The sequence below is a fragment of the Nicotiana sylvestris genome, chromosome 9 (assembly GCF_000393655.2).
Source record: "Nicotiana sylvestris chromosome 9, ASM39365v2, whole genome shotgun sequence".
Taxonomy (NCBI): domain Eukaryota; kingdom Viridiplantae; phylum Streptophyta; class Magnoliopsida; order Solanales; family Solanaceae; genus Nicotiana; species Nicotiana sylvestris.
In genome coordinates, this window is record NC_091065.1 from 109,236,623 (window position 1) to 109,308,711 (window position 72,089).

At 39.0% G+C, this 72,089-nt stretch overlaps 1 protein-coding gene and 1 long non-coding RNA gene across 3 annotated transcripts; one reads left to right on the top strand and one right to left on the bottom strand.

Annotated features, from left to right (window-relative positions):
• Nucleotides 1-14,432: 14,432 nt before the first annotated feature.
• LOC104219357 (uncharacterized) lies at nt 14,433-15,089 on the top strand. Its single transcript, XR_709241.2, has 2 exons — nt 14,433-14,715; nt 14,820-15,089. It is a non-coding gene; the product is annotated as an uncharacterized lncRNA (long non-coding RNA).
• A 3,690-nt stretch (nt 15,090-18,779) lies between these two features.
• LOC104219358 (uncharacterized) lies at nt 18,780-39,072 on the bottom strand. Of its 2 annotated transcripts, XM_009770032.2 has the most exons (20): nt 38,813-39,072; nt 38,420-38,724; nt 38,027-38,144; nt 37,823-37,905; nt 36,706-36,923; nt 36,506-36,608; nt 35,303-35,385; nt 31,006-31,215; nt 29,564-29,920; nt 29,102-29,273; nt 28,152-28,343; nt 26,992-27,201; nt 26,808-26,900; nt 26,391-26,605; nt 25,692-26,192; nt 25,526-25,606; nt 25,314-25,399; nt 22,244-22,984; nt 19,422-19,575; nt 18,780-19,288 (listed from the first exon to the last, which is right to left on the bottom strand). In XM_009770032.2, the coding sequence occupies exons 1-20, from the start codon at nt 38,925-38,927 to the stop codon at nt 19,204-19,206; spliced, it is 4,122 nt and encodes a 1,373-aa protein (XP_009768334.1). In that variant the 5' UTR covers nt 38,928-39,072; the 3' UTR covers nt 18,780-19,203. The 2 variants fall into 2 exon arrangements, with proteins under 2 accessions (XP_009768334.1, XP_009768336.1); XM_009770034.2 differs by lacking the exons at nt 38,420-38,724; nt 38,813-39,072 and having other exon boundaries at nt 38,040-38,140.
• Between the last annotated feature and the right edge of the window lie 33,017 nt (nt 39,073-72,089).

The window sequence follows — 72,089 nt, forward strand, 5'->3', positions numbered from 1 at the left end:
TCTCCACACTCATAACAACTCTCAGGTGCTGGAGAAGGGGACTGAAGGGAACCCCTCACACCGGAGTAACCAGCTGATGCACTCGGCATAGAAGAACCCTGAGCTGACGGGTCACGAGATGAACTCTGGGCTGGAAGGGCACTAAGTGATGACTGGCCCCGCTGAGATCCATGATGACCATGACCCAAAAATGCCCCGCGATACTCTGGGCGGGCTGACTGAGCATGCCTAAAAAATGGCCTCTACCATGCTGAAACTAGCCCCTCGAAGAAGCACCACTATAACTGCCAGATCCTCGAGGCTTCTTGGCCTCCCTCTCCTCTCGATCCGATGGCGAACCGTCTCAATCTCGCGAGCGATATTGACCACCTCCTGAACGTAGCACCCAACACCCTCTCTTGGGTCATAAGAATATGGAGGTGATAGTTAAGGCCATCAACAAACCTCCTGATCCTCTCACGATCTGTCCGAACCATCCAAATGGCATGACGAGCCAACTCAGAAAACCTTGACTCATATTGTGACACACTCATATCCCCCTGTCGCAACCACTCAAACTGTCTACGCAACTCCTCTCTGCGGGACTGCGGCACATACTTCTCCAAGAAGAGAGTGGAGAACTGCTGCCAAGTAAGGGGCGCTGCTCCAACCGGCCTACGCCTCTCATACGCCTCCCACCATGTGAAGGCAGCCCCAGTAAACTGAAAGGTGGTAAATGTCACACCACTAGTCTCAAGAATCCCTGTTGTACGGAGCATCCGCTGACACTTATCAAGAAAACCCTGAGCATCCTCGCCCTCGGCAACACTGAATGACGGAGGCTGGAGTCTACCAAACCTCTCAAGACGACGCTGCTCATCATCCGGCATAACTGGCACAATAAACTCCTGAGCTGGTGCAACCGGCTGAGCTGGAGGTGCCCCCGGGGTCTGTAGTCCCTGCACTACTTGCTCAGGTGTGCGAGCAGCGGGTGTCTGACTGCCTCCCCGGCCTGTGAAGTAGTTGTTGCTGTAGTGGTTGAAACTGCCTGAGCCAGGCCAGTGCAAACTGATAAGATCTGTGCCAAGGCCTCCTGAAGACCCGGAACCACGATAGGCACAACTGGTGCCTGAACTGGTGCTGCTGGAGCATCCATAGTGGGAGCCTGATCCGGAGCCGGGGCAGCCGGTGCATCAATAGGTGCTGCCCTCACTACTCTGCCTCTGCCACGTCCACGACCGCGTCCACGACCCCTGGTGGCCTCACTGGGTGGAACTGGTGGTCGTCCACCTCGTCTGGTAGCTCGCGTCCTCACCATCTGTGAGAGAATGGAATATCAGAAGTTCAATAATCGGACCAACAAGTTCGCACGACAAGAGTTTCAAGAATATGAAATTTTTTCGAAAGGTTCTGCAGCCTCTCGAGGATAAATACAAACGTCTCCGTACCGATCCGTGAGACTCTACTAAACTTGCTCATGACTTGTGAGACCTAAGTAACCTAGGCTCTAATACCAAATTGTCACGACCCAGTCCCCGAACCCAGTCGTGATGGCGCCTCTCGTGAAGACAAGGCCAGCCAGACCAAAACAGAACACCTCTTTTAAACAGATAATCATCATAAACACTAGTAACGTATAATATAATATTCATAAATTACAAAATTTAACGATAATAACAGCAAGAACCATCCCAACACAACCCAAATCGGGGTGTCACAAGTCATGAGCTACTACAGAATCTGCTATAGGTCTACAAAGTACGGAATCTGATACCACAGTCTGAAGAAAACATAAATGATAGAGGATAAGAGAGACAAGGGGCTGCGGACGTCAACAGCTACCTCGTAACTCCAAATCACTGCCTAGCCTGGAAGGAATCAGCGCTCAGGTGCGGACTCTGCTATACCTGAATCTGCACACACGGTGTAGGGAGTAATGTGAGTACTCCGACTCAATGAGTAATAATTACAAATAATGGCTGAAAGTATGAAAACATGTAAAGGCACAAAGCAATTCCATATCAAGTAGTAAAATCACTTAAAACAGTAAATCAGTGAAGAAATCAAATGATATTCCTTTTTAAAACAAGTAAAACATGTAATTTAACAGGTAATTAACAAGTAGAAATCCGCCCCTCCGGCACAGTATCAATCGCTCAGCATAGTATCAGCCCCTCGGGCTCACTCTCAGTATAGTATCAGCCCCTCGGGCTACCTCACAATCACTCAGCATAATGGTCAGCCATTGTTACCTGACCAAATTGCATGATACAGTGTCATTGTTACCATTGTTTCAAATAACATGGGTACTCGCGCTCACTGTGGGTGTGCAGACTCTGGAGGGGCCCCTTACGGCTCAAGCGCTATATCAAGCCACCTCGTGGCATCATCACTCAGCATATCCTCACATTACTCAAGCCACCGCATGGCATAAATAGTATCTCAGGCCCTCGGCCTCATATCACTCAACATATCCTCATATATGGCCCTCGGCCTCACTCAGTCCAGAAGTCATCATAAGCCCCTTGGGCATTAGTAAAATAGTAGTTCTCAGCCCAAAACATGATGTAGAAATATCATTTAAGTTTCAAATCTGAGTAAAAGTGGCTAAGTTTGTAAAACAATAGATATCAATAGGACTGAGTTCAAATAATAAGTCAAGTAGTGAGGAAACAGTGATAAAAATTCCCGAAGGGTTCAAATAGTTGGCACGAAGCCCAAATATAGCAATCAGCTCAAATCATGATGATAACAAATGAATTTCAGTCAAATATTCAGTAAAGTCATCAATCGGGATGGACCAAGTCACAATCCCCAGTAGTGAAAGACCCCACGCTCATCATCCAGCGTGTATCTTGCCTCAATATAGCACTACGATGTGCAATCCGGGGTTTCAAACCCTCGGGACATCATTTACAAAAATTACTCACCTCGAACTGGCTAATTCTCTAGCTCGCGATGCCTTTTCCACTTGAATTGGCCTCCACGCGCGTCGAATCTACCCAAAATCATAACGAATATGTCACAATATGCTAAGGGAACAAAGCCCAAGCAAAAACATTCGAAAAATATCAAAAATCTCGAAATTAGCAAAACCCGAGCCCCGGGCCCACATCTCAAAATTGGGTAAAATTTACATTTTCAGAATCCTCATACCCTCACGAGTCCAACCATACCAAAATTATCCAATTCTGATACCATTTGGTCCTTCAAATCATCATTTTACATTTTTGAAAGGTTTCACAATTTTCTTCCCAAATTCCATCTAAAATCACGAATTAAATGATGAATTCAGTGATAGATTCATGAATCCTAGACAAATCTTAGTTAAAATCACTTACCCCGATGAATTTCTTGAAAAACTTTTGAAAAATCGCCAAAATCCGAGCTCTCTATGTCAAAATATTAAATAAAACCCAAAACCTCGTATTTATAGGTACCCCTCAGGTATCAGCTACTGCGGGCCGCACCAAAACTCATGCGGTCCGCGCAAGCCAGTGCGGTCCACTCAAAGGCAACGTGTGGCCGCACAGGCCTCCCTCTGCAATGACAGAATTTAGTATTTTGGCTATAACTTTTGCTACGGATGTCCAAATTGCAATATCTTTACCTTTCTGGGAGCTAGACACGAAGGGCTACAACTTTCATTTTTTGAATCACCTCAAATTTCCTTGTAGATTAAAAGATATGAGCTTCCGAAGTAGGACCAGCGGATCGTTCCCCACCTCGGCCGCACACCATTTGGTGCGGTCCGCATGACACCTACCGCGGCCGCACACCATTTTGTGCGGTCCGCATGGGTAAGTTCTGGGGCCTGCAACCCCTGTAGACCTGCTACAGCTATGATTTTTGCACTAAAACATCCCGGAACTCCCGGAACTTCAAACCAATTGTACCAACACATCTCATGACATCGTTCAAACTTGCTCAAAACTTCGGAACGCTCACAACAACATCAAATCACCAATTTAACATAGGATTCAGGCCTAAGAACTCCAAGAACTCTTAAATTATGCTTTCGATCACAAGGTCTATCAAATCTCGTCTGAATGACCTGAAATTTTGCGCACACAACCCAAATGACACAATGAAGCTACTGCAACTCTCGGAATTCCATTCCGACCCCTATATCAAAATCTCGCTATCAACTGGAATTTGCCAAAATATCAATTTCGCCAATTCAAGCCTAAATCTTCTCTACAACTCCAAAACTCATTCCGATCGCGCTCCTAAGTTACAAATCACCTCCCGAAGCTAACCGAACCATCGGAACTCACTTCCAAGCCTTCTAATACATAAGTCAATATCCGGTTGACTTTTCCAACTTAAGCCTTCTTAAAGAGACTAAGTGTCTCATTTATTACCAAATCCTCTTCGAACTCGAAATAATAAACTCAATCACATAAAACACGGATAACGAAGCGTAAAGAAGCTGAAATGGGGGAAATGGAGCGGTAACTCATGAGACAACTGGACGGGTCATCACATCTCGGACCTGCTCAAGCTCACCTTGTAGCTCCAAGATTTTCTTTTCCAACCGTAGGACCAACTTATTTTTTCCTAGCGTACTCCTTTCATCTGAAGTTTCAACATTCTCTGCTATATCGTTAACCTTTCGATTACCACTTAAATCATCCATCTTCCCTTTGCCTTTGCTTTTGATTTTGAGGTCGCTGAGTGGAGGAGGAGGTGGAGGACCTCTAGATCTGGTGTGATATGCCGATGATGCTAGAACGTACAAACCTACCTTTGGGAATGGTAATAATCAAAAGAAGGAAAAACAAAGGTAACCAAGTCAACAAGACAAAATAAAAGAGTGTTTGCAATATTTAAGCAAGTAACACGTAAGGTCATGCAATAGTTTGTGTCCTAATTTGGGGACTTCGTTGTGCCCAAGGTAGGCCTAAGCGACACATAAACTTGGAGGAAATTCATGCAAACATTGCCTCATTCCATTAATGCGAAAATAAGCCAAATCAATCTTTCACTAAATCAGAATAATAATTATAAAATCACTAATGGCATTAAGCCTTATTACATCGAAATCTAATGAAATCTAATCTAGAAAGCAGTAAAGAACATTATCTCCTAGTCTATTTGGCCCTCGAAGGACCTTCTCCATGTTTGGCTCTCTTGACTCCATCAATCACACTTCCCAGGTCGCGCATGTTGAGTAGCAAGTAAACTGTTGCTAGCTTCCCTCTTTCATCATAACATATACCTTGACAATCCCAAAGCATGTTTCTCATCTTCCTCTCTAGCTCCATCAGTCCTTTCTCTAGGTGATCTAACCTCTCTGTCAACTTGTTCACAATCTCCTTCTATTCTTTGATCACTTCTATATCCACCTTATGTTGCTCCAGATTCTTAGCTTCAGATTCGAACACTCTTTTGCATAGCCTTTTGTGCTTTACCTGAGCCTCGGCCACCTCATCTATGATTCTATCTTTCAGATTGACCCCCGGTCCCCGGTTATGTCGTCTTATAATCATGAGAGGTAGTAATACATATAACCGGCGCGATAATTTTCTGGTTCAATAGTCTCTCCGTCCACGATAATATTTTGGTTCCACATGTGTTGGGCCTCAAATTTGAATGGGATATCATCTCCTTTGAAGTTCGTTTTATACTGAACCATGTTGGAAACCCGAGGTATGACTTGCTTCCTCGCATCTTACCTCATTGCCCTTATTGGAGCATAAGGGTAGATTCCTCGCAACCTAATCAATAGCAAGTGAGTAGTTTATTTGGACTTGATGATGAACTTACTACTAGGAAAACACTCGAACATCCAATGCACTTGCTCGTCTGTCAGATTACTGAAGAAACGCACCCAGCCTACAACATTCCTAGGTTTTACAAACCTATCTGGGGCGAATTCCATCTTCTTTGGATGATGTATGTAGTCGTTCAATGGTCTGCGCAAGAGCTCCTGGAGGTAATTTCCCCTCTAAAAGTGTTTTAGCAGCCAAACCTGTAGTAGGAGATTGCAACCCTCGAAGTGCCCAAACCCATGCTTGAACCGATCCAAGGGTCGGTACATCTCAGATAGTATCATAGGGATGATGGTGTATTTTTGCCCCTCGATACCCACCATCACAGTCCTGCTGACCAAGGCTAAGTGAGTGTGAATTCTCCCTCCTTGCATCATAAAGATCAACAAACCCAAGAAGCAAACTATGAAGACATAAACTCGGCGGTGTGCCCATTCCAAAGAGGTAATATCTAGTTCCTCGTGATACAAGCGATATGATTTGTTGTGCCTATATCGCACATAGAGAAACTCGAAGGGGGTGTAGGATTCTTCAGGCAAACCAACTCGTTGTTCTTCTTAAACCCTAACATTTTCATAAAACCATGTGGGGTACAATTTTCTGGCACCAATAGACCCGGGCTATCACATGGAAACTTGGTTAAGCCTTTTATCTCTTCTAGAAGAGGAATCATTTCTATACTGCCAAATCGAAAGACAACTATCTTTTCATCCCAAAACATGGTGGCTGCCTTAATTAATTCCCTATTGGATCAAATATTCAGCAAAGACGGCAAGTTACCCAGTACTCTCCTCACGTGATTTCTATCACATGGTGAAAGGTCATTCCGCCAGTCAATTAGTAGGGGTGGGATATTCTAGGCCATACCAAACCTGGGATTTCATGCTTCGTTTTCTGCAAACAAATAAGAGTTAGTCCTTTCTACCTCCATATTCGACTATTCATGCAGTAATGGTCAACATGTTGGCACGTTTTCTCCGAGTAATGCACATAATATGATGGTGCCTTTGGGATTGTAAAAATCCCTTTGGACATTGGACAAGGTTTATCTGAATGGATTAATGCGTCAGTGATGTTTCAATCCACACTAGGTTTAGCATGAGTGGGGTTTCTAGAAAGGTGTAGACTGATACTCTCAAGTGGACGACTTGAGAAGGAAAGGCACGGGACTATCGACTGCACCATTGATCGACTAGTCTACTGCTAATAAGCCTTTCCGATTTAAAGGGGTATTTTAGGAAAACGCAAATACTCATTAAGCACCATTATGTTGATAATAAGCACGAGTGGAGTATAATGTAAAAAGTGTGCTTTATACAAAAAATAATAACATGTTGCCAAATATTTTGCATGATGAAAGTACATAAAAATAATAAATAGTGTGATAAAGATGAATAGGAGAAGGAAAAGAAAAAGGAAAGACAAAGGAGATAAGTTAGCATAACTCATGAAAAAAAAGTTTGAGAACATAATTAAATGAAGCAATAGAGGAGACAAGCACATGATACTGTAATTTTAAGCAAATAAGAGAAATATGGAGGGGATGTACATGATATAGCAATTTAAATCAAATAAAGGAAATGGGAAGGGAATGTATAGGAAGTCAAATAATTCGTTAATCCACATAAGTGAAACTTCATTATGGTAAGAGCCTACGTATATCCCCAGCAGAGTCGCCATGCTATCGTGCCTCGATTTCTCGCGAAAGCAGGTTTCGATGTGTGACAACTCTTTTAAATGGGTATTAAAAGAGAAGAGTCATCACCTAATGATTTTAAGGTGTGTTAGGGCACCTATTTGCAAATAACTCTGTTTAAATTAGTCTGTGTCACCAAAGATGGGGTAAGGGCTCAAATTACCTCGAAGAGAAGGTGTTAGGCACTCTTTGAGGTCCGCAACTGTGGGTCCAGGCCAAAATTTATGCTATATGGGGTTATTGGATTATAATTTTCCTATGTGATCACGTAAGTTAAAGGAAGATAAGGAATCTAAATATCTAACTACGATATAAAACAAGTATAAATAAGATTGCACATATGAACGCAATAGACTATACATTAATAAATGATTGGTACAAGTCCTTGGAGATTACAAGATACAACCCAATTTGTTCTAAGTCCAAATAAACAAAGGTGCAAGTAGTAAATGTATGAGGGGGTCCTAAGTTTTTTAGCCTAAGGTATTATCCCGTGAACCATAAATAATATTTGCAACTCCCTTGAGGTAGGGATTGATCATATTATTCAGCGGGCATAGACTATCATCTCCTGCTACCCAATTACTATGTTAAAATTATTTACCTAAAGCGTCTAGTTCAATTCCAAATTGCATCCTATGTGTACATTACCCGTCTCATGCATGTGGTCCATGAGGCTTTGGACCTACTATTTGGGTGGTTCTAGACTTTACTTAGGGTGATCAAAATGACAAAACTAGGTGCATATGCAAACATGTAAGACTGCACATAATAGCAATTAAAGGCTCAAGTTAGCCTCCATACATAAGCACAAAAGCACACGAAATAGTCATAGATTTTATATTAACAAGATTTCAGATTATGCAGTAAAGGGTCATAGGCAGTTTTGGGATTGAGACGCATTAAAGTTGTTCAAAACCTATATGCATTGCTTCTACGTGACTGCATGAATTAATAAAATCTCATAAACAGTACATCTAGTCAGATTATCGAAGTTGCAGATAATAATCGTTATTAAAAGCCTATAGGGATGATCTCTAGGTGATTCGTGCTTGGGTAGTGAAACCATTGAAAACTCAGAATTATTCGTTTTTGATCCTATAGGATGTTTTCTAAGCGAGCAGCGATATCCTATAGGTATGTGTTCTAAACAGTTGAACACGAATTCTTTTTGCTTATTCCTATAGGCATGTTTCTAGGCGGGCAGTGATAAGAACAGCAACAACGGCAATTTAATTAATCAATTAAAGCCCTATAGACATGGTATCTAGATGAGTGTCGATGGAAGCAAATCTTAATTACTTAATGCGGCCCTATAGGCATGATGTCTAACAATCACATACCAATAGAGCAAGTTGAGCAAATAACCAATGACATCTAAATCCTATGGACATGCCATCTAATAGCGTATGGGAGTAGAGCATGTGAACAAGTGAAGCAATTAGATTCTTATGAGCATGCTTTCTAACAGTGTATGGAAATAAGACATAATGAGCAAGTAAAGCACTTAGGTTCCTACAGGCATGCTTTCTATCAGTGTATAGAAATAGGGCATGTCAAACAAGATAGCAAACAAAGCATTTAGATCCTATAGACATGTTTTCTACTCATTCATGTGAGAATTAAAGTACCCCAGCCTCCCTTTTACTAATTTTCCCCATCATTCATTATTACAAGTTATTACAGGCCACAATAAATTAATACAAACAGAATAAAACAGTCACAAGCCCAATAGAACAGCTACAATCCCAACAAAAAGCAACCCAGTGATGTTCTGGGCCTTTAATAGCCTTGCTCTACGGACAACCAGCAGGCCCAAATCCCGAGCTCATAAGGACAACTAAAATTCACATGACTCCACTATTTAGGTGCAACAACACATACGGCCCAACAAACCAGGCCCAAACATGAAGACAATTGTCTTGCTTACCCAGTAACTAACAACCCAAGTAACATCCCAACGCAAACTAATTACTCAATTAACTTCAGATATAGACACATACATAGGGGGATACTTAGGGGGTTATAGCTAATGAAGAAACCGGACTTGTTGAACATGATATCCCAGAGGTAAAAGAAGCACATGAATAGAACAATTTTAGCAAAAGTTCTCAAAGAGATTTCGACAAGTAGGGGTTTAAGACAAACATGGTGCAGGACTGATTCGATGGAAATTCATACATGGAAGCTTTAACAGGAAGATCTAAGGTAAGACATGTTTGAAACTAGTCCTATGGCCAAACAAAGATCCCTATCATGAAAGTCCTAAACAAACCAATCATATAAACACAGTTCTATGGGTGTGACACATTAAGTAGCAAGTATTCACTTAATTCTAAAGAGATTAGAGATTTTACAGGTTGATCATATATGATAAGTTCAACTATGCATCCAGGATTGCTCAAAGGCATTAGGCTCAAGCAGATTTAACACTAGCAGGCAGGGTTCTATCATGACAACAGAATTACAATAAGCATGGAACATAATACACTGTTGGGGCTCACAAATGGTATAGAAACATAAGTCATATTTGTCTAAAAGTTTAGACAATATCGGCATGCAAACTTTCACACGATCATGGATTAATTCTAAGAAAGTTAGCAGTTTGTACATGACTACACCAAATATGAAATATAAGGAAGGCATGGCCACAACTAATTGGTAATCAAACAGGACTTCTTAAAAGCATGCAGACTAGTAGACATAGTCCAAATTAACTTACAAACCCCCACTTAGTTCAAATATGAGGGACTTAACAGATTCAAATTCCAGGCAGACATCAATCATCTCAAGAAGGCTTAAGAAATCTAAGGTGATTCAGGGACTCATGGAAGATGAAACTATACAAAATTCAAGGTTAATATGAAAGTCGGGTAATACTTAAGAAGGCCAGAACTTTATTCCAATCGACTGCGCCTAAAGGAATAGGCTACTCATTTAGAAGCTTTGGACTTAGGTAATATAAGAGCACACAGAATTGCAGAAGAAACGTCATCAAGATTAACAATCAGTAGAACATGTGATAATCATACAACATTAGGAATTCACAAGTAGCAGGGAAACTGAGTCAAACAATATAGGCACACAAAATTCACATAGACATAATCGTATAAGAGGAAAGTAATTTAAATTGTAAAGGGAGAGAACACTAACCAGTTGCAAAGATAAACGGGCAAAAGAGTGAGAAACGTAGAATGCCGGCAATGTCAGCAATTAATAAAGAACAGTGAGAACCCTAAATCCTAGTGCATCAGAGTACATAGGAGCTTCAATGAGTGTCGAGCAATGCTCGCACTAGGGAGGTCGATAGATGAGATTCTGGTGGCCTTGGCTTTCAGCCGGCCACCATCAAAAGCGTAAATAGTATAGAAAGTATGAGAGTGAGAGAACGACAGTGATTAAAGTCTGTTAGGGAAACAAAAAAGGGGTTTTCTATAGTAGCAAAATTGAACGAACAAACAAGGAAACACAATCAATCAAATACAAATAAGGAAAAGCATGCAAAATCGATTTAGAATCAATTTAGGAGAACAATTGGGCAAACCTTAGTTCAAGATGGAGAACAAAAATAGTCAAAAATCTCACTGGACCCAATATAGCCTGGTAGTGAATGTATCAAGTCAAGAACATGAAGATAATACGGAATCGTAGTCAAACGAACACCTACTAATTTAACTTCCATAAATAACTAAGTACCAAACACTGTAACGTTGAGATGGTAAGAATCTTCGTATGTGCGAAAAAGGAAAGGAAGCATGGAAGATTTTCTATGTGATATCGGATTAGGATTGGGATTTGAGTGAGGCAGCTAGGGTTACTCTTAGAGAGAAGGAGAGGAGAGGATTTAGGGGTGGCGGTCTAGGGGAAATGATAGGGTTTTGGGTAAGTTTGGGTGAGCGAGGGTCATTGATCTTAAGAGATCAATGGCTAGGATGAAGAGATGAGTGGGGCGGGTTGTTTAGTGGGTCGCGACTGGATCGTGACATGTTTAAGTCAATGGGGTCATTTGGTTTGGGCTAAAGAGACTGAGCCAAATGTGTTGGGGATTTGGGCCGTTGAAATGGTCAGAAAATTGATCTATTTTGGGCCAGCTCCTGAAACACCCAAAATTAATTTAAAACTAAATTATTATAACGTCTAATAAATAGTAAAAATATTATTTATGTTGTGAAAATGCTTGAAAATAATAACTCAAAATTATAAAAAATATAAAATGCTATTTTAACATAAATAAAAAAATAAATGCAATTATTTATAGAATATAGGCTATTATTGTAACTAGTGTAGATAAAATAGAAAAAATGAAAATATAATTATGTAAAAATGAGTACAATATTATAAAATGAATATGGGTATAAAATGATAAATATGGATGATTAAATCACTCTAAAAATAATTTTAAGGGATAACTGATAAATATTCGAACAAATTAAATGTAAGAAAATTAATTTTAAAGCTAAGAAAATTATAGAAAATACTTATATGACCTTTGTAAATTGTGTAGTAATGCAAAATGATCTTTTAAAAGTATATAAAAAAGATTATAAAATATGAGGGAAAATTGGTATCGACACCCACTCATTTGGTACCGCCGATAACAGCATCCTCTCTTTCTAGAACCGGATCACGAATTCTCGTAGCAATTTGGACTCGCCCTGCACAATCCTAAATATGAATGCCTTTCTAGCTTGAACCTTCCTTGCTCCAACATGGGCCTTAATGAACGAGTCTGCAAGCATCTCAAAAGAATCAATTGAATACTCAGGTAAGAGAGAATACCATGTCAGGGCCCCTTTGTGAGGGTTTTACCAAACTTCTTCAACAAGACCGACTCAATCTCGTGTTAAGCCAAATCGTTCCTTTTCACAGCCATGGTGTAGGTTTTGATGTGCTTCTGCGGATTCAAAGTCCCATCGTATTTTGGTATGTCCGGCATCTTGAACCTCTTTGGAATTAATTCTGGTGTTGCGCTCGACTTAAACGATAATTGCGTGTATTGTTTTGAATCTGGACCTCTTGGTACTGGTGGTGCGCCCGGAATATGATCCATCCAAGCGTGAAACTCTTTTGCATTTTGATCCATTCGCTCGTTCATAAACCTCATAAGCTTAGTTTTGAAGGGATTATTCCCGTTGTTATTCCCATATCTGCTATCGGTTCCATCGGCTTTGTTGAAATCGACTTCACCCCTTGGGGTGTTGTTATCGACCCTCTGAGCCGTTTGGTTGGTAGGAACAGTGGGAGGAATCGGGCCCCTTCCATTCACATTATTGGAGGCACCTAACAATGCTTGTTTTAACTCTGTCGTTATCCAATCCTGTCTTGAGAGGTGTTTCATGATTGTTTTTTGCTGTTCTCTCAAGATTGTAACCGTCTCTACGACATGTTTCTCCTCTGCATCATCGGGAGTCATTTCCTGCACATGCCGAGGATACTGGCCATTTCGGCCCGGGTCGTCTCATTCCCTTCGTTGCGAGTCTCACTAATTGAGTCATCATGTTGGGACAATTCTTTGTTTTCCTCAATATTGTGCATGATGTTGACATCATTAGCTGCCATATCTAGTTTTTTACTAAGGAAAGAATCAAAACAAGTTAGTAATAAACGCATAAATCAAAATAATTATGCAGCTATCTATGCGCCACGGTGGGTACCAAACTGTTTACCCGCAAAACGGTACAGTTAAATTTGTTACGTAATTTATAGACAAGCGAATTGATTTAATCAAAAAATAATAAAGAGATAAGATTAAAATTGAGATTTAACGATTGAAATTGAAAAAGATAGCAAGCCTGGCTCTGAAAATCAGCATTTCTGAGAGCACAAATGGGAATAACGACAAAGTGAGAGAAAGATGTCAATTTCAGAGCAAAATAGTAAAATATAGCCTTTTTGTATAGAATGTTTTATGTGTTTACAATGGTTGTTGAGCCTGCTATTTATAGCTTTACCTAGGGAAACAAGATCGTAGGATCAAGCTCATCTTAAATGATAATAAAAGAGTCATTGATGAACGTGTAACGGCAGGCCATGAATACAAATATTCTCTGTAGCGGTCGCTCATTTAATGTTAGTGAATATTTCCTCATTGAATGATATCCGATGGCAAACCCTTGGCCTTCTCCCGTCGATTACGCTCCCTTTGGGATTTACCCGATATCGACTGCATTCGTTATATCGGGTATTAGTTGTTTCCTGACTTGTCCTTTGCCTATCTTCGATTCCTCGTGTCACGTTACCATTCAACCATCCATTATAAACCAATTTTATCTCATACATAACTTGTTGTATTTCTATTTAGGAATACAAGAGATTTATACACTTACACAAGACTATATCAAAGGAAACAAAATAAAGAAAAATATCAGCTCCTATAATTGAGTCACCTATCTTTGGAAAAAGTAATATATTTACGTCTCATTAATTATTCAGTAACAAGGAGCAACAGTAACAGTGATAACATTAGTAGTGTAGTATTTTATTTTTTGTTGTGTAGTGCAAATGGAATGGCAGTCCCCACGAGGCCAAGACCGAGGATTTTGACAATTGATGTGGCCATGCCATTATACTTGCCCCTGCCACGCTGCAAAAAACGAAGTGTAGCCCACCCCTTTCTACCACTAAATGACTTTGTTATATAAATTTTATATGGTCATACAGTCTTGGATTCTCTATCACCCTCAGCAGCCAGCAGGCAAAAAACCACCCATCCTTAGCACTGATTCCGCTGGGTATATCAGATTTTCTGCTGCCTCTGACTTACCTAAGTAATGGGAATTGTGGAACCTACTTAAAATAAAGACATAAAGGCGTTCACTCGCATCGAGAAACCAATACTCGGATAAAGAAGAAAAGTTACGGTAGATGAACTGTAAGAATAATTATAAAATAAATTTTCTAAATATTGGAGAATTCATATAGGCGAACTCCACTAATTTGGAACTGAGTAGTAGTTATTGATGCACATTACATATATCTTACCAAGTTTTTTTCTTCTCCCTCTCTCTTTACATGTGTACATAAATACAATGAAAACCTTGTTCACCATCAGGTATATATCTACCAAACTCGCTGCGACTTACTCATTCCACCTACTACAAGTGGTACATAATTGCAATAATCCAGCATTTATCTATTCATACAACAACCAAGTTTTATCTCACATTCTTTGGGCAATGAAAACTGGGATGAGACTGAGAGAATCCATAACAATTGCTTTCCTCCCCGTCGCCTTCTTGTTCCTGCTTTCTTTTGTAGCTTGTGCAGGTTAGTCTCCACTCTTCATTCAAGAACTTATGCATATATACTTGATTTTTGATTAACCTCAACTGGGGTTTGCTTCTTTTTTGTGTGTGTGTGTTTTGGAATAGGGCCATTGAGGTGGATTCTTCTCTCAAGCTATCTCATCTACTACCTATCTTTGTCTCTCTGGATTTTAGCTGCATTGTATACTACTTGACATCCATTCCATCGTGAGGGAACCGAGAATGTTTTGAAATGAGCGGGTTCACTGTCTCTATTTTCTTACTTTTTGATGTCCTTTAACCACTTTGACTGATAAAATCAACAATCTCTTTTGTGTTCTGAACCATAAAGAGAGTAATGTGGAATTTTGATCTTCCGCTTGTTATTTAAAAGAAGCTACGTCTTCAACCTTCTCGCATCTCAGTGTCGAACTAGCGCTTTTGGTTGTTCTTTTTTTTTTTTTTTTTTTTTGCAGTACTGACCAAATTCAACCTTTTCCTTTTCCGGGAAGTGGCCAAGTTTTGCAAGACATTTGCCATGGCAGTTAACTATTACGATGCCACCATTAACTTCGATTGAAAACATACATCATAATTTCTGAGATGTCTAAAGATGCTATTGCCTTAAGATAAAATAAACAACCAAGTTCGTGAAAATACGATAGAAGTTATAATTCTTCAATATTAAATGCAGTTAGATGCTTGAATTCACAGCGCACATGTTTTAGCTTTTACATTTTCGCTCTAGTTAACTGCATATGCCACTATAGCTCAATCAAAAGAATGAAAACTTAAAGTGAGTGTCACTTATCAACAACATTACACACTATTGGATTCAGCTGAAAAACTACGCAATAGATCCCACACTAGTTACGATTAGCCCGGGTGCCCGGGCCCAACAACCATAGTCAAAGGCAAATTTTTTATGTGGCGCTCAATTTTGCGTCCCCCGTTAAATTTATATCCACTTTTTAGAAAAAGTTTAACTGGTACCCAAGTTTTAGATAACTTCATATACATACATTTTTCTCTTCTTCTTTAATGTTGTTTTCTTCTTCTTTATACTTAGCTTCTTCTTTTTTTTAGTTGCAAAACGGGTTTGTTAAATTTATTGTTGCTTCGACAATTTGATGATTGAGATTTGTTATTTTTAAAAGTTGTGTTTCAAATTTGAGCTCAATTAAGGTAGATTTAGTCATTGAATCATGTATTGGATTGTTGAAAATCGAAAAACAAGTTTATGTTTCACTTTAAGATTCGAAATATGAAGTTGCATTCAATAGATTGAACTACTTTAGAATCGAATTTCTGAAGTTGCATTTGAAAGATAGAAGAACTTCAGATTTGATTTCTGAAGTTGCATTAAAGAGATTGAACTACTTCAGATCCGAGCGGATAATTGACCGAAACTTCAAATAATATTTATTCATATTTTCATATGTTGCATATATGGAATTCCCATTAATTAATGGCCATTCTCTATACACAACATTAAGAATGAAAGCTCTCAATAATATAATCAAACCTTATCACAAACTCATAAATGTTGCTAATATTTAGTTTGTATTTTTGTCTCATTTTATTTAACTTAAACATAGATTAGAAGGTAAAATAATTTTGACCTAATACATACTTTGCCCCCTTAACTTGTATGCAAATTCCTTTGACACATCGCAGTTTTACATGTAATATTCTCACCAATCCATTTTCAATCAAATTAATTTTATTGGAGAAGAACTTATAATGAATGACTGTTATATGATGATGTTATTTTAGAGAGGTCTGGTTGTATATTATTGTTGCATTTATTGATTGAAGGGGTTATACTCTATATTCACCGGACAAATCGACCTCCCAAACAATGGGTTCGACTTACATACAGTCACATACCCTTCAATTAAACTACTCTATTCGTTTCAGTTTATATGATATTATTTTTAAAGATTTTTAATTAAAATAATTTATATTATTTTATCTTATATTACTTTCGCAACTTTAAGAGTATCATATCTTAATATATACTGAATTTTAAACGATTATGTTATGTATTCTATTAAAAAAGCTTTTCAACCATAATTTATAATAGTCTCTTCCATATTCTATAATACTCCATAAATATACAAGTTAAGTTGAAAATTTAAACTTCATGTCTAATCAAATCGTTATAAAAATGAAACTAAAGGAGTATTACAGGATTGGAAATTTTTCAAAATTATATATTTACATTAAGTAAGCACCTATTTGCAAAAAGGAAAAAATGAAAGAGAGTGTGGGGATACTTTATGTTCGTTAATAACTTAATATTGAATGAGTATTTGCGATCAATATCTTTAGGATAACTAACTATAGCAGCTGGTAGCATAACTGCTCAGATCCTTTGGCCTTAACACCTTGATTGTATTTTTAACAAATTTATGGCATAAGTTTTTTGTATCAATTCACTGAATATGTGAAACATGTTTCAATGTACACTATTATTATTACTATTATCAACATGTAGTTTATTAATACATATTTTTGCTTTAGTTTATCATTTAACTAAAGTAAATTAGCGTACTTGTGATGTATAATTATATAAGCGCATGAAGGCCACTTTTGACCTAAAAAAAATTCATAATACTTGTATGATTATCCAATCAATTTAACTTACATATATTGCCAAAAATAGTTTCTGGAATTTGGCCTTCTATAGTTCATAAAGATTTACATCTAAAATTATGATGTAATATTAAAAAATATCAAGTTAGGATGTGAGGTTTAGAAATTAGTGTTTAAGGCTTGCAAAAATTTTGTTTTACATTTGTAGTTTGTATAGCCTGTATTTATGTAGGACCCGTAAATATTATTTTTGATGTTGACGGTCAGGTATTTCCTTTGTATTCCCTTATCTTCAATTGCGATATGCTGTTTTACAGTAAAATTGTGGAATCGCAGTTTTACATGTAATATTCTCACCAATTCATTTTCAATCAAATTAAGTTTATTGGAGAAGAACTTATAATGAATGACTGTTATATGATGATGTTGTTTTAGAGAGGTCTGATTGTATATTATTGTTGCATTTATTGATTGAAGGGGCTATACTCTATATTCACCGGACAAATCCATCTCCCAAACAATGGGTTCGACTTACATATAGTCACATACCCTTCGATTATACCAACTTGAATACATACATATGAAAATATGAATACAATCCCTTTTCAATCAAATTAATTTTATTGGTAAAGGTAGTTTCTCTGCAATTCAAAGAAGTTAGTTTTGTTTTATAAATTTTAAAAAATCTTCGAATACAATTAAAATAACTTATCTTTCGCAATATTAACTAAGATCTATGTTGGACTCCAGCTATTTGGTACATCGTTTGTTTTAAGTTGGCTAAACATCTTTTTTCCTGCTAAAAATTAAAGAGGTATAATAGAAATCAATTTCAGCTCATGTATTAAATGAGAATTATTTGGAAGAATACAATGATATTGTGTTTTGACATAGTCAGATTATTGTGGTCTCTTGAATTTGTTATTGACGGATAATAAATATGGGATCTCGTGAATTTGTTATTCATGAATAATAATAACTAATCAATCAAGTAAAAAAAAATTAATTAATACTAACAAAATTGCAACACCCGTTGCTACCAAAGTCAAAAACTTGTCAAAAACTTGGTAGAAGCTATTAAAGCCAATAGCCACGATAAAATTGAAGGAAAAAACATAACTATAATAATGCATTGGTAAAAGGCTGCATATGTAGTTGAAGAGCTGTGTGTGAAAATTTTAGATTGGGCTATGATACTCTCGAGAGAAAGGAAAATTTGAGTGGACCCATGTTTTCTGAGAATTGCGGCTAAAATGAGAAGCTCTTTCTTTACAAGAATTAACATGGAATGTCAGGCATGCATGATTCTTATATAAGAGAATATCAACCCAAAGATGCGGGGAAAACAAATAAAACAACAATACAACACCTATGATAAGACCACACACATTCAACACGAAAAACAAAGAATTTTGGAATGATAATACCAAAGTAATTGGAGGTGCATAGACAAGAAAACCATTTCATGCCAACCAGAAGAAACGAACAGATAAAAATAAAAATAGTAGAAGAAATGAACAGATAAAATAAAATAATATACAACGAACAACAGCAGCAGCACCAGTACTACCAATGCTATGGCGAAAGATGCATCAAATGTTTCACCTTCTAGCATGCCTCGGTATATTCTACAGATTCTCGGGTATTTCACTAACCACTAGTGTTCTCTTGGCTTCCAAAAGCTACCTAAAACTGTAACCACAAGATTATTTTCTTGGGACGTATTGCACTAATTGTTGGTACCTCATATAATTCGCCTTCTGAATGCCCAAGAAAGTACCAAATATCATGATTAAATAATATAAGAATTTCCTCGTATGTCATATCAGACGCCTCGCACTTCATGCTCAAAATAGAGGAACCTCATACATTTTACATTCCTCAAAATGTTTTAATACAATAGGGAAAAACCTTAATTTCCACCCTTCATGTCATCAGGTGCAACAAAATCAAACATTTGCATTCCCCTCCCAGCGACTGCAATCTGATAATGGTTCCTGAATATGACATACAGGCGGTCATATTAAAGAAAATATTAAAGCGAGGTACAGGTTGGTTTCCAGAAAGTGAAAAAAATGGAAGATTAAACAAGAAAATCAAAAATGCGGTATGACAGAAAGGATTACCCACCTTCCACAGGCCCTAGCATCCAATGCCTCAGGCTCCGGTACACTAACAACCATATGTTTGTGCTCAGTTAGTTTGCCTTGCTGTTCGAGATGCCAACACCTGATGCGCTGATCAAGACCCGTAGAAAATACCCAACAACCATCGGTCCAAACACCTACAGTGAACAAGACTAACATCAGGTCCAGGTTCATTCTTATGTGCAAATGATGATTTCATCAGTCATTTGACAAGAAAAACTCTGACTATTCCCAGCAATAATTGGAGTCTTATGAGCGTGGCCAATGCCTAATGAACAGGAGGGAGAGAACTATAGTTCAGAACTAAAAGTACTTTTTTCATTTTACATAAAATTCCGTTATTTACCACAATAATAGAACTTACTCTGCTTTACTCAGTTCAGATGATGTTGACTTTATTTGGAGGTCCATTAGTTCGTTATATTAGCTCCAAAATGATAAGTCGCGTAAAAATTTATAAAGGAATGAGGTAAGGCACGAGAAAGGTAAAGAATCGGGGCCGTCGTTGCATAAAAGATTTTCCTATAAATGATCTTTCTCACTGCATAAATCAGCCTTCATAGCCTAACGCTACACTTTTTTTCTCTTGTCAAACAGTATCACATTATTGGCACAGCTTTTTTAGAACGAGAATGACCATGAATGAACGGTCACAAATGGATGTCGTGGGATGGATGGAATCCCTCCGTCCTTAACTAGATGTCTTGGGTTTGATCCCAGGGAATGGAAAAATTTCTGGTAGTGAGCGCTTCTCCTTTAAATGAGCCTTACTTGATGTGAATCTGGATTAGTCAGGCCAGTGGATAGGTTCTGGATACCAGATCGTTAAACCCACAAAAAGAAGGAGAATGACCATGAATGTTTAGCATGATCTAGTAATGAACTCACTGAAATTGATCTAGTAAGGATGAACTCATTGAAATTCCTCACACCATTTTGGCAGCTATGTCTATCGTCATTCACAATACAACTGCAAATTCAATACTTATCTAAAAGGTGTTGGTGAAATTTCAGAAAGCTAAAACAAGTAAGCATTTAATGAGACCGAAATAATAACTTATTCATTACATGATTACAAGGTTTCAAAATAAGGTTGATTAAAAGAAAGCGATGTGGCTCGAACATTTGGATGGAAGCTGGGAGTGATTCTACGCGGAGCAACGAGTAAAAATACATAAGGTTGGGTAAGGCCAGAAAGAGCTTCAAGTATTTTCCCAATTACTTCTCTTTCCAAATCATTATCTCTGTTTTCTCGTACCACAGATTGGATGTCAGCAAAAAATGTAATACAGGGATGTGGAGAATCCTGAAAATCGAGCTTTATAAGAGTAGTCTTTTAAATAGGTATGAAAAGAAATATAGATTTATGAGGGCATTATAGAGCCAAATGAGCTTAGAGCGCTATTTTTTTATCCTTGTTTTAATTTAATAAACTTATAACACTAATTAAAAGTGTGTGGATGAAACCAAACTGAGCACATTTGAATGGTTTTAAAATCAACATGACAAAGGAATCAATTAAAAAGGGCTGGTAGAAACTTCAAATCAAGGGCAGCAGGAGGTGAAATGAGAATGAACTAAGCTGTGTTTATATGTTAACATAAATGATGGCATGCACGGTAGGCATCAAGGAACTAGAAGCTTGCTCTCAACCTTCAAGTGTTTACGGAGTCTTGAGAGATCCTTCCAAGAAGATGAGAAGGCATATAACATGTTAAAGTGGAAATACAAGAAGAGGGGAGCAAGATTCAAGGCCAGAGGAAGGCTAAAATCACATTTAGAAGCTGCAGTTTTGGCTACAGTGAAGACCGTGATTGCGAGGCTCAGACTGCAACTGCAAAGGAGGCAGCACCAGCAAAGACCACAATTGCGATGAAAACTCAGCTGCCCAGGTCCGCGATAGCAGACTTTACACCTCGAACGCGAGGGAGGCCTGGGAGTTCAGCATGGCAATTTCAGCACATCTTATCTTAAGGCCTAGCTTAGGGATAGTTTGGGAATTTGTAACCTAAATTAGAACCTAGTATAAGTAGTTCTTTTCTTACCATTTTAGGCAGCTTACCTTGAATATTAATGTTTTCTCTTACTGAGAAGTATGGTGGAATCCCATGGTTGATGACAATTCTTGCAAGGGTGTTATCAAGTGGAATTCTTCCACTTGAAGGTATTCCTAGTTCTTATTGTTGCATAATTAGGGTGTTCATTTTCCTTTGAATGTTCTAGTTGTTGTTTTCAATTTGGGTCTATTCTAAATTCTTTACTTGCTATCTTTAATTTTCTTGTTTATTCTAAATTCGAGAACCTTCAGACACAGAGACTGCAGACTCTAGTCCAACAGTTCTATGAAATTTTAGTTTAATTTTCTTGTTTATTCCAAATTTCCTTTGAGTTTAATTTTCTTGTTTATTCCTTGTTCCTATCAATAAACGATCAGACTTGACACAGAGACTGCAGACTCTACTTTATATAGATATGATATGATAGAAAAATAAACTCTAGCTTGTGCGGAAATTGGACACTCAGACATTGAAGCTAGAATGGAGGAGATGACCAATTTCGAGAACCTTCAGACAAAAGGCCAAACTTTGGGTTTACACTATCCCTCTTCAACAGTTCTATGAACTTTAGTCCAACAGTTCTATGAAACTTTATTTGCAGTATAGCAGCTGTGGATCCTACAATGAAAAGGTAAACAGAGCTTTCCAGCAGCTAGAATGAAACAAGGCAAAATCACAACGCACAATAATATAAAGAAAATGAAAAACGTATGCACATTTTAATGAAAAAACAAATCAGATTATCTACCTTTAACCGCAGAGCTGTGAGCTGACATGACTTTATCAAGCAACGCAAATCTCATATCATAATTTCCGACTTCATAATGGTGAACATGACCGCCTACACTCAGTGATCCAGTGGTGCTATGTTGCTCCGAAGTCGAACTTTCACAACTCGGCCTCAACGATTTCAGAGAGAAATCTAATCTAAGACAGTTAAGTGACTGGTCGTCACCTCCACTTAAAACACAAAATGTAAACCTTGAATCAGATACTTCAGGACCTTTTATAACTGAAACATGAAGACAGTTGACCCCTGACTGGTGGACATTCTTGAAGATATGCAAGGGCCATGCTTTGTGTAATACTTCCTTTATGCCAGTGAAGGTGTCTGGAGAAAATGCATGTGTATTTTCTACCAAATGAGATATCCCTCGCAGAGTGTGATCTTGCACAGTTTTGTCAGTTCCTGGGACAGTTGTCGCACTCAAACCATTATCAGGCTTCCCCTTTGTAACAGGAACTCCCAACAATTGTTCCTCACCTGTTATTTTATTAGACACTTGACTGCCCAATGATCTCCACTGCCGTCCACCTTGGCTTCCTCTACCTGTACGTGGTCTTTTCTGGCTGTCTAGACCTTTTCTGATTTGAACTGCTGATAATTGCCGCATAAAACTTTCAACATGTTCCGTAAGATCCCAAAAGGCAATACTTCCATCAGTAGACCCACTAATAATAATATACCGACTTCCAAACCGAACATTGCCTGCAAAATCAAGATTTCAATCAGAATAAAAACACAGGAAAAAAAGAGCTATACAAGACAGGAGTTATCATCTACCTTTTATCACATAAGGAACAAAAAATGTATATGACTTCTCTACAAGAATGTAAATGCAAGTAAAGACCTGTAATTCCGCAAGTAGTTGCAACATAAATACCACAAACTGAGAGAACTAACTAGAGTCTGTTGTCTCCCATAAAGAAAGAAGTAAACATTGTGTTTCCTATAAAATAAAAAAAATAAAAAAGAAGAAGAAGAATCAATCCAACAGTTTCTATGACAACATAAAGGTAAAATTCGTTGCGGTTCTTTTTTTTTTTAAATTCATTAGAGTTTTTTTTCTGAAAATCCCAGCAGACATATTTTCAAAATTCCCAGAAAGCTGAGAATTTTAAGTGCCAATCCCATTATGTAGAATACAGAATTGACATGAAGACTTTTTTGAACTGGACAGAATTGACATAGAAACTTACTGATCTCTTGAGAAATTTCTTCATTTTCTTAATCGTACATTCAATTCCTTTGGGACGACTCCAACTGAAAGATCCTTTTGCCTTCAACTGACTAGAATGTCTAATTTAATATCTCAAGTATAACTCCTAGCACATTTTTTTTAGTTTATCACTATTTAAGGTTAGTATTTCACAATAATATTTTTGTTTGAATACATTGAATTACATATTCTTCTCATAGAAAAAAATTCACACAGCACTATTGTTCCCCATTCTATTACTATTTTTAGCTAGGGAACTTCCCCATCCCCCTTCCTCTCCTTTTGTCAATATCGAGAATATACCCTGTAAAAATATGAAAAGCCACGAGTGAAATATGTCTCCATGCTTCTCCCCAAGCTGTGGTACGGTTCGGTCTAAAGGAAGCTAAATTGCTTGACCTGGTGACTCTAACCCCTGTGGTCCTGTTCGGTCTAAAGGAAGCTAAAATTATTTGACCTGGTAATTTTAACCTCTGTGGTCCTACTCACTGGGCTGTCTGCTCACCAATCTCTATCCAGTGCTCGAGGAGAAAATGGCATAAAGCATAAGCACATCTTCTATATAGTCATCAGTACTGAGGATGGGTCACTTTCTTACTTGGTACCCCCACCACCACCACCACCACCACCACCCACCACCCCACCCCAAAGCCTCACATGTCAATCCACGTCCTACATGTATGTACTCCCACCTACAATAATTCTGAGAGATACATCTTATTTTTCTAACCTTCATAAAGCTCCTTTATCTTGCCTACCAGGAGCAACTGCATTTGATGGAAAGCACTCACAAAGTAGTAGCTATTCTCTTCTTCTACACCAGCCAAAGACCCCTCTCCCTCCCTCTGGTACTACATATAAGCTGCTTCATCACCTCCCTCAGATCTTCAGTGTGTGATGTGTCAAAGATCAAATATAGAAGAAAATACTGTTGTATATGTTGAAGGTTTGAACAAAAAATCAAAACAAAAACAAAAAAAATGCAGAAGGTTTCAGTAGTTTGTAAAGCATATGAAAAATTGAAAAGTCGTTACGTAAATATTACTAGAACCCATTTTATCTTACTCCTTCCGTGCCATTTTATGTGACACTCTTTCTGTTTTACTCTGTCTCAAAAAGAATGACATTTTTCTATATTTAGAAACAATTTAACTTTAAACTTCCTATTTACCCTTAATGATATGATTTTATAGCACAAAAATGATATGGCATTTTTAAGACCACAAGTTTATAAATCTTTCTTCTTTAAAATCCATGCCCAGTCAAACACCTTCATATAAAATGAGATGGAGGGGTATTTAATAGCATGTGCTTTGACAAGTACAATTCGAACTACTTCAAAAAGGTAGGTATACACTACTTCCACAAGCTCCCAAAACAAGAAAGAATATAGACAAGCCCTGGCCTCTCTTCCCTTAGGTGAAGGACAAGGCTGTTGGTTACAAGGACAGTGCTTCTTAATCAGCAATAGCCAGGTCAGTTACTTCAAGATCTTGGCCAAGGGTGATCGCCACCCTCCCAGCCTATTTTGATGAAGGCCAAGCTCATCAAAAAGACACTAAGAAGAAGATTAAGGAGGCAGGTGGTGCCATTGTGCTCACTGCTTAGGTTTGCTTGTTATTAGTAGCTTTTACATATTTGTTTTAATTCCTGGTTTAAATTAATTAATGCAGAATTGACTGTGAGATTACTGGATCTTTGCTTTGAAATGCATTTGGGAACATTGCTATGCTCAAAAATCAATCTTAACCTATAGATCCTACACAGTCAAAATATGAAAAAAGTTGTTAATCAACTAAACCTAAGTAGTAAATCAACCTTGAAGTTGGGGATATGTAGGAACAATGATATGTTGCAAAGCAAGCACCGGAGATGACAAAGGAGTCAGTAAAGCAACATCAAACCTGAAATTGTTATTGGAAACGAGACCAGGTCAGAAACAAGAGAACAGCATGTTCCATAGTACCATGCTGCAAAAGGGAATACAAGGTATTGTTATTTGGACATGCTGAGATAATGGACGTACATACCAGAGTCGGTAGGGTAGTAAAAGAGCTCGTAGTGTAACTGTGGCATCTGAACATGCAACAACTACGAAACAGACTGAACACCTGCAGATGAATAAACAGGATGTGAAATTGTTCATATTCGCCTAATTTGACAGAACACGATGATGGTTACTGTTGATTTACTGACCTTGTGCCTGCAACTTGAGCAAGAAAAGCAGTAACTGCGAGATATCTCCAATCATTGTCACATATATCTGGTACACATGGTTCTGAATAGCTTCTCTTGTCTTCTGAGGGAAGTGATCCACCATTTTTTACCATTTCACTAACTTTTTTATTGTTTTGTAGTTTTCCATGATTCCTTTCTCTGGTTGGCATATCAGTAGAAAGCCACTGGAAATCATTTCTAATGTTGCACTCTGGGTCAAAGGTTCCTTCCCTAATTCTCATCTTACTTTTTTGCTTCCAAGCAGATACCACCCTTTTTGCACCTACTGATATTAGTAATGAAAGATCCTCCGGGTCCTCTAAAAAACCTTTTTCACTGTTAACGCTGTCAGGCATGTCATTTTCATCCAGCACCATTCTATGTAGCCTTGAGACAAAAAATATAGATCTCACAGCTGATCCGCCAACATGTTCACCAAGCAGCTTGGAAGTTGACCAATTTTCAATTTCTGAAGCATACCTGAGACATCAGCAAAATAACTAATTTGTCACAGAACTTCAAAAAGTCAACGACAAAGAAAGTGCGCAAATATAAAGACTCGTCGAAGGAAGCCCAATTAGGTAGGGAAATGGTTGAAACAAAACTACAAAAATAGACAAAATCCATCCCCCAGGATTAAGTAATGCATAAAAATAAAAATCGGAAATGGTATCATACCTTGTCAGTCTCACAGTTCCATCTTCACAACCTGTTGCAACCCAAATCATTTCAGAAAAAATATCCTGCTTTTCATTTAGACTGCACGATGAATCTTGAGAGATAAAACATAAGGTATGTATCTCCCTGCCATGGAATTGCAAATGAAGATTTTTGGGATACATAACCCTCTCACTAGTGTTCACCCAGTGTCTATGAACATAAATAATTCCATCCTGCAAAGAAAGAGCTATGGTGTTACGATATTAATCCAGTCATTAGAAGAATTATTACTCTGAGGCCAGCTAATAACTACAAGTGGTGCAACTCCACTTCCCAAAGCAAGCTGGACTAAACCTCCTGTTGCCTGTATGATCATTTCCTATCTTCTAAATTCATCGTGGAACAGGAAATTAACAGATTTGGAAAAGATTATACCTTGACATAGGCAAAGCAATTTTTCATCTCTGGTACATCACCAAGAAAATAAGAATGAGGACGCCTCCATCCACCACAGGTTACTTGCAAAACCTATTCCAGCGAATGTAAGATCATTATGATGCAGAAGAGAACGAGAAACAGAGGGACAGGATATTGACCGAGTAGGCAAGAGAGACCAAACCTTTGTCTCGGAAAATAAATTCCATATGATAAAGTCTGATGAAGAAAATCCTATTGCACAACTGCTTCCAGGTAAATCGCCTTGTTGGTCAGCATTAGTGAAGATTGATCGTACTGTACTTAGCTCTTTCACTTGCTTGATCCCTACGAATTCCAAGTTATGACGACTTCTATCATGTTCAAAGTAGCATATGCACCCATCTCCTCCAGTCTGAAGAAAATAAAGAACAAAAAGAAAAGCTACTGCATTGGACAACACAATCGCATGTTCTTGCATCAAGTACTTTCAGGGTCTTGAATCCAAGAAAGTCCTAATATTAACGGTATATTTATATGTAAAAATTTGAATGAATCTGTGTTTACATAATAGAAACCTAAAAAGAGTCCTCTTTCTCGTTTTTTTTTTTTTTGAAGACAAGATGATTCAAGGACAAATAATCGGAACTTAGAGGATAATGCCCCCCCCCCCCTTTACCCTTCTTCACTTAAATACCACGCTTTTGTTTGTTTCAGGCTTTTGTCTGCAGCAGATTCAAAAGTGTGACGTGTGCCTAACCCACACATCATGTGCTACGCTCTTACCACTAGACCAAAGCCTTTGGGGGCAATAGTTTACACATTTTTGTAGTATCATTTCTTACTACATGACTTTGTCTCACCTTTTTATCTCTGATTTATAGTTGTATGGAACAGAGAAGTCCAGATTCCAACCCGGAAAAAAAAAAAAAAAAAAAAAAAAAAACAGGAATGATGGGAAAAGATCTCTGATATGCAGTTAAAGACTTTCAACTGTACTTTGGCCAATGTTATAATGCAGGGACTCTCTCTGTAACACTTAAAATAATGATGGGAAAAGATATCTTGAGGTTAACAGCTACAGGGACTAATAAAGGGTCAACCTCCATCTGTATATTTATTTTAAAATATATTATGAGACTTATTACAGATTTTTTTCATTATTTTAGACTTAGTTCTTATATAGTTTCCGAAAACTTTATCATATAAAGCAGCGTAAAAGTCCTGAAAATCAAATATCAATGGATTCTTAAATCAACATATCACAAAGGGAGAATGAAAAGATCACCTCAAACCCAAGCAGGAAGTTGCTTAATGGTTATAAGTAACTAGTAGAACAGAATAAGCATCCAAGTAAGGTCTTACTGAATGAATTTCAAGTTGTGTAGGACCAAAACTAGCAATGGAGATGCTACACACAGTTGATATTCCATGAGCTCCTCTGAAGTTGCTGAAAGGACTTATATTTATTTCGGAAGCTGTAGACATACTAAAAAGAATGTCTCTTTGCAACGGAAACAATAAAAGATTACCACGAATGTCACCGCACACTAGGACCTACAAAAAGGGAAATATATCAAGAATTTTGAAACTTACACAATAAGTAATATTTCATACTGATGGGTTGTTCAAACTTGAAACAGACAAGTCAGGATATATTATTGCTTTCCAGAGATAGAAAGAGAGAAGGAATATATATTTGAAGCAACTCCTCTTTTATTTAGGAACATAAAGGGAACACCCAATATGTATGGAGGAACTTCATCTTAAGAGTCACATAGCAGAGTAATTGAAGAATTATTTGGAACAATTTAATCGGTACAATGTATAACGAATGCTACTTCAAGGATACTAATCAATAATAGGAACATGACAATTGCAGTAAAGCAGCCATATGCCCTGTTTCTAACTTACTCCGTCCCAATTTGCTGGTCTTTTCTTTTTTGACTTGGCACGAATATTAACATAAGAGTTGATAATATGTTTTTTTGTGGGTCAATCTTTGCCGCTGTGTCATAGAATATAGAATAAAGGATAATTTTGAATTGAGAATGATAGGATGAGTCCTATAGAACTTTTGCTGGTATTTAAAATGCAATAGAACTTTTCATTTCATTTAAGGAAAATGAACAATATTTTGGAAAAATCCAAAAAAAAGGAAGGTGTTTTGGGAAGAGGGAGTAATACCCAAAAAGTGTTTGAGGCTACACACACACATATACAGAGAGAGAGAGAACAAATTTGAAGCCATAGAGAGACAAAGAGAGAAGGAACATGCTAAATTTCACAATGCATAAAATGTAAAGGGTATTGACCTCATTCTCTACTGATGCATCCAAGCACATTATCCGCATTCCAAAGCATGAGCGGAATTCTGCTATTAAAGAAACACAACAACTTCTCATGACATCCTGAGAAACAGAGGGCAAAGGGTTGAACAACCTCCATAGTTTCAATGTGCCTCTAGGATCAGAAGTGAAGAGGAACCTACAGGATAAGGTCATCAGAATATATGGCTTTCGCACAATCAGACATGTAAATGATATATTATCCCTACCAACAGACGCAGATTTTATCAAATAAAATGTGTTTATGGGGTTTGGGGGGGGGGGGGGGTTCAACGGCATACTAATGGTACTGAAAGGAAAGATCATATCGGCCAAAAGTCAACAGGATGTCGTCAGGATAGACTTAGAAAGACGTTCATCAATCTTCTATATAAATATGTCAAGCATATTCATCGAATCATTATGACTTCTGGCATCATCATAACTTACTTGGGTCCCAAAGATTTGCACCAATAAGTCCCAAGTAGTTGCCTCTCTGGTTCAGCTGACCATGTAGACATGAGTTCAACTCGAGGATTCAAGACATTATCAACAACTCTGGCAATCACCATAGTGCCTTTACCATTGCCAACAGCAACCCAATTTTCAATGTCTTCAGTAACATCAGAACAGTGTGACAACAAATCCATGCAAACAATTGGTCCTTCCTCCTCAATATGGAGAAGCTCAGTCCATTTCACATCCTCAGTATCATATAGTTTAGCATGGTACACATATCCATTGTTTGTGGCAACATAAAGAGAATCTTCCCGAGAAAAATGCAAGCATCTTACATATTCGCTTTTGCTGCATGAAATTTGATAAAGCCAAATGATCAGCCAATAAGCACTTAGAAATCATGGGCTTAAATGTGAACAAGTTGTCAAGAACTAAAATAGGATGAGTTGCATTAGCAATATAAGAGACTTCTCCTGAAAAATACAACTGGTTCAACAATTACTCCTGAAATATATAATACATACAGGCTCAAAATTCTTTTTTGAAAAAAAAAATTAACAGTGGTTTCCGACCAGCTTGCGCATACCTCGACCATTTCATTGAGTACATGCATCCCTCCACCAGACAAGGACAAGTATTGGGTAACTCTGCCCACCAAGTCATAGGCATATTAGAAGAAATTACCTAACTTTTTTCTTTTGCTGGGATTCGGACCCTAGCCTCTCATGGTCTTCATTTAAGCTTCATCGACTGCTAGGCCCCACGCCCAAAATTTTAGTTCACAACACACTTTACCTCAATAAAGTTTGTTGGGGCAAATCTACACATCCCCTAGATCAATATTTGGATTTCAAATAGGAATCCATAATTTGAATTTCCTATCATAATACAGTTATTTCCATTTTCATCCAAGGCCAGGTGTCAACATAACTAAGACAAAATTTAAAGGGGAAAGCTTCTACCTTTTCAAAGCATAGTTGTTTTTAGAGAAGTACTTTTAGTATTTTTATAAGTAAAAGCACTTTTAATTAAATCACCCCACACTCCCAAAGAGGGTGTAAGAAATGTTACTACAAGTGATAAAGGTACTTCAACTACCAATACTTCTCAACTAGATAACTTAGAAAATAAAGTAACAAGAAAGTGGCATATGTGATATGTTAATATATGGTTTCTAAGAAATTGATAGAAAAAACACGAGTTTGTGATCATCAAATGAGCAGCTTCTTCTACAAGTAACTGAATCCACATAGGTTCGCGCCACCATGCCACCAATGTTCCACGTGTCACAAACGCAAGGTTCACTCATTAACATAATCCTTAACTCCCCCCCCCCCCACCACCACCACCACCACCACTCACACAAAGGATATAAGAGGCCATCATGTGCTTTGAAAATCATCATCACTGGGAAATTGAAATAAGAGCTATACCTGTTCAAGAGGCCATCATGCTCTCTAAAATTTGGAATATAGAGAGCAAATTCCTCCTTTTGGACAGTTGAGTCTTGTACTTCCGCAATACCTCTTTCTGACCCATTAGAAAACGATCCTTGCAGATGTACTTTTATTGCAGAATCAAATCCCGCAGTCACAAGGAGTGCTGCATCAGGATCATAGAGACATCGCCAGATCCCCCTTCCACTGTACCAATAAAATGTGATATAGTTATTACTCCCTCCGTTTCAATTTATGTGAACCTATTTCCTTTTTAGTCTGTACCAAAAAGAATGACCCCTTTCCCTATTTGGAAACAATTTACCTATATGCAATGATTTATAGCCACACAAAATATATGTGTCTCATTTTACAGCACAAATTCAAAAATCTTCTCTCTTTTCTTAAACTACGTGCCTAAGGGTGGCAAGTGGGCCGGTCCAGGATCGGGACCGCGGACCAAACGGTCTTCTGGGCCTAAACGGGCCTGAGCCAGTTAGAACCGGCTATGTGGGCCTAATTCGGTCTTCTGGGCCGGTTCTTCACTTTAGGACCGCTAGGCCCAGGACCATTTAGGACCGGGACCGGACCGGTCCTTGGTGGGCCCAAACGGTCCCAACGGTCAAAAATTTTAAAAAAAAAATTCTGTCCGTTTGGGCATTTAAAAAATAGACTTTGGCTATTTACAAAATAGCCATTTAACCCCCCCCCCCAAACCTTCCCCCCTTCCAACTTTGTTTTAACCCTAAATTTTTTATAATTACATTTTTTTCCTATTTTCAACTATAAATACCCCTTCATTCTTTCATTTTTCTTACAAAATCATCAATCTCTCTAATTTTCTTCTATAATTGCTACTATTGCTTATTTTATTGTTACAATTTGTGAAAAAATTGTGAAGTTGGTAAATTGAAGTCTTCAACGATAATCAATTTTCAACAAGTTGTTCGTCAACTCGATAAACTCGTTCCAACTCTTAATTTTTAATACTATAGTTTTGTTTGTTTTATTTATTTTCTATTATTTGATTAATTAAGATAGCTTCCTTAAAAAAACTTTTTGGTAAAAATAAGGGAAAATCCAAGAGTGGCGAATCTAGTGGCTAATATGTTCCTCCTCCACTGCCCCCGGCTCCCCGACCCAAACCCCATATCTGTCCTACACCTGCTATTCTTGATAGCGATAATAGTTTATTACAATTTACTGAGAATCAATTTTGCCATAATGTTGGAGCTGGTGAACAATTAGACCATGAATTAATGAATGCTCTTTATTCTAATCCAACTATTGTTGAAAATGACGAGGAGGAAATAGATTTTGATGAAACTCAACCGGATGACGATACATCCACTAGTCCTGCTCCTGAAGTTAACCCAACTAGTGATAATCCAAATGATGCCCCATCTGATACTCCTGTTACTGCCCCTACTTTTTCTAGACAACGTACCAAACGGACAGAAACATCTATTGTTTGGCCATTTTTTACTCAACTAATTCCATAAAATAAGGCTAAGTGTAAAACTTGTGGCAAGGAGTTAGCTTTTACATATTTTGGAGGTGGACGGGAACTTTCGCTAGATACATATTGATACACCCTCAAGATAAAGTCAAATATCTTCGTGCCAAAGCTTTGGCCAAGGGGACAAGAATACCTACTCCTAGTCAGGCTGACCCTAGTACCAGGTAAAATCAATTTCAACCGGAAATTAACACTGTTACCGGTGGTATTTTATATTATGAACCAAAAAATGATCGGGAAGAATTGCCAAAAATGGTTACTGTTATGTGCTTACCCTATAGTTTTCCTTCTGACCTTCACTTTGTGCATTATATTAGAAAAAATTTTAATCCTACTTATAAAGGTTTTCCTCGCACAACCGTAAAACGTGATATTTATAAATATAAACATGAATATGAACAATATTTGCGTTATTTATTTACTCATATAAATTGTCGTGTTGCTATTACAACTGATATTGGTAGAAGTGGTAACAATTGTGATTACCTTACTATTATCAGTCATTGGATTGATGAGGATTGGATAATGCAAAAGCGCATTATTGCTTATAGAATAATTAATTCACGTCATACAGGGCAGTTTATTGCTAGCACAGTTACGGATATTTGTAGATATTTTTGCATTAGTGATAAAATAATGTCAGTTTCAATGGATAATGCACTAGTAACACAAATGTTGTAGTCTTGCTTACCACTACACTAAGTCTTGCATTTAATAACATTTTTCATGTTAGATGTATGTGTCATATTTACCATTTAATTGTGGGTGATGGTATGAGAATTTTAAATATTGAAATTGAAAAGGTTAAAATGGCTCTTAACTGGCTTTTTTATTCAAACCGTAGAAGTAGACTTAGAGAATATTTTAAAAGATGCGATGAATTTGGCCTAAGAGAAAGAAAGGTCCTTAAACCTTGTCCAACTAGATGGAATTACATCTATGAAAGTTTAGTTGTTGCATGTGAATATAGAAACCCCATAAACTCAACGTTTAATGCTCATGTAAGTGATATGATGAGCACCTTACAGATGCGGATTGGGCTAATGTTAAAATGCTTGTAGATTTTTTAGAAAAATTTCATATTGCTACAAATGAATTTTCTGGGCAATATTATCCTACTATTTCTAATTGTTTAGTTTATATTGCAGAACTTGCAAATTTGTTTGGTCATTTTTCAGAGGATGGGGAAATTTATAAACTTGCTATTGATTCTATGAGAAAAGGGTTTAAAAAATATTTTTTCCCTATTCCCCCTATTTATGGTGTTGTTGCTTTGTTAAATCCTTGTACGAAATTAGGAGGTCCTCAATTTTGGTATGAAACTGTTTATAAAGGTTTAGCACTTGAAGATGAGGAGTTGTCTAACTTCCGGAAGCAATAGCCTCAATTAGAATAAATGCTCAAACTATTTATAATGCTTATCAAGTTGCATTAGATCATGCTAGACCAAATATTCCAACTCCTTCTTCTTCTGATTATCAATCATCTAAAAGAACTGCAAGAGTAAGAGCACTTAGTGCTTGGGCGGGGTTTAGGGGTTCTCAAGATTCTACTAGTTGTGATTTTTCACAACTAAATGAGCTTGAAGTTTATTTGTCACAGGGAATTGAGGAAGTGAATCCCCACGGATCCTTTAATCTTTTGGAATGGTGGAAGGACAAAGAAAAACACTTTCCGGTTCTTTCAAAGATGGCCCGAGATATTTTAACTATTCAAGCTTCAACAGTGGCAACGGAGAGCGCTTTCAGTCAAGCAAGACTTCAACTTGGTGATTATAGAGCGTCTATGAGGGAGAGCTTGAAAAAATCAGTACTTTTCAGATATTGAATTCCATTCGGAAAGAAGAAATTTTGGACTTGCTGAATCACAACCAGAGGCAGACAAAGCTTACGAAGAAATGCTAGCTTAACTTGCGGAGGATTCTACTTCGTCCGGAAGCGGTGATGACCAAGCTTCTTTTCCGCCACCACCAACGAAAATCCCTCCGAACCTTAATGGATTTATGAAGTTTGTAAGAGATACCATGTAACTTGTATGAACAAAAATTAGTATGTATTATGTAACTTGTATTTTGGCACATCTTGATTAGTTTTTTTTTTCTTCTCAAGGGTGGTATTAGCACCTTGTTGTGCTCATTCCATAGGGGGGAGGAAGACTAAAAAAAGATATTGCCATGTGTTTTTTAATGCTATAATATAATTATAACGAATTGCTTTGAATATCTCTTTACAATATTTTGTCTTTAAATTTGAATTAAAAAATTTAGGTCACAATTCTATAATAAAATTTACAAGGAATTGCCTTAGATATTTCTATTAACATCTTTTTTTCTCTAATTTCTATAAAAAAAATTATAAAAAAAAAGTATATGTGGGCCCACTTAGGCCCACTTAGCCCGCGGGCCGGGACCATTTAGCCCGGGACCATTTGTTCGTGGGCCCGGTTCCGAGCCGGTTCCTACAAAAAGACCACCAGGACCGGGGCCATTTGGCCCGTTTAAATCGGGACCGGGACCGTTTGGACCGGCCCACTTAGGCCCGGGACCGGCCCACTTGCCACCGTTATACGTGCCCAGTCAAATAGGTTCACATAAATTGAAACGGAGGGAGTATATCATAAGCCAGTTTATTCTAAGGTGTACAATGCAAGCAAGACATTTTGCACCACAGGACATAAAGTGACACTAATGAAGTCAAAAATGAGAAATAATAATTTAATTGGTATAATAACATAATTAAGAAGTCACTTCCATGATGAAACGTTCCTTTCACTTACACATGCTCCCTGATTCTTGTAAGTTGTGTGCCATCCATTCCCCATACACGACACGTGCAATCCTCGCCAGCAGTTATGATTAACTAAGCAGAGTCCCACATATAGAGAGACAAAACCAGACTTAGAAGCGATCCTCACATGTCCCACATTTGAAGGAAAGGAATGCACAAATTCTTAATGAACCATCACAACGTACAGTTTTACAATAAATATTACAGCATAGCATCATCAATATATAAAATGTCCCCCTCATGAAGAACACAGAACCGTCTGATACATGAAAACTATTTCTGGCATTAAATCTGCACAAAATAAAAAAAGCAACCGCAACTGGGCTCTCTTGACTCTCTAAAAAACCCTATAAGTTACATGTCTTCGTTATCAATGTGCATATTGAAGATTTTGGTTTGCACTGACAGCGCTACGTGATTACATGTAGGCTTTTCATTACTTCTTGCTTGTCAGATTGTTCCCCAAGTATTAAAATAAAGTCAAAGATTGGCAAGATAAAAGTATTGATATTCATACTGATAAATAATTGTGAGATTGGAAAATGCAGAAGCTCAGTAAGCATATATTTATCTGACTTGTCAAGCTACGCAAAATGTGATAGCTTTTCTTTTGATAACCGTGGTATCGGGCCAGTTTGCGTGCACCTCGACTAATTCCACGAGGTACCTACTACCTCCCACCATCACAGGTACCATGTAACTCTGTCCACCAAGGTTTTGATAGATGGGAGAAATCACCCAAGTATTTTTGCCTCCACTGGGATTTGAACCTAAGACCTCGTAGTACTCAACACCTTATTGACCACTAGACCACACCCTCAGGTGCTATATAATGTGTTTTCATTGTAGAGAAGAAGTTTAACCAAAACCTGAGCGATCTTCCCTATCTTCTCTTCTCCTCTTTTTACAAGCTTACCCATCTATCCTCATCATAAATTGTCCCTAGTTGTTTACAAGTTCATTAGTTCTGAAGGAACTGGGACACTGGACAAGTTTTTTTAGCTGACTTGTTGTATTCTCCTGCAAACCCCTGGTCAACCCCAGCCATAAAATGCTTTAGACCATTTAGATAGCTTTTATTACAAGGTTGCACAGTTATTTTTGACATCTGCAACTTCAGTACTTTAGCCTGCTGAACAGCATATTCCCTGATGCTGTGTAAGTGAATTACAAAGTACTTTCATGAACTTACAGAGTCAAATATATAGCAGTCCCAAATTCTAGCACTGTGACCAAATAAGACAGAGTCAACCACGTGGTTGGAACCATTAGCACCAAGCGTCCAGATACGAGCACTGCACTAACAAAAAAGAAGAATAACCACCTAAGTCGCTGATTAAATGTTTCTATGGATCAATATATACATAGGTGTTAATTAAGAAAAATATGGACCTTCGATCATCAGATACAGATACTATTTTAAATCCATCAGCAGACCATGCAAGGCGGAAAATTGAACCTTCATGTCCAATTAGTTTACATATATTTACAGCTTCATATTGCTGACAAGGAAGCTGGCGACCCTCGTGACTGGTCAAATGTAAAACGTCTTCTGTAGGGCTTCCAATAACATCAGGAGCAGCCTTACAACCCACTTTCCAAACAAGAACCTGCCAAACCCAGATCAAGAAAATTAAGCGCCTGTCGGAGGACATGCATATATCAAGGAGCATACAAAAGGCGTTACGAACACCTTTGAACAGATCCATTTTACCAAAGAATTAAGTGATAATTTTGAACTGTCAGAAACTGTAAAAACAAGAGAGTCAATACAGGCTATAGAGCATATCTTCAGTTATTGAACAATATCCAACCAAAACTGTAGAAGGCGAACCATAAAATCTGTTTATAGTATGCAAAAATATTCAAAAAGAGAAGTTTTCAGGAAAACAGTCAAAGTAGTCAAAAGAAACTTCTAAAGAATGTGCATTCATCTTTTCTGATAGCAGAACAATTTTAACCATGTACCTTATGACTCAAATATCTGAAGCATCACTAAGGTTTATATCCTAGTGGTATTTGTGGGACTCTCCCACACAATAGATGTGGGTTTGATTCCCACTGCACTCTTTCCCTTTCCCTTTCTTGACCCCCCCTATAAAACTGCCTAGGGTATTGGCGGGATGATTAGGATTCTCCACTTTAAACCAGAGGTCTCAGTTTTGAGACCTGAGAATGTAAAATGAAAACCTACCGGTGGGGAGCGTTTTGCCTGCTTAGTGGGCCTGTTCGGTGAATCCTGACTAATCAAGCCAGAGAGTTTCGGATAACGGATGTATAAAGCAAAAAGATCCATGAAGTGTCATTTGAGGCTATATTGCTAGATTATTTAATTTATTTAGAGACAATATTAGGGTTAAAATTATCATAAGTGATGGAAGAAATTTCTCCGATGACAGATGAACATCTCTGCAATATATCAAAAATACTCCTAAGTTTGGACAAAATACTATAGCAAGGGAAATATGATAAGATAGAGTGGGAAAAGGTATAACCTAAATATCGGTACCTCATTAAGGATAGTGCCAGATGCTACACGGAGAGATCCAACATCATCGCCCCAAATCCTCATGGAGTACAACAAACACCTTTCTAAAAGTTAGATGAAGAAAAGAGTCAAAAGCATGAACCGTGGCATCCATGGTTGAATTAAGTCTCCTAATGAACAATAGAACAGAAAGCACTGGTCTAGTATGATAACTGATAAACCAACCTGAGCATCTTACTCTGGAAAGGAGAGAACATCTCAACATATCCCAAATATGTACAGAATTGTCACTGCATCCTATGGCAAGACAATCACCATTGTTTGAAGAAGTAGCACCATCCCACTACCACCACATGTTCAGTATCATAATAAGCATAAATCCGACAAAAGGGGTAAGGTGTTTCATAATTAAGAAAGAGTTTAACTTTTGTGTACGGTCAGTGTACAGATTTCTTACACCATCAGGTTAAGTTGACTTAACAATAGATAAGTCTTTCATATGGTAACCTGGAAAATAGAGTAATAATGTGCTATAACTAATTAAAATTGAACAAATGGTGTAAATTTTCATTCCACTATCAGTGTATATAACTTAAATCCATTGAGAAAAAAGTTTACCTTCAAAAAGCTAACGTCCAAAACCCAGTGGCTAAACTTAGGTAACAGGAGCAGGAGACTTAAAGTTAAATGAAAACATGCTTGTTGCTCAGTTTGAGAATTAGAGACCCTCTGAATTTGCAAGCTGAAAACTTTAACTCTCCTCTCACCATAGACTGCGATATTTAAAGTAACATGTGAACCCGACAAGTGTTCGTTAAATGTCTGCAAAGAAACTCCATGCACTCGAATTCCGTCAAACACATCAAATGATTTTATCATCTTCCCAGTCGTTAAATCGTAGACAAGAATTTGTGAACCAGTTCCTGTGGATACACGTTAATTGTATGCTTAGAACCGTTTCCGGTACAAATATAGTAAGTAAAGAATAACAAAATGATAAAGAGAACGGACCAGCTAGAAGAAAAGGAAGAGAAGAGAAGTCAGGAGGAAGGTGTAGAAAGCAAAGGGCAGAGATTTCTCCAAGGTACTGCCCTCTTTGGAGGCAACAGCTGCTTTGCTCCGCCATGATTAGGAGCTACAAGCAGTCGGCAGTGCACTGGTGAGGTTCACTTGCGGCAGTGTTCAAATGCTAATGGCCAATTGGGCTAGTATTTAGTTTTAATGGCCCGTTTGAGACCTCCTGGCCTCTTACCGATCATAACCTCTTCAGAATAACCCAATTTAGGCAATACAAATGTGTGTTCTTTTTAATAAGTGCCGTGAACCTCAATTATTTGAGGGCCAAGATATAAATTTGACCGATCCCCTGAAACTACCTATATTTGCTGGCCAAAAAGCATAAAGGAGCATATTATATGTCTGTTGTAACATATATACAAAATTATATCTCTTACACAAAACATATATTTTTTGTGGGCTATTATTTTTAGGAGCCGCTAAACATATATTTTTCATTATTTTTTTAATTGTATATTTGTTATATCTCATCAACATTAACAATATACCCAGTATTATCCTATACTGTGTGGTCTAGGGAGGGTAGTGTGTATGCAAACCTTACCCCTACCTTGTGAAGATAGAGAGATTGTTTCTAATAAAACCTCGGCTCAGGAAAGCATAAGCACCACATTAGTGAAAAGATAGACAAGAAGGGACAGCACCAAAAAGCCATATAAAAACAACATGATAATAAGATGATCAAAATGAAAGAAAACGGCGTGTAGTCATATAAACCTACTACCAACAGAATGCAAGAGTGCGTACTAATACTACTGATCGAGGCCAACCCTGTACTACTATGAAGTAGCAAGAGAGGTCGAAGCAGCTTTTACCCGAGAAGGTCGGGATCGATTTCCACAGGGAGCTAGATATTGGAGTTGAGTTTCTATCTAAATTGGTGTTGCGTATTTGTTCCTAATTGCACTTCTAAACATTGTTGGTTTTGATTTTACTTCTAATTTTATACTACTACAATGCTAAATTAGGCTAAGTAAAGCTAAGATTAAACTATTGAGAGTTGTTCAAATAGATAAAAGGCACTAGGGTAGTGACTTTCTCCTAGGTGGTTAATTGACGGATTCTTGAGTCTAAGACTAGATTGTCACATTTGGGGAGTATGATATAACCATTGCACGATTCTACTCACTCTATACCTCTCTGTAGTTCGAGTGATTTTGCCCAAATTGACTTTCTCAAGATCAATTGTGTATGCAAATTTGTGCAAGCAATTGAGATTCAAGTCGGGTATTACTATCTCTAGGTTTAACCCTTTAATTGGGGCTATCAATCTCTTAAATATACCTCAATTCCTTGTTGGACCAATTTCATGGACTTAGGCTCTCTTTCTCAAGAAGAGACAAAGTCTACTAGGCATGAACTAGTGTTTGCAACCACTAATTCAACATTAAAACCCTAAATTAGTCCAAATATCAAACACACATAGACAATCAAGCATCAAAACACAAGACCCATCAATTACCCACACTAGGATTGAGCCAAAACCCTAGCTAATGGGTCTAGTTACTCATAATTATAGAAGAAAACAAAGAAATAATGAAGAAAAGCCTATAATAATTAATTACTAGATAAAACTTGAAGATTCAATATTGAAACTAAGCTAAAATTACTCAAAACGATAAAAGAGAGGAGTTCACGAGCGCAGCTCTGTCCCCAAAATCTATTTGATGACCTAAAAATGGGAAAAGAAACTATTTATGCTAGGCTGAAAATTCTGGACAAAAATACCCCTGCAGGTCTAGTGCGGACCGCACAAAATCGAGTGTGGCCGCACTAACGCTCTTGGCTTGACTATTCTGCTCTCTGAAGTCGGCCACCGTGAACCGCACAAAATGCACTGCGGTCGCGGTGGCTCCTATTGCGGTCTGCATAAAATGGACCGCGGACCACATTGGCCAGGTTCCTCTAAAATGTCACCTCTCTGAACTTGAGCTCTACAGACCGCACGAAATCGAGTGCGGCCGCAATGACATCAATGCGGTCCACACAAAATCCTTTGTGGCTATATTGCTTGGCTGACTGAGAAGCATACTCTCTGATCTTCATCTTTGCGGACCGCACAAAATGGTGTACAACCACACTGGACCTATTTGACTGAGCTTGGTCTTGGTCTTGATACTTGTGCAAGTTTCACTCCTTTTTGTGCTGATTTTTGATACATTGTCACCTTGTTGATCAAACCTGCAATCAAGTACAACTAGTGAGCCTTTGGGACTATTTTGTACACATTTCTAATCAAAACTTAAGCAAGAAGGAGGGTAAAATGCATCATAATCCCTAGTTATCAACTCCCCCAAACTTAAGCTTTTGTTTGTCCTCAAGTAAACAAAATATGACCCACCCTTTGAGAGTTAATCCAAGAAAATTCAGCCGACCTAAAGTGACCTCATCTAGCATCAATTGGGACTAACAATTGACCTCAATTCAAATGAATTATTAACAACATTCACTCTTTTAAACACCATGGGTTTAGTGCGACACAAGAGCATCAAGAGTTGACTCAATACATCAAATAAGCTCTTTCTATTACTTTGGTCGTTGTGGAACCCAAACTCACACATCTTCAACTCTCCCTAAGCAAACCTCACCTTTAGGATAGTGGCACTCAGAACGAGGTTAATGGAAATACACTCATCTCTCTCAAGGAACAGTCACAAGTCCGGCTCTAAATATCATATGCTTGCCCCTTATGTAAGTCACCACTAATGAAAGTTTCATTCAACTCAAGATCATATAGGGCTTTTGTGGAGACATAGTGAAGGCTTTTGGTTCAGGGTAGAAAATGCTTGGTCTAAGTAGGTTCCATCTTCCCTTTAGCACTTCTTTTTCTTCATTTTGGCACACATTCACTTGACTTTAAGTCATTTCACTTCTTTCTAAGGGGTTAGAGAGACACACTGTCACTTTTTTTTCATTTAAAATCTTTTCTCCTTCCTCAACTTTCCACATCTTTCATTCTTTGCTTTTATTGAATCCCTTGATTCATTTCTGCATAGAACATTCTTTTTGTCTTTTTGCTTTTCTTTCTTTTTCATTGCCTTTCCTTTTCTTCATTTTGTACCCTTTTACCACTTTGTTGCAATCCTCGTCTCTCCCCTCAAACTTATAACTTTGTCATGCACTAAGGAAAGATCGGGTGCCAAGAGAGGGTATCTTTTAGAACGGATAAAGGTTTGTATCGTGGTTCTTGAACCAAAAAGGTCTAAGGCTCAAAAAGGTTGACTAGGGATTTTATCATTGGTGGGCTATAGAAGTGTTCAAGATATCATTTGGATCAAGGAGAGCCTATAATCATGTCTCAAGTCAAATTACACTTAGGATTTTGCCTAGATAAACATTCAAGGCAAGTTCTAGACCAATGGCTCGGGACTTGGACTTGCAATTTCAAATTCTCACCACGCAAGCTATGGAATTGCTTAAAGACATAGAGTCGGGGGCCCACAATAACCTTAGATAAGATTTGAGCACACAATGGTCCCGAAAAACCACTTGATGATTATCGGCCAACACAAGAGTCTCAAGGTCACAATTTTTACCATCATATACATAACGATTTGTTTTTTACCATAAGATCAAAGGCAAATGTGTTAGGCCCAAGTGAAGCTTTGATTGAGGCATCCTTACCAACTAACTACTAAAAAGCAAAAAGAAAAAAAACAGACTCAAACCCTTAAGAAGGTTGTCATGCCATCCATCACCGGGAAGAGCCACCCGGTTCACACAAATTTCACCTTTGGAAAGAACCGTGGCATTAAGAAAACCAAAGGCCTATTGCAAAAACTCAAAACAAGAAGCTACGAATATAAAATAAGAAGCTCAGAAAAAGAAAAATGTGGAAAGTAAACTGAATATGTACAAGAGGGGGATTTAACCGAATATACAATAGGGGAGATGAATATATACAATGAAACGTAACTTTTATATACAGGACCAAGGTAAAAAGTACAAAAAATGTAATGAAATACTAAAATTATATACATACCAAAGATAAAGAAAGAAAGAAAGAAAGAAATCATAAAATCTGTCATATATATACAGTCATCCAAATCCAAATAGGGCCTACCCCCTCAAATGAAAGTTGGCATTGTCCTTAATGCCAACTAAGCAAAATAAGCACAAAAATAGAGGAAAGAGGAAAAAGAAACTCCCTATGGGCCGTCCGTCTGCTCGGGAACATGTGACTGGCTCCCTGTGATCCGTGGCTCTGCTGCTGGGACCTGGGCCTGAACCTAGACTAGCTCCTACATGGGTTCGCCAACTGAATGACTGCATCATCGGATTGGGGGATTACTCTCTTCCTCTTAGGAGGACTCTCGGACTGCTCTAGCTGGGGATGGGCTGCTGGTGCTTGGGTCATAGAGTAGCAAATCCAAAGGCAGGTGATCCGCCTTTAATCTCTTAACCTCGACCCGTAACTCCTTCACTGACTTTTTGGAAGCCCGAGTCTTCTTCATCTTCTTTACCTCCCTAGCAAGCTCCTTGAGAGCCTTTTCATGTGAATCAACACCGTCCATGAGCAATTTCTGGTTCTCAAGGATTTTCTTCTGGTTGTCCAGAATATCCTTGAGAGTGTCCTAAATGGACTGTGGGACCTGTGGAGGAGGAGGTGCTAAATGAGCTGCCACAGTAGTAGATAATACAGACAGCTTAGAAGTAGTTGTCTGCATTCAGTTGTTGATGCTGGTGAGGGCCTGGCTTAGACGGTGGGTAGTCAATGGATAGGCAGTGGTGGAGGGTATCTCTGGATCTGTGGAAGTGGATGGGCCTGGGGCCATGTCTACTGAAGTGGAGGGAGGCTGCGGTGTAGTCATTACCAATACTGGTTCTTCAGACTGGCTAGTTAAAGTAGTGGATTTTCCCCTGAAGTTCTTGCCTTTAGGGTTGTCATCACCATGTAGGTTGTACCACGAGAAAGGTGTCTTTGCCTTCACTTTCACGTCAAAACTGCGTTTTTCCACATTTTGGTCCTTCGGGTACATGGTCAGAAAGTTGGGGAATGGGTAAGACATGTCACCCTCATTCACTACCCGTGTAATGACCCGGGACATCACATTCCCGACATTGATCAGGTACCCCGCCATGATGGATGCTACTAAGATCGCCCGGTGAATTGGGAGTGAGTTGTCATGGGTGGTAGGATCTAGCCTGCTACACACAAATGTCTCCCACTCCTTCGCCTCGAAGTTCAATGTCCTCCTCAATATCTTCACCCCCGCAATCAACCACTCGGGGGTGGTACCTGGGATTGCCAAGTACTCCGCCAACCACGGACGAGCTTCTTCACTCAACTTCATTTTGTCCAAGTACAGGGACTCATCCTCCTCCGTGAAGCACAAATAGTCATTGATGGTCTTGCCATAAAACTTCACTTTCAGATTTCGCATTTTGGTAACCGTGGTACCCTTTTTGATGTGGGCCACGTTGGTGTAGAATTCTTTCACCAAGTGCTCATTGGTGTCATCCACCTGCCCGATGAAGTAGTCCCATCTAGCTCTTTCTCTTAATTGCCTCAGCACATTGGGATTGTGAGGCAAAAGATCCCGGGTGATAATTTTTCTCTCAGGTATCAACCTCTTGTCTGGCCACCACTCTTTGAATTTGTGATAGGCAATCTCACTGACGAACCGGTCCTCCCATGCCTCCGGGTTCCTAGTCCGCTCTACCCCACCTACTTGGGGCTCACCCCCTTCTACTTCTTCCCCTTCTTCTGCTACTGCACCTTCTCCGGATAATGAAGTTGTAGGAGAGGTGGAATACTCATCCCCACTACATTCAGCTGAGCCTTTAGATGACTCAGAAGATATATGAATTGAGGCTTGGGCAGTGGGGGGTGCTGGAGGTGTATCTCTCAATTGTTTCCTCTCCGCCAGTCATGAACAAACTCTGGCACGGAATCTGAAGATGCCTCCCGGGAGGGCTCATACTCACTCACCGACTGGTCAATAGCCCTATCTGTAGCTTTTATAATCTTCCTTGTGTTCTTTATGTTTTGTTGGGCTTGTGGGGTTAATTTTATCATTGTTTGCTTCCCACCCCGGGAGCACTCTCCTCTTCCTGTTTGTTTACCATATTTGCCTCTTGATCTTACCATTGTCTGCAAACAACATTCATTCATGTTTGGTTAGTATCCATAAAAACAATGAAATGCAAGTTGCAAAAAAAATATGTAGTAGACAGTTTAGAATGGCAGAGTGCGAACCGCACAAAATGCAGTGCGGCCGCAAAGAAGCCATTGTGGTCCGCACAAAATTTATTGCGGTCCGTATAGAGGTGAGGTTCAGACTACGCACTCCCTGAATCTATGCACCGCGGACCGAACAAAATGGCAATGCGGTCCGCATTGAGGCATTGCGGACTGCACAAAATCCAATGCGGCCGCGATCCGCAAATGTTCAGCTTGCAGGACTTTGTCATTGCGGTCCGCATAAAATACCATTGCGGATCACACAAGGGCATCGCGGACCGCACAAAATCTACCACGGTCCGCACTGAGTGCCCAGCAACAATACTAACCTAGGGTTCATGTTTTGATCAATTTTCGTCCAATTTTTCACCTATTTATGAGTCCCTAAGTGTTGGTTCAGTGTTTTAACTACCTAGTCTTACTTAAAACAAAAATTAACTAACCTAAGGTACAAAATTGAAAGAAAACGGGTAGGAAAAGAAGAATAAACAAGAAAAACAAAAATTCAATGAAAATAATAAAATTAAACAAATGAAAAGGGATTAAAATACCAGAAATGAGATGCTGAGATGATGAATAAGCCTTAGTAGTTAATTATTTGCAATAGAGAGAGATGAACAATGATTTTTTTTATGCTTTGAGATGAGAAGGATTGAAAAGTCCAAAAAGAGGGCCTGAGGTCCTATTTATACAAAAAGGTCCTGGGGCCCAACTTACCTACCCACCGCGGTCCGCACAAAATGGTATTGCGGTCCGCGGTGCTTGAAACCATAGGGCACTGACAAATTGACCACTGCGGACCACACAAAATGTAATGCGGCCACAGTACTGCGGACCGCACAAAATGCAATGCGGCCGCGGTGGTTAACTTTAGAAAACCCTAACTTTTGTCAAATCACCAATGCGGTCCGCACTGATTTCTTGCCCCCGCACAAAGGTCTTTGAGGCCGCACAAAATGAGTGCGGTCTGCATTGACAACTTTAGAGAGTGATCATTTTCCAACTTTTTTCTGCACTGCATCAACACAATCCCACAGCATCTCACAACCAGTCAGTCCAAAAATAAATCTTACACTACAATAAAAAACAAAGAAGAACAAGAATAAAAACACATGGGTTGCCTCCTAAGAAACGCCTGATTTAACGTCGTGGCACGACGTAGGTTACCATCAAATCATTTGAGATGAAGAAGTGCCACCACGTGGCTGTCATCAATTTTTTCCAAGTAGTGCTTGACCCTGTGCCCATTCACTTTGAAAACTTCCCCATTTTTGTTCTTCAAGTCAAGTGCACCAAACGGTGTCACAAATACCACTTCAAAAGGTCCACTCCATTTTGACTTAAGCTTTCCCGGAAATAGACGTAACCGAGAGTTGAACAAGAGAATCAAATTACCCACTTTGAACTCCTTGCTACGAGCATATTTATCATGAAGGTACTTTATCTTGTCCTTGTTCAAGGACGAACTGGAGTAGGCATGGAATCGGAATTCATCACGTTCATTAAGCTGCTCAACACTAAGATTTGCTGCCACATCCCATTCAAGATTTAACTTCCTCAAAGCCCACATGGCTTGTGCTCTAACTCAACCGGTAGATGGCAAGCTTTCCCAAACACCAACCGATACGGGGACTTACTAATCGGAGTCTTGTCAGCAAGCCTATAAGCCCATAGAGCATCATCCAACTTTTTTGACCAATCGGTCCTATTTGTATTGACCGTCTTTGACAATTTACTCTTGATTTCCCTGTTTGAGACTTCAACTTGGCCACTCGCTTGAGGATGATAGGGAGTAGAAACTTTATGGTTGACACCATACTTTGCAAGCAAAGTGTCGAAAGCTCTATTTAAAAAACTAGACCCCATCACTTATGATTGCACGAAGAGTGTCAAACCTTGTAAAAATGCTCTTCTTGAGAAATGCAACAACACTCCGGGCCTCATTGTTGGGTAAAGCCACGGCCTCAAACCACTTTGAAACATAGTCAACCGCCACAAAAATGTATGTGTTGCCACATGAGCTAACAAACGGGCCCATAAAATCAATGCCCCATACATAAAAAATATCAACCTCGAGAATGGTATTGAGAGGCATCTCATCTTTCTTCGAAATTCCACCCGCTCTTTGACATTCGTCATACCTCTTCACAAGTTCACTTGTATTTTTGTACAAAGTTGGCCAATAAAACCCACAACTAAGAACTTTGGAAGCCGTCCTCGCCCCGCCATGATGGCCACCATAGGGAGAGGAATGACAAGCCTCCAAGATACTCAATTGCTCTTTCTCCGGGACACACCTTCGAATCACACCATCCGTGCAAATCTTGAATAAGTACGGCTCATCCCAATAGAAATCCAAACTATCTCGTTTGAGCTTTTTCCTTTGGTTAGAAGAGAGCTCACACGAGATTATACCAGTTACAAGGAAATAAGCAACGTCCGCAAACCATGGCATACCATTCACCGACACCGAAAGGAGTTGTTCGTCGGGAAATGAATCATTGATCTCTAGGTCATCACGAGGCCTCCCCTCCTCCTCCAAGCGGGACAAGTGGTCCGCCACTTGGTTTTCACTACCCTTCCGGTCCACAATCTCCAAATCAAACTCTTGAAGTAACAAGACCAATCACATCAATCTAGCTTTGGAATCCTTCTTCGTCATCAAGTACCGGAGTGCGGCATGATCGGTATGGACTATGACCTTGGCACCCATAAGATACGGCCGAAATTTCTCCATTACGAACACAATGGCCAAAAGTTCTTTCTCGATCACCGTGTATTTCACTTGAGCATCATTCATTGTCTTGCTCGTATAGTACACCGGATGAAACATTTTGTTCACTCTTTGACCCAAAACCCCCCCAACCGCAACATCGCTCACATCACACATGAGCTCAAAGGGCAAGCTCCAATTAGGTGCGGTGATGATATGAGTTGTGGTCAACTTGTGCTTGAGAAGTTCAAAGGCTTGCATACATCTCTCATCGAACACAAACTTTGCATCCTTTTCCAATAGCTTGCATAAGGGATTCACTACCTTCGAAAAGTCTTTAATAAATCTCTGGTAGAACCCCGCATGCCCAAGAAACTTCTAACTCCCTTGACAGAGGTAGGGGGAGGGAGCCTTGAAATCACATCAATTTTTGCTTTGTCTACCTCAATACCATGCTTTGAAATTTTATTCCCAAGAACTATGCCCTCTTCTACCATAAAGTGGCATTTCTCCCAATTAAGAACAAAATTGGTTTCTTCACAATGGGCTAAAACTCTATCAAGATTTTTCAAACACTCATTAAATGAATCACCCACAACACTAAAGTCGTCCATGAACACCTCCAAAATATCTTCCACCATATCGGTGAAAATGGCCATCATACATTGCTGAAATGTAGCCGCTATATTACACAACCCAAAAAGCATCCGAGAAAAGGTAAAGGTGCCATATGGACAAGTGAATGTGGTCTTCTCCTGATCTTCTGGAGCAATTAAGATTTGGTTGTACCCAGAATACCCATCCAAGAAATAGTATAAGGCACACCCAGCAAGTCGGTCTAACATCTGATTAATAAAAGGCAATAGAAAGTGATCCTTGCGGGTCACTTTATTCAACTTACGGTAGTCCATGCATACCCTCCGACCGGTGATAGTTCTGGTAGGAATCAACTCATTTTGTGAATTTGCAACCACGGTCATGCCACCCTTCTTCGGTATACATTGCACCAGCGAAGTCCAAGAGCTATCAGAGATAGGGTATACAACCCCGACATCCAATGACTTGATCACCTCCTTTTTCATAACTTCTTGCATTGCCATGTTCAACCTTCTTTGATGTTCCAAGGAGGTCTTTGCGTCATCTTCCAGAATAATCTTATGCATACAGAATGTGGGGCTTATTCACCGAATATCATCTAAAGTCCATCCAATTGCCTTTTTCTGCTTTTGAAGCACCGCCAATGTGGCATCAACCTGCATGTTAGTAAGACAAGAGGAAAGAATAACTAGCAAAGTAGAACTAGGGCCTAAGAACTCATACCTGAGGTGTGGAGGCAACGATTTCAACACCGGAGGCTCCTCAATTGAAGGTTTTCTTGGTGGAGTCTTCCTATTCTCAAGGTCCAAAGATAGTTTTTTAGGATCATAAGAGTAAGAGCCCATCCCATGTAAAGCATTCACACACTCCACTCGGCCCTCATCATCATTGACATCAAGATTCAACAATACGACTTCCAGAGGGTCCTCCATATTGATCATTGCACTGGTGTCATCAACTATCACTACCGTGACAAGGTCAACAAAAGAGCACACCTCGGAACTGTTGGGCTGCTTTATTGACTTGCACACATGAAAGACCACTTTTTCATCACCCACCCAGAAGGTGAATTCCCTTGCTTCTACATCAACTAAGGTTTTCCCAGTAGCAAGGAAAGGTCTCCCCAATATGATTGGAACTTCATAATCCACCTCACAATCCAAGATCACAAAATCAGTTGGCAAGATAAATTTGTCCACCCAGACAAGCACATCATCAATAATACCCAATGGTTTCTTCATCGTTCTATCCGCCATTTGCAATCTCATGGAAGTCGGCCTCGGTTGCTCAATTTTCAAAGTCTTGAAAACTGAGTAGGGCATCAAGTTGAAACTTTCCCCCAAATCACATAGAGCCTTAGCAAAGTCCGCACTCCCAATGGTGCAAGGAATGGTGAAAACACCGGGATCTTCAAGCTTCGGGGCCATTGAATGCACTATTGCACTAACTTGGTGGGTCATCTTTATAGTTTCACAATCCATGGATCATTTCTTTGTCACCAAGTCCTTCATGAATTTAGCATAGCTCGGCATTTGTTCAAGAGCCTCCACCAAAGGCACATTAATGGATAAGCTTTTCATCACATCAATGAACTTTTTAAACTGATTCTCATTTTTCTGCTTCGCAAGCTTTTGAGGATAAGGTGGAGGTGGCCTTGGCAAAGGAGCCTTGGCTTTAGGCACAACCGGCTATGGAATATCTATTACGTGTTCCCTAGACGAGTTCACGTCATTTTGAGTTTCCACCTCGGCATCTTGAATACCAATCCTCACTTATATAGACCCCCTCCTCAAGAGTTCCGTGTAAAAAGGCATTACAAACCTCCAGTTGCTTAAGAGCCCAATTATATGTGCAAGCGAGATAATTTATAATACGAATAATAGTAGGTTTGACAACGAGACGTGAAGGTATCATAAAAGTAAATACCTGCCTGCTGATGGAAGCCTTTCTCCATAAAGTATGCCATTGGAGGGGTCCTTCCCTGCAATGTATGTAGGAGGGTCAGCTTCTACTTACTTACTTCTAGAAGCGAAGGTTGGCAAGGAAGACCCATTCAGTATACCAATGTCAGCGAATCAGATTCTTCAAAAGAAGAGTCGCATTCTCATCAATCACATTTTCAACCACCAAAGGAACTTCATCTTCTTGCAACTTAATTTCATCACTCAAAATATGCTTTTGTTTGGAGGCATTCACATCACCGCCTCATCCACTCCTTGTAGTTACCGCCATGAAATGATTGTTCCCACCCTTCGGGTTTACTACTGTATCACTTGGTAGAGCCCCCTTAGGGTGAGTATTCAAGGACTGTGAGATTTGGACTAACTGAACCTCCAAATTCCTAATTGAGGTATTGTGGGAAAACAACTGAGCATCAGAATCTGCATTCTTCTTCATCATCTGTTCGAACATCATTTCAATTCTCCCCATATCAGAATTAGAAGAACTAGGACCTTGGTATGGAAATGGGGGCGGATTGTTCGGTTGTTGGTACATTAGGGCCTTTGAAAGCCTTGCCCCCGGTTTCCTTGATTTCCATTATTCCACCCACCTTGATTGTTGTTACCACCCCACTTGTTGTTGTTCCCATTCCAATTACCATGATTGTTCTAATTATTGTTCTGATTGCCCCAGTTGGAGTTTTGGTTGTTGTTCCCCCAATTACCATTGTCTTATTATTTTTGATTGCCCCTGTAAGCACGTGATTTTTAACCCTCCCCGAGAATTTTCACATTTTTAGCGTGAATATGTGAAATTGGGTCTAGTATAGCTATTTTAACTATTTTACCTTATTTTGTTGCAAAAAAGAAAAAATCACAAAATATATATATAAATTTTAGTTTATGTATTTCTCATAAACTTGAAAAATACAAAAATTGTACTTTATTTTGGTACTTTATATAAATTCAAAAATTACAAAAAAATATAATTCTATTAATGTTTTGTAGTCGTTTTAATTTTGGAAAAATACAAAAAATATTACTTTTTATTTTTGTCTTTATTAAAAACGAAAATTACAAAAAATAGTTTTATTAATATTCTATAATCATTTTAACTTTGAAAAATACAAAAAATATTACTTCATATTTTATCTTAATATTTAAGAAAAACGAAAATTACAAAAAAAATAGTTTCATTAATATTTTGTAGCTATTTTAAATCTTTAAAAAATATTTTAAAAATATATAGTTTTGTTGAATACTAGTCTTATTTTTGGTAGTTATTTTTGCTTACATAGGACTAGTTAAGCAACGTGTTCCTATTTCTCGGGTCCGGGCAAAAGAATAATATTCGGGTTTAAACTACCCGGTTTTAGGCCTAATTTTCGGACCTAGCCCATAATAAACAGTGTCCAGGACACATGGGGAACCCCACCACGCGTGGGGGACATATGCCTTGAACCCCACCACGCGTGGGCTCATTTTTCATGGCAAACCATGCCAAATACACGGACTACACATTTGACAAGGGGAGGGATTTTGAGGATTTTTAAAAAAAAAAAAAAAAAAAAAAAAAGAAAACAACGTACTGTTTATCTTCTTCTTCTTAAGAAGAAGAAGCAGAAGAAAACGGGGGAGAGAAAAAACAAAAAAAAACGAAACCTAGAGAGAACGAGGCAAAAAAAACCTCCATTCCCGGACGTCCCCTCCAACGCCAAAACCCCAGCTTCCCTCGTCCAAACAACCCCCTCCATCGTCCAAACACCACCAAAAACACTCCGTCGTCAACCTCCGACCAACCAGCCCGCCACCATTAACGACCCCTACTGTCAAACCCAATTCCTCCATAACCACCACCAAACAGATCCCAAACCATCGACAACCTCCCAGCTGCCCAAACGACCACTGTTCCTCCGTCTTCTTCAAAACACCCGTCCAAAAACCCTACTGCGTCGCAACTGAACCGGTCACACCCCCACGTCCATTGCTATCACGCAGCAGCTGTTGTTTCCTCGCCGGAACAGCTGCAGCACCAACAGCTCCCCCTCATCGTCCAAACATCACCACCCCATTTGTCAAAACCACCATGGACGACCGCTAAAACTCCCTCCCTCGCTGCACCCCGACGACCTCAGCTTCACGCGATAGTGTTGCGCCGAAAAATAGCAGCTGTTGCTGCGTCGCTGCGTTGCTGAGTAGCTCAGTCGTTGCTTCAGTCCGGTGAGGTGGTTTTGCTCGTCGAGGTCCGGAACGTCGAGGTCGTTCCGAGTTTTCGTTGTGGTTCCTTGTTCGGTGAAGTCCGGTTCAAGTTCCGTAGGAGGCACTGTTTGTCGTGCTAGGATTGTCGAGGTTCGAAGGTTGGTGTTCTTCGTCCCTTGTTTCATTTTGTTCGTTTCGCATGTTATGATTCAAGGCAATAAATGAAAATATTCTATATTTATGAATGTCAACGATGCAATTTTTGTTGTTGTGTTAAAAATGGTATTTTTATGTTTGGTTACTGCATGCTTAAAGTAAATATGAGCATATGAACGAGGTTATTCTATTTTTCATTTTTACCATGGATATTATTACCTGTTAGAATCGCTTTTTTGTTTAATCTCGGATGGCTTCACTAGTAGGAAATCGTAGTTGTTTTAAGTTTGCCCTTAAATAGTAAAAATGAGACGAGCCTCGCAAAAAAAAAAAAAAAAAAAAAAAAAAAAAAAAAAAAAAAAAAAAAAAAGAAAAAAAAAAGAAGAAGAAAAGAAAAATGCACAAGCCGCGGGGCCCTCTAAATGTATGTATTAAACATTTAGATTCCGGGACGGGCCGTTTAGAAAATTTCACGGCCCCACCTAAAATAATAATGCGCTAGTTGCTTTAGGCGCGCCTTTAATAATGTTATCTCCCTAAACTCGGGTGCACATTTATGTGACCCAAATCCAAATCTCAACGGAGTCGAAATATGTCTCTAGTCACGGGCGCATTGATTGTGGCGTGGCCCGAGATGCATTTCCATGACGTTGCAAATTCTTTAAAAAATAAGAATGAGATGAGCCTCGCCGAATAAAAATACAAATTGCGGGGCCCTCAGTAAATACTTGTTTAAAATTACTTAGAATTCAGGAGGGTCGTTTAGCGAATTTCGCGGCCTCCGCAAAATAATAACGCGATAGTCTCTTTAGGCGCGTGTTTAATAATTTACTTTCTTAAGCTCGGGTGTGCATTTCATGCGACCCAAATCCAAATCCTAAAATATCAAATAAAATATGTTTCGGATTGTGGGTGCATTTCATGTGACACAGTCCAAAGATATATTTTAAGCGATGTTCACATTCCTAAAAATAATAGTAAAGCGGTAAAAAGATAAATTTGCACATAAGTTCATATTGTATTAAAAATCAGATAAATAAGCCAAATATAACAGTTGAGCGACCGTGCTAGAACCACGGAACTCGGGAATGCCTAACACCTTCTCCCGGGTTAACAGAATTCCTTATCTAGATTTCTGGTACGCAGACTGTAATATAGAGTCATTCTTTCCTCGATTCGGGATTAAAATTGGTGACTTGGGACACCCTAAATCTCCCAAGTGGCGACTCTGAAATAAATAAATAAATCCCGTTTCGATTGTCCTTTAATTGGAAAAAACTCCCCCTGCGCCCCCCCGGGCGCGGAAAAAGGAGGTGCGACAGCTCTGGCGACTCCACTGGGGACTAATAACCCAGAACCACTGGTTCAGGGTTAGAAATTCGAGCTTAGATAAATTGTTATATTTGGCTTTATCTGATTTTTTACATGTTTTAAGCCTAATGTGCTAAATGTTGCTTTTACCGCTTTGATATTATGTGAACTGTATATAAATTGTGCCGAAACCCATCTTCTCTCTGAGTCTTCTAAATCATGAAGAAGGGCGTACTTCGTATGACTTCTTTTCTGTATAGTGTCAAATCCCAATTTAGAACGAGGTTCGGATAAGTTGCTAAGCCGGTGAAGCTTCTGTATTCCCGGTACGCTGCCCCCCCTCGGCTCGAGCTGTCCGCTCGGGTAAGCCAGGTCTAGAACAAACACCCAGGTTCTGAACCTAGTATAACAAAGCCACATGCCGGATCCCTAGTAGGAACGTTTATTTGCATCATGTGCATTTGACTTAGGGGACTCAACACAGGGGTTGGGTCCGTCTAGGACAAGCAACCTGAAAATAATAGACCATCTTATGGCATCCTATGTGCTACATGTTGTATTCAGTCAAGGGCGAATGGGTCATTTGGTCATTTCCAGCATGATGTTATTTTAATCAAAGCATGGGGAACATTTGCGGAATCCAAGAAGCCTTGGAATTCCCTATGTCCCCCACGCTTGCTTTTTGGGAAAACACATGGGGAACATTTGTGGAATCCAAGAAGCCTTGGAATTCCCATATGTCCCCCACGCTTCATATGTTGGGAAAAGCGCATGAGGAGCATTTGCGGAATCCAAGAAGTCTTGAAAATCGTTATGTCTCCCATGCCACATTTTTAAAAGAAATAATAAATAAAAAAAAATTTTACAAATAAAACAAAGCATGAAAATTCAAAAAGATTTTGTATGTTTTCATTATTTTCCACAGATTAAAAATAAAATCGTGAAAAAGAGGAGAAAATAACAGCATAGAAGTCCGAGTAGAGTCGAAACTCTGCCGAAATTTTAAAAAAATGAAAAAATGTCTTGTTAGTTTGTTATATTAAAAGCAAAGGAAAAATAAAAAAAAATCACCATTGTTCTGTTTGTTTTTAAAAAAATATTAAAGAAAATAGTTTGTTTTGCCATTAAATGAAAAAGAGTTTGTTTTTTTTTAAAAAAAAAATGTTTTATTTTGTTTGTCTATGAAAATGCCAGAAATAAAAATAAAAAGAGTTTTATTATTTGTTCCAAAAATAAGTATATATAATCCAAAAAAAAAAATCAAAAGAAAGTTCAAAATTCAAAAAAGATAAAATAGATAAATAAAAATCCGAAAATATTTTGATTCTTCTTTAGAAAATTCAGAAAAAAAAACATTTTAGAAGCATTTCTTTTATTAAAGGTAAAATTCCAAAAAATATTTTCTTCTTCTTCTTTAGAATAAAAAAAAAAGCAAATGAAATTCAAAAATATATCTTAGAAGTGTTTCTTTTAAAAAGAAAATCAATCAAAAATAAAAAATATACTTCCTTTTTTCTTTTAAAGTAGTTCTTTCAAATTCAAAAAAAGTTAGTTCATCTACTTATCCTTGATTGCCCGAACTACGCGGGTTTGATTCTCACCGGATGTGAGATACGTAGGCAACCCTCATCGGGTCCAACCCCCATTTTGCAAAAAAATGTCCTAAATAAATCGGGTGATGTCCAACCCCACCTTTTTCTAAAATAACAAATAATAAAAACATGTCAAAATTTTAATTTTGTCGTAAAGAAGTCAGGTGACGCTGTTTTATCAAGACATAGCCGAATGTTCCCGAAAGGGACGCCGGAAGGCTGACTTTGCATAAACAACCACCTTTGGGTCACTTTTTAAGGCTTGGTCCAGTTGACCCCCACAGCCTAAAAATCTTCGTCCCCGAGACGTCGAAAGGCCGTGTTTGCAACACAAGGGTTTTGTCGTAATTTGAAAAAAAAACAAACTAGTCAACGGTCAGGTGAATACCGTTCAAATTTTGTCATAATAAGCCGAGCCAGCTTCGGCCGCATCTTAAACCGTTCTTGCCGAAATAGCCTTAGAGTATCTTTCAGTTGTCGAAAGGTTATTTTCGTAAAAGAATGGACAAGTTTGTTAAAAGTGTCATAAAATAATCCTCCCCGGCCTCAAAATTCATGTGAAATTTGGAAGTGGCCACATTGGCAAAAATAACCATTTGGTTGCATTTGTCGAACAGAGAAAGGGAGTTAGCCTTTTGTTTTGAGTTTATAAATCTTTTGATTAAAATAGGCGGGTTGTTTGATTTTCAAGATTGGTAGGTCAGCTTTAAACCTTTGAAACCCAGTTTGTTTTAATATGAAAAGTGAAAAGGAAAAAATGTTCATTATTGTTTATCTTTTATTGAGTCTGAACTACGCAAGGTCTGATTCATGCGGGGTCATGATACGTAGGCAATCTCCATAAGATTCGACCACCACTAAAATGAAAAAGGAAAAAAAGAAAAAAAAGAAAATAAAATAAAAATATATAATAATAAATAAATAAAAGAGAGTGTGGAAGATTTTCAGGGGGCACAATTGCCTAACTGCTTGGGTACATTTTTGATATATGATTGTCTGTCCAATGCCCTAATACTAACGTGATGGCTTCCCTTTGATGTGTCCATATATAGAAAGTGGTTGGTTGTGGTAACTCCTCCCTGCAAAGCAAAATCAAAGGACAATGGCTCAGAACCGCAGAACCGAGTGGATCGGTACTGATGACCGACAACAATTGGTCGAACAGAACAACAGGTTGGTAGAAGAAGTGAAAATGCTGAGACAGCATGTGGCAGACATGTATCAGGCATGGATAACGGGAAAAGCACCACCCCCTCCACCGCCAAGCCTCTTGAACTCGGTCATTTCCCAAGCACCCAACACCATAATGGAAGATTCTCCATACTCTCCATCCCAACCCATTTATGGCAGCTTTCCCAGCTATCCGAGTAGCTCCATCACTCTTCAATGTTTCTCCGCTCCCCAACACCACTTCTTTCCCCGTGACCTCAAAAGCCATACCTCACTTCCCAGGTACCCGACTCCACGAAATGCTTACCCACCCATACAAGCCTACCAAAAGCCATCTGGATCAGGTTTCCGGCCCTGTCAACATGCAAGAATGAAGAGGTTGCTGAAACGAGAAAAGGCTCTCACCCCTATCGGGGTATCTTATGCCAGTCTGTTTGAAAGGCTAAGGCATGCTGGCTCGATTGAACCACTCCCCGCATGTACTCCAAATCCACTTGCAAGGAGCTTTGATCCGGCAGCGCGATGCGCCTACCACTCCAATGTCATAGGGCACAACATTGAGAGCTGTCATAGTTGGAGAAGGGAAGTAGAGAAAATGATCCGAGAAGGGCGGGTTGTGATTAATAACAGTGACATGGAGCACTCGAACCCCCTCGAGAACTTGCCGACGGAGGTTGATGAGATTGAAGCTGGTAATGGTCTCGGCAGTATTGATGCAAAGCTCAGTGGCTAAAATGCCAATTTTGATAAAGTGGGAGGACGTTTTGTTCCTTGGTCAGCAAGAGAGAAGCTTGTGGTGGCTCATTTTGTTGTCATTTCTGTTGTTCGGATTATTAGGGTTATGAGTCGGATGTTGTCTTATCCAGTTTGTTTTTAGGATTTTGTTCTGGATTGTTTTGTTTGTTTTGTTATTTAAACCATTTCACCGGTAGTCTAATACAAAGTCCGGTCTTTTATTATTTCCAGTCATCTTTTGTTTAGTCCTTTTTACCATTTTGTTCAATGCCGATTGTAGGGACATGACATGCGCACCCAGTTTGGGCCTAGTCTTAAAAGTTAATCATAAAACCCTGGGAAGGCGATCAGACCATTTAAAGAAGATAAGGACGGTTTGAGATTATTCAGAGCTCGAGTCATGTGGAACTGGGGCAGGTTAAACACAAAGAAAACCGTTAAAGAAAGATTCGCCTAAATTGGCATGAGGGTCATTCATAATAATGAGAATGAGAGTGTCACCCAACGGTGCTTTAGAAGTGACAAATGAACAAACATATGTTGAATATAATTGTCAAGTCCAGCACCATCGGAAGAGACTATAAATCTATTGTTTGATTGTGTTGTTCGCACTTGGCATGTTTTGAAGACTGGAATGACGAAGGCATTTTGTTCTGCTACCCAAACACTTTATCCTTCGTTACCCCTTTTTGAGCCTTATTTATTTTCTTTCATACCCCTCGTTCGGAATCAGTAGCAACGAAGAAAAAAAAAGAGAAGGAAAGAAAACAACAAAACGAAAAGAGAAAAAAAAAAGAAAAGAAAATTGATAACAAAGAAAAAAAGAGGAAAATTAAATGAAAAAGAGGAAATGGGAACTACGTTTGACCTGATTCCTCAAAGAGGATACGTAGGCGCTTCACGGCTCGGTCATAGTTTTGAAAAATAAAAAAAAATTCAATTAAGATATCCCCAAGCAAGAAACTGGGGCAGAGGTTGCGTGCGTTGTAAATAAATCTGGTTCCGAAAGTTGTAATTAATAACCCAGAATCGATGCACTTTTGAGCTTTTATACCCTTTCTTTCTAGCCTATCCAAAACCCACATTACGGTCCAAAGAAAGACCTTCTGATCAGTCTTCAAAAGATGCCAAGTCAGACAAATGAAGAGTCTTACCGGCGAATATAACATTCTGTTCCACAGCAGAAAGGACTCTAATCTCCAACAAGAAAGGGTCATACCAGCAACACTCCAAATCCCCAGCTGGAGAGAGATATAAAACGAGAGAGTCTTATTGGTGAAAACCTTCACAGGCACCATAAGGCGATGAAAGCTGAGAGAAGAACCCAAAAATGAGAGAGACTTGATAGTGAAAACCCTTCGGGCACTACAAGTCGAATAAGATTGAGAATCAGAGGGGGAATCGCCAATTGAAGATCTTGAAAGATGATTGACGGTAAAGGATAGGCCCCATATGCGTGTCATGGCCATTAGAGTCGGTATCTGCGTTTGGTAGGTTTTTGTTTATAGTTTCTTTTTTAAAAAGAGTCATCGTTTCCTTTGTCTTTTGTTTTGTATCTTTTATCTTTCTCCTTTCATAAAAAAAAAAAAAAAAAAAAAAAAAAATTCCCCAATAGAGTCTGTCCGGTCAGAACAAGTATGAAATGATTTCAGAATATGCCATCAGCTTTCCAATATGAGATTTGACTAGTATATCCAAATGGTATAGTCAGCGAGGAGCAAGCGCGAGGCCAGTGTCACAAAGATATCCCCAGCAAAAGGGAATTGACAGAAGGATTGACAAGCGTCAAGAGGGATACCATTGCCTTAATCAAGGTTATAAACCTCAAAGACAAAGCCCGTGAACAAATCAAGGAGAGCAGTGAGCATGATTCGGCGAAATCCATACTAGACTAAAAGGTCGGGGAAATGCCAGTTTCCAAGCTATGCCACAAAAGAAGAGGGATATCCCCATCAGAAAGGGATTGTACCCAGCAAATAAAATCGTCCCCAACAAGTTGTGCAACGCAAAGCAAGGAAGGAAAAGAGGAAAAGCCATCCCGTTGGGAGTATCACAACCAACCACCATGTTTTAAACTAACAATTTTGTTTGATTTGAAACAGGTAAAGGAAATGGCATTGATGCCAGAACTGCATGCCACAAGGGATATTATCAAACTGGGGCAGAAAATTTTCCTTCCATTTAGAAAATTTTCTGGAAGTCAGGTACCCCCAGCTGATAACATTTTACCCAACAGTGTTATCCCTAGCAGGTAAGTAAATAATTCCTCAAAAGTGTTATCCCTAGCAGTTGCGAGGGGTCCAACACAAGGTTGGAAAGTCGGTATCCTCAGCGGTTCCTTTCAGGGAAAGGCAAAACGACTCTCAAGGGAGGTAGTCTTCGAAGGAAGAAGCTATGCGAAAAAAAAAAAGAAAGAATAAAATCAAAAAAGAAGAATAAAAGATAATAATGAAAAAACAAAAAAATAGAGGGGTAAAAAGTCATCCCCATCTAAATAATCCCCAACAGTTTCGAGGGAGGACAACGCAGGTAAGTAAATAATTCAAAAAAAAAGCGAAGGTTTCATTAATAGGAGACGCACTTCCTAGTTTGAAATCATTAGAGTTCTACCCATAGGAGATGCATTTCCTCCTAAGTTCGTTTTAGTTGCACCAATAGGAGATGCATTTCCTCCTAAGTTTTAGTTTTGCCCATAGGAGATGCATTTCCTCCTAGGTTTGTTTTAATTTTACCCATAGGAGATGCATTTCCTCCTAAGTTTAAGTTTCACCCATAGGAGACGCATTTCCTCCTAAGTTTATGTTTTACCCATAGGAGATGCATTTCCTCCTAAGTGGTTGTTAAAGATATTAAAAAAAAAAAAAAAAAAAAACAACAACAACAAACAATGACCTAGTCTGACGAACCTTCTCCTAGGATCAAAATCTTAGTCCGATGAATTTTTCTCCTAAGATAGAGACCTAGTCTGACGAACCTTCTCCTAGGATCAAATCTCAGTCTGATGAATCTTTCTCCTGAGATACCAAAAACAAAAAATGACCTAGTCTGACGAACCTTCTCCTAGGATCAAAATCTTAGTCCGATGAATTTTTCTCCTAAGATAGAGACCTAGTCTGACGAACCTTCTCCTAGGATCAAATCTCAGTCTGATGAATCTTTCTCCTGAGATACCAAAAACAAAAAATGACCTAGTCTGACGAACCTTCTCCTAGGATCAAAATCTTAGTCCGATGAATCTTTCTCCTGAGATACCAAAAAGAAAAAAACCTAGTCTGATGAACCTTCTCCTAGGATCAAAATCTTAGTCCGATGAATTTTTCTCCTAAGATAGAGACCTAGTCTGACGAACCTTCTCCTAGGATCAAAATCTTAGTCTGATGAATCTTTCTCCTAAGATACCAAAAATCAAAATCTCAGTCTGATGAATCTTTCTCCTGAGATACCAAAAAGAAAAAAAACCTAGTCTGATGAACCTTCTCCTAGGATCAAAATCTTAGTCCGATGAATTTTTCTCCTAAGATAGAGACCTAGTCTGACGAACCTTCTCCTAGGATCAAAATCTTAGTCTGATGAATCTTTCTCCTAAGATACCAAAAATAAAAAATCTTAGTCTGATGAATCTTTCTCCTAAGATACCAAAAAGAAAAGACCTAGTCTGATGAACCTTCTCCTAGGATCAAAATCTTAGTCCGATGAATTTTTCTCCTAAGATAGAGACCTAGTCTGACGAACCTTCTCCTAGGATCAAAATCTTAGTCCGATGAATTTTTCTCCTAAGATAGAGACCTAGTCTGACGAACCTTCTCCTAGGATCAAAATCTTAGTCTGATGAATCTTTCTCCTAAGATACCAAAAACAAAATCTCAGTCTGATGAATCTTTCTCCTGAGATACCAAAAAGAAAAAAACCTAGTCTGATGAACCTTCTCCTAGGATCAAAATCTTAGTCCGATGAATTTTTCTCCTAAGATAGAGACCTAGTCTGACGAACCTTCTCCTAGGATCAAAATCTTAGTCTGATGAATCTTTCTCCTAAGATACCAAAAATAAAAAATCTTAGTCTGATGAATCTTTCTCCTAAGATACCAAAAAGAAAAGACCTAGTCTGATGAACCTTCTCCTAGGATCAAAATCTTAGTCCGATGAATTTTTCTCCTAAGATAGAGACCTAGTCTGACGAACCTTCTCCTAGGATCAAAATCTTAGTCCGATGAATCTTTCTCCTAAGATGCTAAAAAAAAAAAAAAAAAGGAGAATACATCCTAATCTAGTGTTTAGTTCACTCTCAGCACTGCACCAGTAGTATCAGTGGGCTACGATTTTGCTAACGACTCACCAACCTTCCCAGTGCAAACTGGGTTAGGAAATTTTGTTTGTTTTGTTTGTTTTGATTGTCAGGGACCCGCCTGTAGAACGGAGGTTGTTGCGTGTCAAAGAAAAGAAGAAATCAGGCGTCCACCTGGAGAACAAGGACAAAGAAAAATAGAAGTCAGGCGTCCACCTGGAGAACAAGGACAAAAGAAAGAAGAAATCAGGCATCCACCTGGAGAACAAGGACAAAAGAAATAGAAATCAGGCACCCACCTGGAGAATAAGGGAATACAATTGAAGTATTGAAGTCAAAAGCCCGCTCATATGAGAAAGGAGCACACTCATAATCAATAAAGCAGAGGAATACAACAGGAATCCCCAGCAAGAAGCAATAAAAATCCCCAGCATTCACAAAAGGCTGGTCAGAAAAGAGAAAAACAAAAAGGGAGAAAAACACGAAAGTGGAGAGCAAATGTGGTCTGCTCAAGAACTAGCACCTACAACTAGCAAGTATCAAGGTTCAGATCCAAAGTCTGCGTGAAGCACCATTCAAGACTCAAGACCAAGCTTCAGAAGACTTAAGAGATAGGAATCCTTGTAACTAGTAGCTGATAGGCTTAGTTAGTCTTTTTTTTTTAGTTTTCATTTTTGTTGTAATGACAGGATCGCGGACCGGAACCTCGACGGAACGGCACCTCGATCGGCTCTTCACCTCGGTACACTTCACTATCTCTCTCATTTCCGAACTACACGTGGCCTGATTCCTGTATAACCAAGGATATGTAGGCAGCTCAGATACCAGGGCTCGGTCACAATCCCTCCCTTTCCTTAAGTGTAGTCCGTCCAAGCAATGGTCGGGTCAAAAACACGTCTAGTCGTTCTTTGTCGGAAAACTCTTCGTGTTTCCAGTCAAAGAGGGGCAGCTGTAAGCACGTGATTTTTAACCCTCCCCGAGAATTTTCACATTTTTAGCGTGAATATGTGAAATTGGGTCTAGTATAGCTATTTTAACTATTTTACCTTATTTTGTTGCAAAAAAGAAAAAATCACAAAATATATATATAAATTTTAGTTTATGTATTTCTCATAAACTTGAAAAATACAAAAATTGTACTTTATTTTGGTACTTTATATAAATTCAAAAATTACAAAAAAATATAATTCTATTAATGTTTTGTAGTCGTTTTAATTTTGGAAAAATACAAAAAATATTACTTTTTATTTTTGTCTTTATTAAAAACGAAAATTACAAAAAATAGTTTTATTAATATTCTATAATCATTTTAACTTTGAAAAATACAAAAAATATTACTTCATATTTTATCTTAATATTTAAGAAAAACGAAAATTACAAAAAAAATAGTTTCATTAATATTTTGTAGCTATTTTAAATCTTTAAAAAATATTTTAAAAATATATAGTTTTGTTGAATACTAGTCTTATTTTTGGTAGTTATTTTTGCTTACATAGGACTAGTTAAGCAACGTGTTCCTATTTCTCGGGTCCGGGCAAAAGAATAATATTCGGGTTTAAACTACCCGGTTTTAGGCCTAATTTTCGGACCTAGCCCATAATAAACAGTGTCCAGGACACATGGGGAACCCCACCACGCGTGGGGGACATATGCCTTGAACCCCACCACGCGTGGGCTCATTTTTCATGGCAAACCATGCCAAATACACGGACTACACATTTGACAAGGGGAGGGATTTTGAGGATTTTTTAAAAAAAAAAAAAAAAAAAAAAAAAAAGAAAACAACGTACTGTTTATCTTCTTCTTCTTAAGAAGAAGAAGCAGAAGAAAACGGGGGAGAGAAAAAACAAAAAAAAACGAAACCTAGAGAGAACGAGGCAAAAAAACCTCCATTCCCGGACGTCCCCTCCAACGCCAAAACCCCAGCTTCCCTCGTCCAAACAACCCCCTCCATCGTCCAAACACCACCAAAAACACTCCGTCGTCAACCTCCGACCAACCAGCCCGCCACCATTAACGACCCCTACTGTCAAACCCAATTCCTCCATAACCACCACCAAACAGATCCCAAACCATCGACAACCTCCCAGCTGCCCAAACGACCACTGTTCCTCCGTCTTCTTCAAAACACCCGTCCAAAAACCCTACTGCGTCGCAACTGAACCGGTCACACCCCCACGTCCATTGCTATCACGCAGCAGCTGTTGTTTCCTCGCCGGAACAGCTGCAGCACCAACAGCTCCCCCTCATCGTCCAAACATCACCACCCCATTTGTCAAAACCACCATGGACGACCGCTAAAACTCCCTCCCTCGCTGCACCCCGACGACCTCAGCTTCACGCGATAGTGTTGCGCCGAAAAATAGCAGCTGTTGCTGCGTCGCTGCGTTGCTGAGTAGCTCAGTCGTTGCTTCAGTCCGGTGAGGTGGTTTTGCTCGTCGAGGTCCGGAACGTCGAGGTCGTTCCGAGTTTTCGTTGTGGTTCCTTGTTCGGTGAAGTCCGGTTCAAGTTCCGTAGGAGGCACTGTTTGTCGTGCTAGGATTGTCGAGGTTCGAAGGTTGGTGTTCTTCGTCCCTTGTTTCATTTTGTTCGTTTCGCATGTTATGATTCAAGGCAATAAATGAAAATATTCTATATTTATGAATGTCAACGATGCAATTTTTGTTGTTGTGTTAAAAATGGTATTTTTATGTTTGGTTACTGCATGCTTAAAGTAAATATGAGCATATGAACGAGGTTATTCTATTTTTCATTTTTACCATGGATATTATTACCTGTTAGAATCGCTTTTTTGTTTAATCTCGGATGGCTTCACTAGTAGGAAATCGTAGTTGTTTTAAGTTTGCCCTTAAATAGTAAAAATGAGACGAGCCTCGCAAAAAAAAAAAAAAAAAAAAAAAAAAAAAAAAAAAAAAAAAAAAAGAAAAAAAAAAGAAGAAGAAAAGAAAAATGCACAAGCCGCGGGGCCCTCTAAATGTATGTATTAAACATTTAGATTCCGGGACGGGCCGTTTAGAAAATTTCACGGCCCCACCTAAAATAATAATGCGCTAGTTGCTTTAGGCGCGCCTTTAATAATGTTATCTCCCTAAACTCGGGTGCACATTTATGTGACCCAAATCCAAATCTCAACGGAGTCGAAATATGTCTCTAGTCACGGGCGCATTGATTGTGGCGTGGCCCGAGATGCATTTCCATGACGTTGCAAATTCTTTAAAAAATAAGAATGAGATGAGCCTCGCCGAATAAAAATACAAATTGCGGGGCCCTCAGTAAATACTTGTTTAAAATTACTTAGAATTCAGGAGGGTCGTTTAGCGAATTTCGCGGCCTCCGCAAAATAATAACGCGATAGTCTCTTTAGGCGCGTGTTTAATAATTTACTTTCTTAAGCTCGGGTGTGCATTTCATGCGACCCAAATCCAAATCCTAAAATATCAAATAAAATATGTTTCGGATTGTGGGTGCATTTCATGTGACACAGTCCAAAGATATATTTTAAGCGATGTTCACATTCCTAAAAATAATAGTAAAGCGGTAAAAAGATAAATTTGCACATAAGTTCATATTGTATTAAAAATCAGATAAATAAGCCAAATATAACAGTTGAGCGACCGTGCTAGAACCACGGAACTCGGGAATGCCTAACACCTTCTCCCGGGTTAACAGAATTCCTTATCTAGATTTCTGGTACGCAGACTGTAATATAGAGTCATTCTTTCCTCGATTCGGGATTAAAATTGGTGACTTGGGACACCCTAAATCTCCCAAGTGGCGACTCTGAAATAAATAAATAAATCCCGTTTCGATTGTCCTTTAATTGGAAAAAACCCCCCTGCGCCCATCGGGCGCGGAAAAAGGAGGTGCGACAGCCCCAATTGCCTTGGGGTCTCCATTGTTGTTGGTTGGAATAATTGTTCCTTTGGCCTTGATAATTATTTATGTATTGCACCTCTTCATTCTGCCCATCATAACTATCATCTTGGAATCCACTACAATCATTGTCAAATTGCTCTGAATTCCCTTGGTTCTGTTGACCCCTTTGTCTTCTTTTATTGACTAGCATGTTGACACCCTCCATAGTATTCATTTGGCGAGGATTTTGAACTTGTTGTAACTGTACCTTTGCTAGTTGGTTCATTGTAGTTGTCAACTCAGTTATAGCCTGCCCATGATCATGTAACTCCTTGTGCAAATGAGTGACCGTGGGGTCACCCTGGGGCACATTGGTTCTACTCTCCCAAGCAGAAGAAGTGTCAGCCATCTCGTCAAGAATATCACAAGCCTCATCATAAGTCAACTTCATGAAGTTTCCCCCAACAAGTTAGTTCACTATGTATTGGTTTGTTGTATTAATGCCCCGGTAGAAAGTCTGTTAGATCATCGCCTCAATCATATTATTATTGGGGCATTCCTTTAACATTGTTCTATAACGCTCCCAAATCTCATGCAATGGTTTAGTGGGCTCCTACTTGAAAGCCAAGATCTCATCTCTCAATGCTGCCATATGCCCAGCTGGGAAATTTTTTGCAATGAACGTGTTCGCCAACTTATCCCAAGTAGTAATGGAGTGGTTGGGAAGTTGTTCAAGCCAATCCAATGCCTTCCCCCTCAGTGAGAATGGGAAGAGTCTCAACCGAAGTACATCCTCGGACAAATTAGTTTGCTTGCTCGCCCAACAGGTATCCACGAACCCCTTAAGATGTTTGTAAGCATTTTGATTGGTAGCGCCCGTGAAATACCCACGCTGCTCCAGCAATGTCAGCATCACATTGGTAATTTGAAAATTACCCTTCCGAATTCAGGGCGGGACAATTGCACTTGCATAGCCTTGGTTTGGAAGCACTCAAGGAGCCATTCTTGGAGGTGGCGGGGGAGGGTATGGAATATTATCATTGGCCTGACGGCCTCTCATTTGTCCTTAAGGCACAATAGGGACCTTATCATCAATATTGTCATCTACCTCCACCCCGAGGGAAGATCTCCAAGAGGTGTGTTGTTTAAGTTTGTTGTCATTTTGTACCTGAAGTTGTGACACACACAAATTAGTAACACGGAAGGAAAGAAGAACAATACACAAAACTTTTAGATAGATAGCCAAAACTGTTAGCTCCCCGGCAACGACGCCAAAAAGTGATCGAGGCCAACCCTATACTACTATGAAGTAGCAAGAGAGGTCGAAACAGCTTTTACCGAGAAGGTCGGGATCGATTTCCACAGGGAGCTAGATATTGGAGTTGAGTTTCTATCTAAATTGATGTTGCATATTTGTTCCTAATTGCACTTCTAAACATTGTTGGTTTTGATTTTACTTCTAATTTTATACTACTACAATGCTAAATTAGGCTAAGTAAAGCTAAGATTAAACTATTGAGAGTTGTTCAAATAGACAAAAGGCACTAGGGTAGTGACTTTCTCCTAGGTGGTTAATTGACAGATTCTTGAGTCTAAGACTAGATTGTCACATCTGGGGAGTATGATATAACCATTGCATGATTCTACTCACTCTATATCTCTCAGTAGTTCGAGTGATTTTGCCCAAATTGACTTTCTCAAGACCATGCAAATTTGTGCAAGTAATTGATATTCAAGTCGGGTATTACTATCTCTAGGTTTAACTCTTTAATTGGGGCTATCAATCTCTTGAATACGCCCCAATTCCTTGTTGGACCAATTTCATGGACTTAGGCTCTCTTTCTCAAAGAAGAGCCAAAGTCTACTAGGCATGAACTAGTGTTTGCAACCACTAATTCAACATTAAAATCCTAAATTAGTCCAAATATCAAACACCCACAGACAATCAAGCATCAAAACACATGACCCATCAATTACCCACACTAGGGTTGAGCCACAACCCTAACTAATGGGTCTAGCTACTCATAATTATAGAAGAAAACAAATAAATAGATGAAGAAAAGCCCATAATAATTAATTACTAGATAAAACTTGAAGATTCAATGTTGAAAGTAAGCTAAAATTACTCAAAACGGTAAAAGAGAGGAGTTCACGAGCGCAGCTCTGTCCCCAAAATCTATCTGATGACCTAAAAATGGGAAAATAAACTATTTATACTAGGATGAAAATTCTGGACAAAAATACCCCGCGGGTCTAGTGCGGACCGCACAAAATCGAGTGTGGCCGCACTAAGGCTCTTGGCTTGACTATTCTGCTCTTTGAAGTTGGCCACCGTAGACCGCATAAAATGCACCGCGGCCATGATGGCTCCTATTGCAGTCCGCATAAAATGGATCGCGGACTGCATTGGCCAGGTTCCTCCTAAATGTCACCTCTCTAAACTTGAGCTATGCGGACCGCATGAAATCGAGTGCGACCGCAATGACATCAATGCGGTCTGCACAAAATCCTTTGTGGCCGCATTGCCTGGCTGACTGAGAAGCATACTCTCTGATCTTCATCTTTGCAGACCGCACAAAATGGTGTGTGGCCGCATTGGCCCTGTTTGACTGAGCTTGGTCTTGGTCTTGATACTTGTGCAAGTTTCACTCCTTTTTCAAATGATTTTTGACACCTTGTCACCTTGTTGATCAAACCTGTAATCAAGTACAACTAGTGAGCCTTTGAGACTATTTTGTACACATTTCTAATCATAACTTAAGCAACAAGGAGGGTAAAATGCAACATAATCCCTAGTTATCAACTACCTGTATGAACAATCTAGGCCACCTATACTACTACCTTAATCCTCGACCTCCACACCTTTCTATCAAGGGTCATGTCCTCGGTCAGCTGAAGTTGCGTCATGTCTTACCTAATCACCTTTACCCACTTCTTTTTCTGCATAACTCTACCTCTTCATAGGTCCTCCAATATCAACCTCTCACACCTCCTTAACAGGACATCTGTGCTCCTCCTCCTCACATGTCCAAACCACCTAAGCCTCGTTTCCCGCATCTTGTCCTCAATAAGGGCCACACCCACCTTGTCGCGAATAACCTCATTCTTAATCCTATCTAACTTGGTGTGCTCACAAATCTGTCTCAACTTCCTCATCTCTGCTACCTTCATTTTCTAGACATAGGTGATTTTGACTGGCCAACACTCAGCCCCACAACATAGTCGGTCTGACCACCACTCTGTAGAACTTACCTTTAAGTTTTGGTGGCATCTTCTTATCACACAAAATACCGGAGGCGAGTCTCCATTTTATCCATTATTCCCTAATACGATGTGACATCTTCATCAATCTCCCCATCCCCCTATATAATAGAACCAATGTACTTAAAACTTCCTCTCCTAGATGACTTGCGAGTCCAGCCTCACCTACCCTTCCCCTCCCTAATTCTCACCACTTAACTTATATTCTAAGTATTATGTCTTGGTCCTGCTCAACTTGAATCCTTTAGACTTCAAGGTCTGCTTGCACACCTCTAGCTTTGTGTTCACGCCGCATTGCATCTCGTTAATCAATATAATATCATCTTCAAGTAACATGCACCACGACACTCCCCTCAGATGTGGCGCATCAGTACTTTCATCGCCAGAGAAAACAAAAAAGGGCTTAGTGCCCACCCCCGGTGCAACCCCATCATGACAAAAAAATGGTCTGAGTCCCCCCCCACCGTCCTCACTCGGTTCTTTGATCCATCATACATGTTCTTAATCAACCTTATGTAGGAAACAGATATACCTCTAGTCTCAAAAGATCTCCACAAAACCTTCATCGGGGCTTTATTGTACATCTTTTCTAAGTCGTTGAACACTATATGCAAGTCTATCTTCCTCCCCCTATACTCATACACCAATCTCCTAAAAAGGTGAATAACCTTTATAGTCGAGTGCCCCGACATAAACCCAAATTGGTTCTCGGAAATAGACATATTCCTCATTACCCTTGGCTCTACCACCCTTTCCCAAACTTTCATAGTATGGCTAAGCAGCTTGATACCCCCGATATTTATTGCAATTTTTGATATCATCCTTGTTCTTGTATAAAGAAACCATCGTGCTCCACCTCCACTCCTCGGGCATCTTCTTCATTCTAAAAATGATATTATATATTCTAGTGAACCACTCCAAGCCCTCCATACCCGCACTCTTCCAAAACTCCACCGAGATTTCATTCTACCCGGTTGCTTAGCCCCTGCTCATCTTACGCATAACCCCCTCAACCTCCTCAACTCTAATCTGCCTATAATACCCAAATTCAAAATGACTCGCGGAGAGTTCTAAATCGCCCAGTACAATATTCTTGTCCCCATCCTTGTTTAAGAGACTATGGAAGTAGGCCTGCCATCTCCGACGGATAAGCCCCTCATCCAATAAAACTCTATCTTCTTCGTCCTTGATGCACTTCACTTGGTCCAAGTCATGAGCTTTCTTTTCTATTACCTTGGCTAACCTAAACAACCTCTTATCCCCATCTCGACCCTCGAGTTTTTCATACAAATGACCAAAAACTGCAATATTGGCTGTTGTGACTGCTAAATTCGCCTCCTTCTTAGCTAACTTATACTGCTCCCTATTCTCCCTCCTCTCCTCCTCGTCTATACTTTCCACCAGCTTTAGATACGCCACTTTCTTGGTCTCTACTTTTTCTTGCACCTTTCCATTCCCCCACTAGTCTCCTTTGTGACCATCAGAGTACTATTCAAGATCCATACTACCTTTCTAGCGGCTTCATTTTTTCGAAAATCTTCATTAACTCTATAGACTTTTCGGTCAAAGTTTCTATGTTTCAAGACCCCACTCTCAGCCTAGTGGCTCCCTTGGCCCTCTTACCTCATGCACCCCCTCCCCCGCGACGACACCCCGAGGACAAGATCTTACCTTACCATCTTTCACCAGAGCCACTATAATCTAGGAGATAGTACGCAAGCACTACCCCGAAAACAAGCGACAAAAAATAAAATGAATAACCGAAATATAATCTACGACTAATATTCAAAAAAACAAGTGAAGAAATAAAATAAATGGAAAAGAGACATTTATATCCCCCCTACTTTCAAATATTGTATAAAAAATCTTCTATTTCACAATCTGGCCTCTAGAGTCCCAACCGACATAGTTCCAGTCACAAATATCCCTACTTTAAACGGCGAGCCACGTATCGCCTCCTGAACGAATAACCCCACCCCAAACAAAATAAACCCATATAGTCCATGAACCGCCCCGTTACCCAACCCAATAGCCTTCAATTAATTAGACCCACACACAAATCATATTCTATTTCCACCTAAAATCCCGTCGGGTAGCTTTTCTCTCTAGGGTTCCTTCAAAAATCAAACTTTTAAATTCTTCCACCTCGATTAATTGAATCTTAGGGTTATTCTCACCTTATTTCTTCTAAGTTTCATATTTATCTAACCATTAGAAATTGTATAGTGTCGAAAAAAAGTTGTGCATCGAAGAGGACATGTTATTGCGGTGAAATTGCCAACTTCTTCACCTCTAAAAAATTGATAATTCTGGAAGAAGATTTTACAAGTGTCCGAAACCTAAAGTAAGTTATATTGTTTTATATTTTGTTATTTTCAGCTTTTATTCTTTATATAATGGTTGGTAATGAGATGTTTGTTGGTTTTGGTTGGACAACAAGATTCTTGTGGTTACTGGGAGTGGCACGATGATGTGCTACTGGATAGAACATTGGTCGTAATTAGTAATTTAAAGGCTAAATTGGAGGCAACAATATTTCAAACTCATACTTTGGCTACTTCATTGGATGCAGTTAAGATAGAAAGAGATAATTAGAAGCAAAAAATTGATGCTTTTGAAGGTATGAATAACTATCAAGTCAACAAACCAAGGGAATTAGAAGAGAAAGTGGTGAGATGAAGATGTTGATTATGATTTCATGTGCTCTGTTAGTTGGATTTGTTGTATCACAATTGATGAAGTGATGTATTATGTTAGTTTTGTAGTATATTTTTTATGTTTTGTTTTGTTTTGACCGGATAAAACTGATGTTGCGGTCAATTTTTCCGCCAATATGATGTGTTTTGTTGTTCATTCTAAACCCTCTTTTCATCATTGGTTAAGTTTGCTCATATTTTTTAGTTTCCTTTGGAAACACTTTACATCACAATTTCAACATCAAATGACAAATTATTGTCTTCCCTAATAGCGATAAAAATACAGAGTTATCCCTACAATTGGTCCCTATTGAATTGGTCATTTTAGCACTAAAATGAGTCAAAAACCAATACAAAATAGCTGGAGATTAATGTTTGTGATCGCAGCTATTGAATCAGCACATACAAACACAGAAGATACACAAAGTAGCTATTGAATCATCATATACAAACACAAAAGATACACAAAGTAACTGGAGATTCATGCAACTTCAATCTGAGTAGCAATTACAGTTAAA

Bases quoted from the DNA above. Each gene is read 5' to 3' on its own strand.
- LOC104219358 (XM_009770032.2), bottom strand. From the start codon at position 38,927: ATGGCGGAGCAAAGCAGCTGTTGCCTCCAAAGAGGGCAGTACCTTGGA. The intron at 37,906-38,026 runs GTTGGTTTATCA...TCTAACTTTTAG, and splicing joins TTCCAGAGTAAGATGCTCAG to AAAGGTGTTTGTTGTACTCC. The intron at 29,274-29,563 runs GTAAGTTATGAT...CTTATCCTGTAG, and splicing joins TGCAAATCTTTGGGACCCAA to GTTCCTCTTCACTTCTGATC.